At 36.2% G+C, this 72,089-nt stretch overlaps 4 protein-coding genes and 1 pseudogene across 4 annotated transcripts; all 5 read left to right on the forward strand.

Moving 5' to 3' along the window:
• The first annotated feature begins 22,930 nt into the window (after positions 1 to 22,930).
• Positions 22,931 to 24,103, forward strand: LOC133046174 (olfactory receptor 4C46-like). Its single transcript, XM_061129106.1, has one exon. The coding sequence runs from the start codon at positions 22,931 to 22,933 to the stop codon at positions 24,101 to 24,103; it is 1,173 nt and encodes a 390-aa protein (XP_060985089.1).
• Positions 24,104 to 31,732: 7,629 nt separating this feature from the next.
• LOC133046222 (olfactory receptor 4C46-like) lies at positions 31,733 to 32,662 on the forward strand. Its single transcript, XM_061129139.1, has one exon. It carries the CDS (start codon positions 31,733 to 31,735, stop codon positions 32,660 to 32,662), a length of 930 nt encoding a protein of 309 aa, XP_060985122.1.
• A 10,077-nt stretch (positions 32,663 to 42,739) lies between these two features.
• Positions 42,740 to 43,669, forward strand: LOC133046175 (olfactory receptor 4C46-like). Its single transcript, XM_061129107.1, has one exon. The coding sequence runs from the start codon at positions 42,740 to 42,742 to the stop codon at positions 43,667 to 43,669; it is 930 nt and encodes a 309-aa protein (XP_060985090.1).
• An 8,740-nt stretch (positions 43,670 to 52,409) lies between these two features.
• Positions 52,410 to 53,338, forward strand: LOC133045513 (olfactory receptor 4C11-like). The gene is given in 2 exon segments (XM_061127607.1): positions 52,410 to 53,010; positions 53,013 to 53,338. Coding segments are annotated over 2 exon segments (927 nt in total).
• Positions 53,339 to 66,880: 13,542 nt separating this feature from the next.
• On the forward strand, positions 66,881 to 67,794 carry LOC133046176 (olfactory receptor 4C13-like; annotated as a pseudogene).
• Positions 67,795 to 72,089: the final 4,295 nt, after the last annotated feature.

Genomic DNA, 72,089 nt, shown 5'->3' on the forward strand with positions numbered 1-72,089 from the left:
GATGGCAAGAGTGAATGTCGACATTCTAGGAATCAGTGAACTAAAATGGACTGGAATGGGTGAATTTAACTCAGATGACCATGATGTCTACTACTGTGGGCAGGGATCCCTTAAAAGAAATGGAGTAGCCATCATGATCAACAAGAATCTGAATTGCAGTACTTGGATGCAATCTCAAAAATGACAGAATGATCTCTGTTCATTTCCAAGGCAAACCATTCAATATCATGGTAATCCAAGCCTATGCACCAACCAGTAACTCTGAAGAAGCTGAAGTTGGATGGTTTATAAAGATCTACAAGACCTTTTAGAATTAAAACCCACAAAAGATGTCCTTTTCATTATAGGGGGCTGGAATGCAAAAGTAGGAAGTCAAGAAATATCTAGAGTAGCAGGCAAATTTGGCCTTGGAGTACAGAATGAAGCAGGGCAAAGCCTAATAGAGTTTTGCCAAGATAACACACTGGTCATAGCAAACACCCTCTTACAGCAACACAAGAGAAGCCTCTACACATGGACATTACCAGATGGTCAACACCGAAATCAGATTGATTATATTCTTTGCAGCCAAAGATGGAGAAGCTCTATACAGTCAGCAAAAACAAGACCGGGAGCTGACTGTAGCTCAGATCATGAACTCCTTATTGCCAAATTTAGACTTAAATTGAAGAAACTAGGGAAAACCACTAGACCATTCAGGTATGATCTAATCAAATCCCTTATGACTATACAGTGGAAGTGAGAATTAGATTTAAGGGACTAGATCTGATAGACAGAGAGCCTGATGAACTATGGACAGAGGTTCATGACATTGTACAGGAGACAGGGATCAAGACCATCCCCATGGAAAAGAAATGCAAAAAGATAAAATGGTTGTCTGAGGAGGCCTGTGAAAAAAAGAGAAGTGAAAAGCAAAGGAGAAAAGGAAAGATATTCCCATTTGAATGTAAAATTCCAAAGAATAGCAAGGAGAGATAAGAAAGCCTTCCTCAGTGATCAATGAACAGAAATAGAGGAAAACAACAAAATGGGAAAGGCTAGAGATCTCTTAAAGAAAATTAGGGAATCCAAGGGAATATTTCATGCAAAGATGGGCTCAATAAAGTACAGAAATGGTATGGACCTAACAGAAGCAGAAGATATTAAGAAGAGATGGCAAGAATCCACAGAAGAAATGTAGAAAAAAGATCTTCACGATCCAGATAATCACAATGGTGTGATCACTCACCTAGAGCCAGACATCCTGGAATGTGAAGTCAAGTGGGCCTTAGAAAGCATCACTACGAACAAAGCTAGTGGAGGTGATGGAATTCCAGTTGAGCTATTTCAAATCCTGAAAGATGACGCTGTGAAAGTGTTGCACTCAATATACCAGCAAATTTAGAAAACCCAGCGGTGGCCACAGGACTGGAAAAGGTCAGTTTTCATTCCAATATCAAAGAAAGGCATTCCCAAAGATTGCTCAGGCTACCACACAATTGCACTCATCTCACACGCTAGTATAATAATGCTCAAAATTCTCCAAGCCAGGCTTCAGCAATATGTGAACCATGAACTTCCAGATGTTCAAGCTGGTTTTAGAAAGGGCAGAGGAACTAGAGATCTAACTGCCAATATCTGCTGGATCATTGAAAAAGCAAGAGAGTTCCAGAAAAGCATCTATTTTTGCTTTATTGTTGGTCCTTTATTGGACCGGAACCTGGTGGTTCGGAGTCGACAATGAGAGAGTGAAAGAAGGAAAGAGGCTAATATTTCCTGGGTTACATAGCTGACTTTTGCACTCCAGGGAATCAGCCAGAAATAGAGAGAGAGAGAGGGAGAGAGAGAGAGAGAGAAAGAAAGAAAGAAAGACAGACAGACACAGGGACTCAAGCTCTGATGGAGCAAAGGTGTTTTAATCAACATGGTGTAGGCATATATACTGTCTTACAAGGTATTTATTCTCAGCAAAGGTAAAGATTAAAATTCTTACAAATTATAAGACTTACAAAATATATGTAAGGTGATCCTTATCAAATAGAGTCGTAAACAATCACTTTTACCATATGGTTCATAAAAAGGAAAAGGGTACCTAACACTGTATTGAAAAACTAATGAGGTACATACTTGGATTCCTCAGCCCCGGGAAAGGCGTGCCTCTCCTCTTAATTCCTGAATATTCAGGAATTAATAAGGGCCAGAAGTTTCCTGATAGATCCAAAACAGCACACAGGAGGCCTCCTGTTAAATGCTTTCTGACATTTTATTGACTACATGAAAGCCTTTGACTGTGTGTATCATAATAAACTGTGGAAAATTCTGAAAGAGATGGGAATACCAGACCACTTGACCTGCCTCTTGAGAAACCTGTATGCAGGTCGGGAAGCAACTGTTAGGACTGGACATGGAACGCAGACTGGTTCCAAATAGGGAAAGGAGTATGTCAAGGCTTTATATTGTCACCCAGCTTATTTAACTTATATGCAGAGTACATCATGAGGAATGCTGGGCTGGAGGAACCACAAGCTGGAATCAAGATTGCCGGGAGAAATATCAATAATCTCTGATATGCAGATGACACCACCCTTATGGCAGAAAGTGAGGAAGAACTAAAGAACCTCTTGATGAAAGTGAAAGAGGAGAGTGAAAAAGTTGGCTTAAAGCTCAACATTCAGAAAACTAAGATCATGGTATCCAGTCTCATCACTTCTTGGGAAATAGATGGAGAAACAGTGGAAACAGTGGCTGACTTTATTTTTCTGGGCTCCAAAATCACTGCAGATGGTGACTGCAGCCATGAAATCAAAAGACGCTTACTCCTTGGAAGGAAAGTTATGACCAATCTAGGTAGCATTTTAAAAAGCAGAGACATTACTTTGCCAACAAAGGTCCATCTAGTCAAGGCTATGGTTTTTCCAGTGGTCATGTATGGATGTGAGAGTTGGACTGTGAAGAAAGCTGAGTGCCGAAAAATTGATGCTTTTGAACTGTGGTGTTGGAGAATACTTGAGAGTCCCTTGGCATGCAAGGAGATCCAGCCAGTCCATCCTAAAGGAGATCAGTCCTGGGTGTTCACTGGAAGAACTGATGCTGAAGCTGAAACTCCAATACTTTGGCCACCTCATGTGAAGAGTTGACTCATTGGAAAACACCCTGATGCTGGGCGGGATTAGAGGCAGGAGAAGAAGGGGACAACAGAGGATTAGATGGCTGGATGGCATCACCGACTCGACGGACATGAGCTTTGAATAAACTCCAGGAGTTTGTGATGGACAGGGAGGCCTGGCGTGCTGCAATTCATGGGCTCTCAAAGAGTCGGACATGATGAGCGACTGAACTGAACTGAACTGAACTGAAGGTGTGCACTCTCCATCCCCCTTCAGAAGTCTGTGTCAGAAGTTTTCTCTGTCCCTTTTCTTACTTTAATAAAATTCTGCTCCACGAAAGCTCTTGAGTGATCAAGCCTGGCCCCTTGTCCTGACGCCAAATCTTCAAAGATCAGGAATCTGACACCATTCACTGTAAGCTATCACCGCCTTGCAAGTTTTTAATAGAGCTTATATAACAAAGTATCTTCCATTAACAATTAACTTTAGATAATATTATCATTATATTATTACTATTAAATAATAATATTTTTCTTATCTATTTTATGGATGAAATAATACTATTTACATAGGTTGTAATCATATCATGCATATAGCAGTCAACCATTAAGTGTATATTTATTAGTTATCATAAAGTTATTAGATTTAAAAGTATGTTAATTTTATTACAGTAGCTTCTGTATATTTTCATTACTTTCCCATTATCAATGCTCTGTTACACATTATGTCAATTATTATAAATAGTCTGATTTTAGTGATCCTTTGTGTCTTCCATCTCCTTACTTAAACTCAGCACACTTCATACAGATCACTCAAGGGTCATTCCTAGAATTATATCCTCCAGTCACTCTTTCTCAAATCTGTCTTCATCCTTATACTCTCACATTCTCAATTACCTTGCATGCTTTCCAATTTCCTAAGAATAAAGGGAAAATCACTTGCCTTTACATTCATAGCTTTTACAACCTTTTTCTACCTTTCACTTCAGGTTGGTTGCAACTATATGAGAGATCTATTCATTCATTTTAGATTCTGAGCATCTCACATGATTAAATGTGCATAGACAATCCCCTGCCTGTGTGTTCAGATTTCCTCACGTATCTAACTTTAAACATTATTCACTCCTGCCCTTGAGAGGATTTAGTAGATCAGAAACTTTTTTTCCTATATCAAAAGAAAAACTGAAAATAACTTGGAATTCAATAGAATCAAACCATTTATCTTTTTATTACATCTAGTGGCTTAGTGAACTCACAGTTGAGCTAATAGAAAATATTTTTTCAGGTAATGTAATTAATCATAATATAAGATACATGGAGAATAGGAACATGACTGAATTTATTCCCGTGGGGCTCACACAGAATCCAAAGATGCAGAAGATCATATCTGTTGTGTTTTTTTGTCATCTACATCATCAGTGTTGCAGGAAATGTGCTCATCATAGTAGCCATCATAGTCAGTCTATTACCGAGTTCCTCCATGTACTTTTTTTCCTGGCATGTCTCTCTTTTATTGATACTTGCTATTCCTCTGTGAATATCCTTAACTGATCACAGATTCACTCCATGAAAAGACCATCCGATTCAATGGATGCATGACCCAAATCTTTGGGGAACATTTCTTTGGAGGTACTGAAGTCATCCTGCTTATGGGATGACCTATGATAGCGATGTGGCCCTTTGCAAGCCCTTGCACTATACAAGTGTCATGAACTGGCAGGTGTGTGGGCTGCTAATGGAGTGACATAAGTCTGAGGTTTTCTTCATGGGATCATGCAGATCTTTTTCATCTTCAAATTACCCTTCTGTGACCTTGATGTCATAGACTACTTTTTGTGTGATCTGAATCCTTTGCTCAATAATGCCTGCACTGATACTCACAGTCTAGGATTCTATGTTGTTGCCAAAAGTGGATTCCTCTGTCTGTTAAACTTCCTCCTCTTGATGGGCTCCTATGTGGTCATTCTGCACTCCATAAGGAACCACAGTTTGGAGGCAAGGTGCAAGGTCCTCTCCATTCGTGTCTCCCCCATCATAGTTGTTATCATACCTCTTGCGCCCTGCACATTTGTGTACCTGAGACCATCAGTTACTTTACCTATTGATAAAGCAGTTGCTGTATTCTACATTTTAATAACTTCCATGCTAAATCCCTTCATCTACACCTTGAGAAATGCCCAGATGAAAAATGCCATTAGGTATTTGTGTAATAGATAAGTGATTTCAGGTGATTAAAAAAAAAAGAAGAAGAAGAAGCATGGAGCCCAGCACTGATTCCATTGATGCAAATGTCAAAAATGTATTACTGATGCTTTCAGCAAAGAATATCTTTGAGATAAAAGGAACATAAACATCCAGTATACATCATAGATTCTACAAGGGGAGAAGAAATGGGTGCAAGAAAAGTAAGGACAATTTGGATATCTCACACTTCATGATTCTAAAGCTTACTGTAAAGCCACAATAATCAAAAGAGTGTGGTACTGGCATAAAGACAGGGTATAGAACAATAGAAAAGAGAGCCAGCAATAAACCATTACATGAATGGTTAAATGACTTTAAAAGTATGCCAACTTCATCCAACTTCAAAAGCAATTTTTCAACATATTTACTTGGCAAAACTAGATGGCTATGTGTAAAAGAATGAAGGGAGGTCCTTAGCTTTCATCATATCACAATATATTCAACTGGATCAAAGACCTTAGCATAAAAGCTAAAATAATGAAACATTTAGTAAAAATAGAGAGAAAAAGATTCAGGCCATTAGATTAGGCAATGATTTTTTTTTAATGACACCAAAAACAAAGGCAGAAGAAAAAAAAGTAGGTAAATAAGACTGTATCATAATTTAAAACATTTATTTGTCAAAGGATACAATCAGCAGAGAGGAAAGGCAATCCACAAAATGGAAGGAAACAAAGACACATCTGATAAGGAGTTCATATCCAGACTATATAAGGAATTTCTGCAAATCAATAAACTAATAATAATGCAATTAATAAATGGGTAAAGAACTTGAAATGAACTTTTATTCCAAATCTGTATAACCATGTTCTTTACAGTATTATTCAGAAGAGTCAAATGTTTAAGCAAACAAGGTATCCATTATCTCATAAATAGATAAACAAAATATGGTATACAGTCAATAGAATATTATTCAGTGTTAAAAAGGAGCAAGTGTACTCATGGTACAACACAGATAAATTGTGAGGATGTGTTAAATAAGTCATTCATTTCTCATAAAATTTACCTTCTCTAATAGGTTTATACTTACAGGTGAAGTGAAGTGAAAGTCGCTCAGCTATGTCCAGCTCTTTGCAACCCCATGGACTGTACAGTCCACAGAATTCTCCAGGCCAGAATACTGGAGTGGGTAGTCATTCCCTCCTTCAGGGGAGCTTCCCAATCCAGGGATCAAACCCAAGTCTCCCACATTGTAGGCTGATTCTTTACTGTCTGACCCACTAGGGAAACCCTAGTGGTAGGGTTGTTTGTAGGTACCTTACATTCAGTTCCTCCTATTAGCAGATTTTATTATTACAGTACATACGTCGCAGCTAATTAAAGACCATATCACATGTTTTAGCTAAAATCCATACTTTAGCTAGATTCATTAGTCTTCACTGATGCCATGTTTCTCCTCCATAATGTGATCCAAAAACCACATTATATTCACTTTTCAAGTTCTTTTCTGCTCTTCCAGACAGTGAGAATTTCTCTGACTTTTCTCGTTTTGAATGACCTAGACCTTGATAGCTTTGAAGAGGACTAGTCAGACATTTTGTATTAAAACCCTCCATTGGGGTTTGTCTGATATTTTGCTCACAATTAGACCAAGATTATAGGTTATTGGAGAAACACCCAGAGAGAAAGTGCTATTTTCATCATACTATATCAGCAGGTAAATGCTCTCAATGTGATGTATCACTGTGCTGTGAATCCTGATCACCTGAGGTACTGTTTGTCATAATCTCCACCCACCCCTGTAAATTTACTCTTTTCCCTCATTCCATTCTGTGTTCTTTGGAAGGAAGTTGCTTAAGTGTTTGAGGGTAGAATAGCTACATAACTTGTTTGGAATTCTTCTGTCTATTCTCACCTAGTTATTTATATAGTTATTTATTTAATTATTTACATCATTATAACTCACAGATATTTATATCTTGATCTTTGCATTATATCTCAGTTCAATGTTTATTTTCTTGCTGACATTTTCCTTAGCACTGGGCACTGGGGGCCCTCTTATTTGGCCCCTATGTCCCTTTGGGTTATTTTCATCAATGTATATGAAGGGAAGGGACACTCCTCCAGAATTCTATGCACATCATCCACATGTAAATACTCCTACAGGGAAGGAAAAATAGATACACTTGCCCAGTCAAAATCTTATATGGGGTGGATTTCAGAATGTGTGGGGTGAATCCAGAATAAACTCTGTCTGCTAATGTGCAGGTGAGGACCTAAGTATTATCATGAAATCAAACAATCCCTGGTTCCAGATAAACCGAATTTTAGGATGATTTATTTTATTCTCAGCTGAGTAAATGGTGTTCAAAATTTCCTTGGGCTGAAAAGAGGGCAACTGAACATCCTAACCTCTGCATGAATTCTTACAGAGCTAACATGACTTTTATTGAAGAGTAACGGTTTATATGATACTTGGAGAAAGTGAATCTGACTAATGACACTGTGAGTGTCTAATATATATAACACAGCTATGGTAGAATAGAAAGTTTAGAACATTTCTAGGTGTGTTTTGTATTCTAAAGCCAGATGATGGAAATAAATGCCTTGCACAGCAGCTTCTGAAGAAAATGAGCACTGCTTGGTAGGAGTACTGGGACAGAGGATGTGAGACATCAGTAAATAGAAATAATATCTGTGAGTTTCGGGATATATTCCATAGATATGATAATTTCTGGTGGATGTAGTAGAATGCAGACTTCCGTTTTCCTCAATGGCATCCAAGTAGAGTGTAGTGAGAAACACTGTTAGGCTGTATGCACAGATTTCCTTAAAGCTTTTGTTCATTCAACAGATATTGGTCAAGCACCTACTATTTTCTAGGTGCTCAAATTCAGTAGTTTATGGGTAAAAATTCTGCTCCTGGTTTTTTCATTCCAACTAGTGTCATTTTTATACATGCAATTTTAATGTATGCATATGTACCTACGTAGTTATACAGATATAAACATGTTATGTGAATGATTCAAATGTGACTATCTATTATCAATATATATATATTTATATATGTATACATATATAAATATAGATGAGAAATATTTATATAATATTCTTCATATACATAAACAGCAAAAATTTTTTCACTTGATTGTTGAAGAGTCTTGGCAAGAGTATACTTGGAAAACACCTAATTAGACAAGTAAACTGTAGTTAAATATCTTGTGCTGTTCAGTGCGATTAAAAAGCAGTGAGCTCTGTAACTGCCTCTACTTGCCTGAGCATCTTACTCATGCTCTCAAGTCTGCTACTCTCTCCAAAATATCACCGTCACCCCTGCCTAAATAAGAAGGTAACCCTTATGGCCTAATGATGTGCAACTGTGAATAATAGTCCATTAACTAAGATGAGGTTTCAAAACACATTAATTTTTTAGTAGAAAAATTTAATCTTTTTGAGAAGGTCCAGAGTCTTGGGCATTCAGTAGAGGCTTGTTGAACAAAAATTTTTCAACATCAGAATAAGAAATGATGTCTGACCATGATCATTGCAGTTCCGTGCTTTCTAGACTAAAACTAGTTAAAAGAAATATTTTTAATACAACACATGAAAATGATGTATTTCCAAATTATCAAAGAGTATATCTTAAAAATTAGGCATGGCTCAGGTAGCTGATGCCAGCAAAAGTTTCCTCACACAGAGAATACAAATATATGCTCTTGCTGACATTCTTCTAAATATATATTATTAATATATGGGTATATGTATGTAACATATATTGTCTGATTTAATTGACTTATCATTTGAGCATATAATTCTATCCTCTTACTTTTCACTTTGAAATAGACTTTAGATAGCATTGCTTATGTATCTGCTTTGTTTTCATGAATGGCTCTATCAATTGATGGTATTACTGTAATTACCATCTTTATTCATTAAACTCCTTTCAGATGTGTTTTAAGTCCTTTGTTATCTTTTAGACAAGTGCACCCCAATGTTCATCGTAGCACTGTTTATAATAGCCAGGATATGGAAGCAACCTAGATGCCCATCAGCAGACAAATGGATAAGGAAGCTGTGGTACATATACACCATGGAATATTACTCAGCCATTAAAAAGAATTCATTTGAACCAGTCCTAATGAGATGGATGAAGCTGGAGCCCCTTATACAGAGTGAAGTAAGCCAGAAAGATAAAGATCATTACAGCATACTAACACATATATATGGAATTTAGAAAGATGGTAACGATAACCCTATATGCAAAACAGAAAAAGAGACACAGAAATACAGAACAGACTTTTGAACTCTGTGGGAGAATGTGAGGGTGGGATATTTCAAAAGAACAGCATGTATACTATCTATGGTGAAACAGATCACCAGCCCAGGTGGGATGCATGAGACAAGTGCTCCGGCCTGGTGCACTGAGAAGACCCAGAGGAATCGGGTGGAGAGGGAGGTGGGAGCGGGGATCGGGATGGGGAATACGTGTAAATCCATGGCTGATTCATATCAATGTATGACAAAACCCACTGAAATGTTGTGAAGTGATTGGCCTCCAACTAATAAAAAAAAAAAAAAAAAGTGTTGCAGTGGTAGTTATTGTCCTTGTGAGTGAGAGTATCTGTAGGGAATGACATCACTAGATCCATGTCTATGTGCAGTTGTAATATTATGGATGGTGAAAATTGCCTCTTAAGTGATTGTGCCCAATAACACTCCTACAAATATGAGGCTGACTAACACCCACAACTCATCAGCACTCTATGTCAAAAGACTTGCACCACAAAGAACACTTTATAAAAAAAAGATGAAAATATCGTCTAAATGGACATTAAATTTGAATGTATTAACTAGTGAATACATTTTAGGACATTTTCTTTTCTTTTTTTTTTTTTTTTTTTTTTCATTTATTTTTATTAGTTGGAGGCTAATTACTTTACAATATATTAGTGGTTTTTGCCATACATTGACATGAATCAGCCATAGATTTACTTGTGTTCCCCATCCCGATCCCCCCTTCCACCTCCCTCCCCATCCCATCCCTCTGTGTCTTCCCAGTGCACCAGCCCGGAGAACTTGTCTCATGCATCCAACCTGGGCTGGTGACCTGTTCCACCCTTGATAGTATACTTGTTTCAATGCTATTTTCTCAGAACATCCCACCCTCGCCTTCTCCCACAGAGTCCAAGAGTCTCTTCTGTACATCTGTGTCTCTTATTCTGTTTTGCATATAGGGTTATCATTACCATCTTTTTAAATTCCATATATATGCGTTAGTATACTGTATTGGTCTTTATCTTTCTGGCTTACTTCACTCTGTATAATGGGCTCCAGTTTCATCCATCTTATTAGAACTGATTCAAATGAATTCTTTTTAATGGCTGAGTAATATTCCATGGTGTATATGTACCATAGCTTCCTTATCCATTCCTCTGCTGATGGACATCTAGGTTGCTTCCATGTCCTGGCTATTATAAACAGTGCTGTGATGAACATTGGGGTGCACGTGTCTCTTTCAGATCTGGTTTTCTCAGTGTGTATGCTCAGGAGTGGGATTGCTGGGTCATATGGCAACTCTATTTCCAGTTTTTTAAGTAATCTCCACACTGTTCTCCATAGTGGCTGTATTAGTTTGCATTCCCACCTACAGTGTAAGAGGGTTCCCTTCTCTCTACATCCTCTCCAGCATTTATTGCTTGTAGACTTTTGGATAGCAGCCATCCTGACTGGCGTTTAATGGAACCTCATTGTGGTTTTGATTTGCATTTCTCTGATAATGAGTGATGTTGAGCATCTTTTCATGCGTTTGTTAGCCATCTGTATGTCTTCTTTGGAGAAATGTCTGTTTAGTTCTTTGGCCCATTTTTTGATTGGGTCATTTATTTTTCTGGAATTGAGATGCAGGGGTTGCTTGTATATTTTTGAGATTAATCCTTTGTCTGTTGCTTCATTTGCTATTATTTTCTCCCATTCTGAAGGCTGTCTTTTCACCTTGCTTATAGTTTCCTTTGATATGCAAAAGCTTTTAAGTTTAATTAGGTCCCATTTGTTTATTTTTGCTTTTATTTCCAATATTCTGGGAGGTGGGTCATAGAGGATCCTGCTGTGATTTATGTTGGAGAGTGTTTTGCCTACGTTTTCCTCTAGGAGTTTTATAGTTTCCGGTCTTACATTAATATCTTTAATCCATTTTGAGTTTATTTTTGTGTATGGTGTTAGAAAGTGTTTTAGTTTCATTCTTTTACAAAGGGTTGACCAATTTTCCCAGCACTACTTATTAAAGAGGTTGTCTTTTCTCCATTGTATATCCTTACCTCCTTTGTCGAAGATAAGTTGTCCATAGATATGTGGATTCATCTCTGGGCTTTCTATTCTGTTCCATTGATCTATATTTCTGTCAATGTGCCAGTATCATACTGTCTTGATGACTGTGGCTTTGTAGTAGAGTCTGAAGTCAGGCAGGTTGATTCCTCCAGTTCCATTCTTCTTTCTCAAGATTACTTTGGCTATTCAAGGTTTTTTGTATTTCCATACAAATTGTGAAATTATTTGTTCTAGTTCTGTGAAAAATACTGTTGGTAGCTTGATAGGGATTGCATTGAATCTATAGCTTGCTTTGGGTAGTATAGTCATTTTGACAATACTGATTCTTCCAATCCATGAACGCGGTATATTTCTCCGACTATTTGTGTCCTCTGATTTCTTTCATCAGTGTTTTATAATTTTCTAACTCTGAATAATATTCCATTGTCTGGATGTACTACAATATATTTATCTCGTTATGTCCTATTGAGGGACATCTTGGTTGCTTCCAATATTTGGTAATCATGAGTAAAGCTGCTATAAACATCCATGTGCAGCAAAACTGCTTTCTTTGTGTGTGTGTGTGTGTGTGTGATAATCTGGTTGTAGGCCACATTTTGTCTTTTTGCTAGTTTTTGTTTTGTTTTGTTATTTCCCTACCCCCTTCATTTTAACAGCTCAGTTGGTAAAGAATCTGCCTGCAATGCAGGAGACCCTGGTTTCATTCCTGGGTTGGGAAGATCCCCTGGAAAAGGGATAGGCTATGCACTCCAGTATTCTTGGGCTTCCCTGTGGCTCAGCTGGTAAAGAATCCCACCTGCAGTGTGGGAGACCTGGGTTCAATCTCTGGGTTGGGAAGATCCCCTGGAGAAGGGAAAGGCTACCCACTCTATCATTCTGGCCTGAAGAATTCGATGGAGAAGTCCATGGTGTCACAAAGAGTTGGACACAACTGAATGACTTGCACTTTTACTTTAACAGGAGTGGGTTTTCATTCTGGATACAATGACTAGCCACTTACTTATAAATTTAGGTAAATAATTATATTATACAACTCCTTAACTAATATTGGAAATGTATTAAAATTAGGTCATTAGGTGGAAAGCAAGTAAATTTGTTTACAGTGATCTGAATTATTGATTCTATCTTTGTATCATTATTATTTTCCATAGGGCACCAAGAGAGTTGACTCACAGGAACCACATTAAAATAGTTGCTACTATAAATACCTCTTTGCCACACAACTTGTTCCTTAAAGGTGTGATTCCTTTGAAAACAAAGTTTGATACTAAATTTTTTCAAATTATTTTTCATCTCTGCATTTCCTAGCGTATAGTTTAAGGGATTGAATATGGGGGCAATGATGGTGTAAAATAGCACAAATATCTTATCCTCAGGGAAAGTAATGGGAGGTCTAAGATAGCTAGAGATAACAGGTACAAAAAATAAGATGGCCACAGTTATATGAGGCCCACAGGGAGAGCAGGCTCTGTGTCTTTCCTCGGCTGGACGATTATCTAAAGTGAATAATATAACGCCATAAGAAACAAGCAAGATAGCAAATGTAACTAAGGCAACCATTTCTGAAAAGACAATCACAAGCACACCAGTGAGGTAGGTGTCAGTACATGCAATTTTTAGCAGGGGGAAAATATCACAGAAATAGTGATCAATTTCATTAGGACCACAGAAAGGCAAGCCGATTGCCATAAAAAAATGAGGAAAGGAATGGACGGATCCACCAGCCCAGGCAGCTAAGAGGAGAAGATTGCATCTTGTTATTTTCATGATAATCACATAGTGGAGAGGCTTGCAGATGGCAACATAGTGATCAAAGCCATGGCAAAAAGAATAAAGATCTCAGTACCTCCAAAGAAGTACATAATAAGGACCTGCAGCATGCAATTACCATAGGAAACAGTCTTTCTCTCTACTAGCAGATCTCCAATTATTTCGGGTGTCACGCTGGAGGTATAGCAGATGTTTATGAGGGAGAAGTGGCTGAGGAAATAGTGCATTGGTTGGTTAAAAAGAGGACTGCACTGAATGGAGGAGAGGAGCAGAAGGCTTCCCACCAACAGGACAACATGACAGAACAAGAAAAACACAAAGCAAAGTATTTGTATGTTATGGCTATACAAAAGTCCTAGAAGAATGAATTCTGATATGTTTCTCTGGTTTTCCATTTAAGTTTAGTGTAGGTTATACACAAATGACTTACATTTCTGAAAAAAAGAAAACATGCTTGGGTGAATATGAGCACAATAATATAAAATTTACAAAAATACATTTGCATGAATAAAATCTTAATATTAATTATTGATTTAGTAAATGTTTTTAATCTCTCTTACTTTATAAATCTATTGCAAAACAATTTATAATGAAAATTATTATATAATTTACTCAAGTACTTGTAAAATTCTTAAATATTTAAACATTATTTTGAAAATAAAAAAGTTAATTGTTATTAATAAAATATTTTACAAAACAAAGAAGGTTAATTGACCCAAGACAAGAAAATATTCTTTTGTATATTTTTCAATTCTTGTGGCTATATACATGAAGGCAACTTTCCTTCTTTTAAAATTATCTAACCAAATTTCCTAAATTATCTGGGAAGAACCCCAAAGAAACACAAGTCTGTTTAAAATCCCAGCTTGAACTGCTGAACATTAATTTAAATAGGGCATCCTAAGGTTTCTGTGATGGCTCAAGTGGTAAAGAATCTGCCTCAAAGCAGCAGACACTGGTTTGATCCCTGGGTCAGGAAGAACCCCTAGAAGAAGGAATGACAGCCACTCCAGTTATCTTGCCTGGAAAATCCCATAGAGAGAGGAGCCTGGAGGAGTTGGACACAAGTCAGCATGTACACATACTCTGTGATCAAGCATAGTTAATAGGTCATGGTAAATCAATGTGATTGTTGTTACATAAAAAAGGTAAAGAACTTTTGAAAAATATACATTAAGATTTACATTATAATTTATATTTTATTTATACATTATTATTTAAATTGCAAAAAAATCTACAAATTAATTTATTTCTCATATTTATATTTCATGTGTTAAGACAATTAAGAAATACATACTGATATTGAAGTTTGTTTTGGATATTGGTAAAGAACAGTAAATGTTGTGAAGTTGCTCAAGTGTTTGTTGCTAGAAACTTCATGCAAAAAAAAAATATATATATATACTGTTAATAAAAGAGATATACTGTTGGTTCCATTATCCCTCATTGGCATGTGTTGCAGTAAAGAATTAATGAAATGTTTATAGATTTTCATCTTTTCTAACTAAGGGATAATCTTAAGACATTATTTAATCAGTGTAAAGTAAGTGCAAGATAGAACAAGTTCACTTCTAGACGCTATTTTAACCACTGATGAGGAATTATTTGTCCACAGTGGGTTTGCAAAAGCTAGCACACTTTTAGTGTTTGACAGTCATATCCAGGCCCCCAAATGTCTATTTAAAAGAAAAAAAAAAAAGAAAGAAAGCAAACAGAGAATGAATGTTTTTTATAGGAAGTGCATGGTTTTCATATTTAAAAACTGTCAAGTCTAGGGCTTCACAAATTATTATTAATGTTATTTATAGTCTCAATGATGATTTTAGATGGCAAATAGTTAACAGGCATTTTAAACTGCCTGTATGACACCAATTCTATTTTAAACTATTATTCAAAACTGCGATATCACAGAGGTTAAATTTCCTCATTATTTGTTTTCACTCTCACTATAAAGCCTCCAGCCTGTTTTTCTGTAACTACCAGAACAAAATATTTGCCACACAGTGTTCAGCAATTGGCATTAACTCAAAAATATTTAAAAGGTTTTTTTGGGGGGAGTTGCAGTACATTGATCTGTCGTCTACATAATTGAAATTGGTACATAGATTTTTTTGTTTGTGAGGTGGAATAATTTTGATATGTCAAATAAAAGCATTTATATAAAATTGATTTAAAGAAATATATAAGTAGACAAAAATAAATAAATAAATAAATTGGAGAGAAATAACTTCATTAACCTGAATTTTTGACTTTAAGAGACCTAGATAGAGAGTCAAAATAATTCCTCAGAATTGGAAAGCAATACACTAAAATGGAAAAGACAAAAACCCTGACTCTTTTTTAATCTGAGGTTAAACAGGAGACTTGAGGTGAATGGGGAAGAAGATATCACAAAGGGCAGCAATGAAAATAATGAAATCTCAATTCGGAATCTTCATCTGAGCAGAAAGCAACATGCAAATATTGGGTTAATGAACGTCCAGTGTGTCTTTCTGAGTGTTTGCACTTGTAAAAAGATATTATGTATTTAAAAGAGACACATTTAATCGATAATAGGTTAAAAGAGCGTGTATCTTCTGAGCTATTATAATGTAATGAATGGTATTAACAGAGGTAAAAGGAAATGTGAAAAGTCAGGCGAGGAGAAAACATTGTCATAAAACAACATTTTGAACATGAGATAGTAAGGAAATCTATACAAAAACTGAAGACACAATGGATGAAATAAAGAATACCAGGCAACCAGTAAACAGAGGTTCAAGTAACGACAGCGAAGTATGGGAAAGTGAGGAGTGCTAAATTAACTAACCAATGTGATCCTCAGGCTAATGGTTTAACATGTTTGAAAGTCCCATCTCATTTATCTTACAGTTAAGATATGACTACATAACTCAGAAACTTGATGAAAAATATAAAATACCCAGTGATATATATGGTTCATAATACACTTTATAACACTCAGTTTTGTTTGAGTAAGTAGTTTAGCAGTCAAAGAAACTGTCATGCCTACATAAAAGTTCAACAAAAAGGAAAAAAAAATCCCACATAATTTTAACAAATGCAATTATATAAGCATTAATTTCAACAATATGGTGATGAAAAAATGTCAATTAGTTTGATGATAGGTTGGTTATTTTAAGGCAATTTTTAACACATATCAATTGTCTGATTTTTTTGCATCATGAAAAAATTTTCCAAAATTACTTTATTTCTTCATTTGAAAATATCTTTGCTGTTCATTATGCTGTCAGCATAAGATCAGGCATTCTCATATTTAACTTACATTGTCCAGAACATATTTAAATTTTCTCTTGTTTTATTAAAACATTGCATGTTACAAACTTAGTTTTATTAATCTAGATGAAACTAATCTATGTTAAAATGGCAGATACTTTGAAATGGAGTATTACTCATATTTATGGATATTCAAGCTGAAATTGGGTCTTATCTTAATAGTAATATGGGAAAATGCATACAAGTAGGCGATGAGGCACAGTGAAATACATTGTCAACTCGAGAATGCTTTAATTCTGTTATTAAACAGAATTTTTTATTTAAATAATACATAATTAAAACTAAAATATGTTGTGACATTATTATAGTAATTAAATAATCACATGTTACAAGAGAATTAATAGATTTTAGAAAGAAATTATATCAAACAAATGTAAACAGCATGGCTGGTGGGACACTCCCCAGACCAGTGTCACAAACTGCAGACCTGGGTGGCTGTCAGGCTAGTTTTAGGATGCGTAAGAAGAATTCCACCCCCAGATACTTATTCGTCAATTTGTTCCTTGTATAAAAAATCTGAAGTTAAATGCAAAGAACAAAAACCAGTAATTCAAACATATCTCTCAAATATTTTGGAAATCAATACATCTTAAATTTTCCACAGGTTTACAAGGGAAGCAGAATTAAAATATTCATTAAAATTGTCAGTAATGAAAGCAGAGTATCTTTATCCCTCAGGAAATCATATTTAGGTCCTGGGTATCATCTATTTTATACCTATGCCTGAGGAAAATTTGGTTGGGAAGGACAGAATATAAACCTTAGTAACTAAGCAAAAATTAATGGCTTTGAAAGCTCTAAGTAATTATATTCCCAAAAGTATTTGTAAATATATCTAAAACAAAGATTGTCAAGCAATATGTTCAAGGTAATGTCCCTGTTCCTCTGATTGTTTACTTTCCAAATTTATCTTATCTTGCCTCAGGTATTATTCACCTGGGGGCTCACAAAGGCTGTAGACAAGGCATTTCGGGAAACTCTGCTCTGTGTTCTTCCAGCTTTCTTTGTTTTTTGGTTTTTTTTGTTTGTTTGTTTGTTTTATTGCTTCCTCTTCCAGCTTTCTTAAGGCTGGGAGGGAAACTAAAGTAGCTTTCAGGAAAACCTGAGATGAAGTAGGACAGAGAGAACCAATCATGTGCATTCCAAGAATGAAACGTATGGACAGTCAAGGTCCTAGTGTGTAGCTGCTGGTTCAGATGGTAAAGAATCCACCTGCAATGTGGGAGATCTGAGTTCAATCCCTGGGTTGGGAAGATCCCCTAGAGGAGAACATGGCAACCCACTCCAGTATTCTTGCCTGGAGAATCTGCATGAAGAGAGGAGCCTGCTGGGCTACAGTCCATGGGGTCGCAAGAGTTGGACATGAATGAGCCACTGAGCACACATACTGTATAGCAAAGAGAACTATGCTCAATATCTTGTGATAAAATACAATGGAAAATATGAAATAGAATACTACTGCTGCTAAGTCACTTCAGTCGTGTCCGACTCTGTGTGACCCCATAGATGGCAGCCCACTAGGCTCCTCTGTCCCTGGGATTCTCCAGGCAAGAATACTGGAGTGGGTTGACATTTCCTTCTCTAATGCATGAAAGTAAAAAGTGAAAGTGAAGTCGCTCAGTCGTGTCTGACTCTTAGCAACCTCATGGACTGCAGCCTACCAGGCTCCTCTTTCCATGGGATTTTCCAGGCAAGAGTACTGGAGTGGGGTGCCATTGCCTTCTCCAATATATATACATACATATATGTAAAGTGAATCAATTTGCTCTGCAGTAGAAATTAACACATTTTAAATAAACTGTGACTAATGGACATGAGATTGAGAAAACTCCAGGAGATAGCAAAGGACAGGGATGCCTGACATGCTGCAGTCCATGGGGTCACAAACAGTCAGGCATGACTTAGAAACTGAACAACAAAAGTAATTTAAAAATAATGAAATTAGAAACTATTGCTTGGAAGGTAAATATTTGCAGAAACATGGATGAACTTACAGATTATCATATTAAGTGAAGTAAGTCAGACCGAGTAAGAGAAATAATTACATCACTTCTGTGGAATCAAAAAGTGATAAAAATTCATTTATTTACAAAGCAGAACTAGATTCACAGACATGGAAAACTGACCTCTGGTTACCAAAAGGGAGAGGAAGGGGGTAAAATTAGGTGTTTAGTACTGGCATATACACATGAATTCCCTGGTGGCTCAGAGAAGAAACTGACAATCCTATTTTGAAATTTGTGTAGGAAGATACAGTTTCAAAAGTATGTGGAATAGAAATTCATGTTCAAAAAAAGAACACAGCTAGAGAACTTACTCTACCAATATTCAAGATGAACTATAAAGCTCCCATAAGCTGTGTGCTGTTGAAATGTGACAGAATGTTTATAAATAAATATATATGTATAAATTTTAAACAAAAATATCAAGGTAATTCAATGCAGAAAGAATAGTTTTCTGAACAAATGCTTGATCAATTGGATATCTATATGCAAAACAATATGAGCCTGAATCACTACCACACACTATACACAAAAATTAATACAAATGAATTAGAGGTCTAGAAGTTACATCTAAATATATAAACATTCTAGAAAAAAATTTTGACCTTGAGATAGACCATTATTTATAAGATATGATGAAAAGCATAAAGCAGAAAACAATTTAAGTTAAAACCTGCCAAGTTGTCCTGAACACCCAATATATCATCCCCATTTTTAAAATAAAAGGAAATTCACAAAAGAAATAAAGAAAAGAGAATCCACAAATCAGGATTATATATATATATATTATATATTTATTTATATATATATAATATATATATAATTTATATATATATAACATACATAAATTTAACCATATTTTTGTAAATAAATATATTTATATATATGAAGCATATATATGGCAAACATGTATCTAGAATATATAGAAAGCACTAAGTGATAAGAAACAAAGATCTACTATTTTTAAATTATGGAAAGAACTTAAAAATAAATGCCTCCTCCAAAAGATATACCAATAAAAATATTTTTTAAGTGCTTAAATTACAGTAATTTATCACTGCATACCTCCTAGAATAACTGAATGGAAAATAATACAAAGTGACCAGAATGTGGAAAAGTATTTGTGCTTGATTTAGGCATTCCTTCTTGTGCTTTAAATATCTCTCCACATACTTAGTGGTGCCTAGTGTTTCATGCTGACCATCACATGGATCCTATTAGAGTTTCTGTTTACATACATAGCCCTCTGATGAATGTGAAAAATGGTGGGCTTTGGGCTAAAGTACTTTGAAATGACTTCCATTAACTTTATACCTTCACACTGTTCTAACTCTCAAGTAATCAACACTAGGTTTCCAGAAAAAAGTTAAATACTGATACAAAGATAGAAATTTTCTCTTTGAGATGAATCCACAAGTTCACTGTATCACATGTGCCCATGCCTGAATTATGCCATCATTGGTATTCACATGACATTCAGGCTTCTTAAAAACCCAGGTTCAGATAAAGAAATGGGACTCACATGTTTTGGTTGCAAGTGCAGGGAATATAATTCCCCACCCCAAAATCAGTGTTCCACAAGCATGTCTCTTCAGAATACCTGCTTTTCATGCAAGGTTTTTCCTTCAAGAGTTGATTAATTCCTGAGAGAGAAAATAGCATCTATAAGATGAGGTCTTTGAACATCTGTGGAAAACTCTAAATATCCATGTATTGCCACTGAAAAAGTCTTTTTTGAATTGTTTACATATGCAGAGCAAGATTCATCAAGGTTGGGATGACTCACTTGAATGTGTTTTCACTAAGCTTTCTGCCTCTTGTCTGTGGGACAAGAACCACCTATACAAGATCATTTCTACATAATGTTCCAGATGAATCCATTCTAAATTCAAGTCCAAGGTTTTCTGTGAAAACTTATAAGACTTTAGGCTAGAATAAAATATTTAGTCTTATATAAAGAATTAATATCTACTCTTAAGTTAAATAATCTGAAACGTCTTTATGTCATAGTTTTCAAACTGAAAGTTACTTATCCCAAGTTGAAATCAATTTGAAAACAGAATTAACTCTGAATGCTCTCAAATATCATTAGTATCATGTAAAACCAGAAGGTAAGTTATTAGTTAGTGTTAATACTTCTTAAATTGTTACTTTACATGTATAGTAATCAAATGCTTCAATACTTTTAAAATATGGATACAGAACATTACAACTTCACCTGTTTCTTTAAAAGATAGCTAGTAAATAACATTAACCTAATTTGATAGATGATACATTTGAGGCTGGAGATTAAGAAATTTGTGTGAGCTAACACTCCATCACTAGATATTCGTTCTTTTTCTTGTTGGTCAGGAAACACTTATTTTAATACTTAAAGCCATTTCTGAGGGATGAAAACAAAATTTAATGCACTTTGTACACAAAATATATAAATGTATTAGAAGATAAAAACAATCACCTTTATTCCAAGCAGGAACAAGGATAATTCTTTCTTGGATCAACTGCTATGAGCATATGAGTTCCTTTGGCTTCTCCCAGTGTACTGCATATTTAAAAGTTTCTCTGTATTATTACTTAAATTGTCAGTTCTTCCTGTCTATTAGCTGCATATGGAGCCATAAAAGAAACTGAAGTTGCTTTGTGTTTTCACAGCAGTATGAGGGATATATTCATATGTGTTTCCTCAATCAATTCTCATGAGAGACTATGCGGCAGACATAATGTTCTCACTTGATACTAGAGGAAACATGGGTGTAAGTTGGCAAGAAATGTACCCTGCATCAAAAGCTGCAAGTAGAAAAGGCAAGATTCTAACATGGTCTTTAGATTCTCAAGTCAGTATATTTAACCACTGGGATCACCTTTTCAGCATTTCACAGAAGAGTTTGTGAGTGTATGATTTCTATGGAAATTGCGGTAGGAAGGAAATGGGGGTAAAAGAAAGACAAAGATAAAATGGACCTTCAATGAAAGCAGTACAGCATAGTGTTCAACATTTGGGAATTCCAGTATGTTACACTGTGTGTGGTTGTGTCCGAGTCTGTGTGTATATGTATTTGTGACTGTCACTGAAATTGCTTCATATATTCTTGACTCTGATGTACTATCAAAGCAATTATAATTATTATGGTTATAGCTCATGTCAAAAGGGAGAGTTCTAATTCAGTGTAAATTTAAACTTAACAATAAGGGATGCATTTTAAGAGTTTGGAAGGGGAAAAGGTATAATCTGAAGTAATTTTACACCTATCTTTCATTAGTTGTTCTATTAGGACAGGAACCTAAAGACATTAATTAAAATAACTATAATAATTATTGTTATTATTATGGTCATATCAAAGGAGTTTGCTGGCTTAATATTATTTACTATATAACATCACAATATAAGGTGTGTGTAAGAATGTGGAGGAAAAAGAACATAAGAAGTATAATCTGATATAATCTTGACTTTGCACTTTATTAGCTACTTGATCTTGGCAAGATTCTTAATTTCTCTATTTTTCTCTTCCTGATATGTAAAATAAGTATAAAAATGATGGCAATAAACATCCTAAAGATTTATAATGAGGATTAAATAACCAAATGCCTGGAAAAAAAAGGACACAGTAAGTGTTCATTATGTTTTTTAAAATAATTTTATTGGAGCATTGTTTATTTAAATTAAGATTTAGTTAATAGTATCATTAGTATTACTAACTGACATTGGTCTCTGAGAATACGTGCAAATTCCAGGTTGTTATCATGCCATGCCCGTGTAAACTATTCATTAAGTATATCAGCTATTATAAAACTATTGGGTTTAGGCAATTGGATTATCAATTCTATTAAAATAACCTCTGTATGTTTTCCTTACTTTCCCACTGCCAATGCAAGGGTATGTTTAATGTCAACTAATACAAATAGTTTGATCAAGGCATTAAACTCTCTGTTTTCCATCCCTTTACTGAATCCCAGCTTACTTCATCCAAGTCCATGGAAATTTCACTATACTTGTATGCAAGATTCCCTCTTTCTCAAAACCTTCTTCTCCACTACATTCATATTCAAGAATTTATATAAATTCTTACACTCATATTTTTTATATTCTCATACACTCATATCTAAGTAATTTTCAGTGGTTCAGGATTATTTTCTTTTATCAGAAAAAGTCATAAAATGTACAATACAGTATAAACTATGGATTAATTATTTATTACATTGATAGGCTTACTAAATTCAAAGTAGAAATAATAAACTGTAACTTTTTTCAGGTAACATCATTAGTTATAACATGGAGAATAGAAACAACGTGACAGAGTTCATTCTACTGGGACTAACACAGAATCCAAAGATGCAGAAAGTCATATTTGCAGTGTTTTTGGTTGTCTACTTCGTGTCTATGGTAGGGAATGTGCTCACCTTGGTCACCATCACCACCAGTCCATTACTGGGGTCTCCCATGTACTTTTTCCTGGCTCATCTCTCTTCTATTGATGTCTGCTATTCCTCTGTCAATACCCCTAAACTGATTGTAGATTTGCTCCGTGAAAAGAAAACCAGCTCTTTCAATGAATGCATGACCCAAATCTTTGGAGAGCATTTATTTGCAGGTGCTGACATCATTCTGCTGACTGCAATGGCCTATGACCGCTACGTGGCCATCTGCAAGCCCTTGCACTACACGACCATCATGACCTGGCAGGTGTGTTGGTTGCTAGTGGGAGTGGCATGGGCAGGAGGCTTTCTTCATGCAACCATTCAGATCCTCTTCATCTTCAGGTTACCCTTCTGTGGCCCTAATGTCATAGACCACTTTATGTGTGATCTGAATCCTCTGCTCGAACTTGCCTGCACTGATACGCACACTCTAGGGCTCTTTGTTGCTGCCAACAGTGGGTTCATCTGTCTGTTGATCTTCCTTCTCTTGATTAGCTCCTATACAGTCATCCTGCTCTCTTTAAGGACACGGAGCTTGGAGGCGAGGCAAAAAGCCCTCTCCACCTGTGTCTCCCACATCACGGTGATCCTCTTATTCTTTGTACCCAGCATATTTGTGTACATGAGACCAGCGGCTACTTTCCCTATTGATAAAGGAGTTGCTATATTCTACACCATCACAGCTCCCATGTTAAATCCATTAATCTATACCTTGAGAAATGACCAGATGAAAAATGCAATTAGGAAATTACTTAGTAGAAAAGTGATAAATAAAATGTGCCTGGAGCCCAATATTCACTCAACTGATGCAAAGATCAAAATGGATATTATGAGTAAGGAAAACCTATGTGGTGAAGAAAAAAAAAAAAAAAAAACAGTAGAAATCAGAGCTTCTACAAGTACAGAAGAAGAAATGGATGGAAGAAATAATAGAAGAATCTCACCTGGGACTTTGCAGCTTATGGGAAAAGTTCTACAAAATTGGAACTTAGTCTTACTAACTTTGTCTCTGTATACAGATTTATAAGCTTTTATCCCAACATAATTAAATAAACAAAATAAAACATTCAGTGATATTTACCAGTAATCTCTAATGCTATGCAAAAAGCTAAGTGCTGCTATTAGCCCCATTTTACAGGTGAGTAAACAAACAGAAAAGAGGATGATCCAAAACAGAAACCTTGGAGAACCAGTAATCAGAATCTAACTGCCTCTCAGACCATGTTCTTCACTGCTGTGATATACTGACAGGCAGTACAAAAGAAAGGTAATGTGATTATACGTGTTACCATTTATTGAGACAGAGATCATGCTGGACTATCTATTTATCCATCTGTCTGTATATATACACATGTATGCATATATATATATATATATATATATATATATATAATGAGCTATATAGTTGTCTGCTTATATTAGACTATATCCTGTTTATATTAGACTATATATATGCATATGCATGCATATGTTCATTATACCCTACTCAGTTCCCAGGTTTTTATTAGTAGCTCTGCTCATTTTGACATATCATAGTGGGTGATATTACTTTGACTACACATATTTAACTATTTTAGGAGTGTTAAACCAATGGGCCATTTAAACTCTAAGGCATAAGTAACATTATTATCCAATACCCAAATATCCTTTTAGATATTTTCATTCAGAAAATAAAGAACAGAGAACAGTATCATTATTACCTAAAACCAAGACTGCCTAAGTGCCTAGTGACATTGCTGCTGCTGCTGCTAAATCGCTTCAGTCATGTCCTGCTCTGTGCGACCCCATAGACGGCAGCCCACCAGGCTCCCCCGTCCCTGGGATCCTCCAGGCAAGAATATTGGAATGGGGTGCCATTGCCTTCTCCAGCCAAGTGACATTACAAGAAAGGAAATGACAGATACATATCACTTTTGAACATACGCACCAAGATAGTAAACAATATATGTGAAATCAATCAATGTATTTCATAACAAATCATCATGACAGTGTATAGGTTACACAAAGAATAAAATAGTATGTAACGTTCAATAATTAATCAATGATACTAAGTTTATAGGATAAAGAAGAAGAATCACATGACTATTTCAATAGATACATACAAACTGATACATTTCAATTTACATTTATAAATAAAAATCCATTTGAGCATTTTCAGTGGCTTTAGTCTTGTCTGATTCTTTCTGATATCATGGACTGTAGCTTGCCAGTCTCTCTTGTTCATGGGATTTTCCCAGCAAAAATACCGGAGTGGGTTGTGATGTCCTCCTCCAGGGGATCTTCCCCACCCAGGGTTCAAAGGAACATCTTCAGTATCTCCTGCATAGCAGGAAATTTCTTTACTGGTGAGCTATTGAAAGGTTGTTGCTGAATGATAAGACACGGGATTCTTGGCCTCCAGAGGAGATGAATTCAATCTGGGGCCAAAGACGAGGCTGGATCGCTCAGAGCTTTTGTGTAATAAAGTTTTATTAAAGTATAAAGGAGATAGAGAAAGCTTCTGACATAGGCATCAGAAGGGGGCAAAAGAGTACCCCCCTCCTTGTCTTTAGCTGTATGTTATATAGTCACTCACAGTCTGTTAATGAAATGAAAGGAATGTCATAAAATTTAGAATGGCACCAGATAATTCATTCCTGGCCATAAAATGATTGACTTGAATCTTGTAGAAGGGCAGAATACCAACAAATAGTTCCGTTTACATAGATTAGGGGAAAAATACCTGAGTAAGTAAGTTAGGCCTTTTGGTGGAACCATCTTGAAGATAAGCATCTGGGGTTCATTAACATAGCTTAAGACAACATTTCCATAAGAAAAAGAAATGTATTGGTTAACTCAAGGTTTGAGAGTAGTTAGCTTCAGGTGAAACCAGGTGTCATGGCAACACAGCATGTTAAGAGAAACCTCCTTTTAAATTCGTATAGAGAAGGAAAAACATATTGCTGGTTTTTTCTCCTGCCGCTTAAGAGAGATAAAAATGTCTGGCACTTGTAGCCTCTTTCCTCCATTTGGAGACCCCTGGCCTTCCTGCCTGTTACCCTCTCACTATCAAGAAGGGCTTGAATGAAAACTATATTTTGTCAAATGAGTTTAAAAAAAGCGAATTACTCAAGCTTATAAAGAGCATTTATATAAAACCCACAGCTACCATCATACTTCATGATGAAATCTCTCTCAGATTGAAAACAAGTTTTCAACTTTTAACTTCAGTTCTGCATTGTAACCTAGCTAATTGAAACAAGTTAAGAAAAAGAAATAAAAGACATATGGATGAGAAAAGAAGTGACAAGATTACAAAAATATATTTTTGGGCAAATATCATCATGGTTTTCCAGTGGTCATGTATGGATGTGAGAGTTGGACTGTGAAGAAAGTTGAGCACAGAGGAATTGCTGCTTTTGAACTGTGGTGTTGGAGAAGACTCAAGAGTCACTTGGACTGCGAGGAGATCCAACCAGTCCATCCTAAAGGAGATCACTCCTGGGTGTTCTTTGGAAGGACTGATGCTGAAGCTGAAACTCCAATACTTTGGCCACCTCATGTGAAGAGCTGACTCATTGGAAAAGACCCTGATGCTGGGAGGGATTGGGGGCAGGAGGAGAAGGGGATGACAGAGGATGAGATGGCTGGATGGCATCACCGACTCGATGGACATGAGTTTGGGTAAACTCTGGGAGTTTGTGATGGACCGGGAGGCCTGGCATGCTGCGATTCATGGGGTCTCAAAGAGTCGGACACAACTGAGTGACTGAACTGAATCATCATGGTATAGGTAGAAAATGAAAGTGAAAGTTGCTCAGTTGTGTCTGACTCTTTGTGACCCCATGGACTGTAGTCCATGGAAAGAAAATATAAAGGACTACAAAAAATCAAATGGATCTAATTAGTTAGTTTATAAGGGTCACAGGATAAAATGTCAACACAAAATGCATGAATGCATTTCTATATAAACAACTATTAAAAATTGAAATTAGAAGCAACTTTCTATGTAAAGTACTGTTAAAAACATAACATTTCAGGGGTACATTAGAAAATACAGTTAACACTTGTATATGAAAACCAGAAAATACCTCTGATAAAGCAAATATGTAAGTAAAGGGAGAGATATGCTATGCTGATAAATTAACAGACTCAAGATATTTATCATATCAATTGCAATTTTAATGCAGTTCCATTAAACATTCTATAACATATTTGAAAGAAGTCACAATCATATTTGAAAAAATATATAGAAATATAAACTTAAAAAAAAATCCTGGAAGAGTAGTTTCAAAGAACACAATACATATGGAGAATGTTTTTCTATCTAAAGTCAATACTTTGTAGATATGTGCCCATTTTTTCAAGTTTGTCCAATTTGTTCATTCATCATTGTTCATAATATTACTTTCTGCTTTTTGTGTGCTGTTTTCCCTTTTTATTTCTGTGGTATTGGTTGTTGTTTCTCCTCATTCATTTATTCTTATTACTACTTTTTCTTGGTCTGTGGTTTGCCCTTCTGTGTGGCTTGTGGCCTTTCTCTATTGTGTCACAAGGGCCTCTCACTATGTGAGTGGGCTTTGGCGCATGCGTATTTCTTACTGAGGAGCATGCGCTCTAGGGAGCTGAGACTCCAGAGCGTGCAGTCTCCAGGCTCAGCAGCTGCGGCACGTGGACTCTAGAGCACATGGGCTCTCTAGCTGTGGCATGTTCGTCGCTCCATGGCATGCGGGCTCTTAGTATCTTTATCAGGGATCAGACCTGCCTTCCCTGCAAGGGCAGGTGGATGCTTAACAACTGGACCACCAGGGAAGTCCCTAATTTCTTATTTTGCTTATTAGTGTCCTCTGCCTTCTCTTTTTGGTGAATCTGGCCTGAAGGTTTCTTTCTTTTCTTTCTTTTTTTTTTTCCATTTTGTTTACATTTTCTAAGAAACAGCTCTTGGTTTTACTGATTTTTTCCATTTTTTTAATTCTCTATTTTATTTATTTTCATTCAGCAACAATACTTCTATGTGTATTAGGCCAAAACTATAATTAAAAAAAGATATATTCATACATTTTCATAGCAACACTATTCACAAGCAAGACATGGGGGAAAAAAAACTAAATTTCTATGCATATATCTTTAAAATGTTCACAGTATTAGTCACTAAGTAAAGTGAATTAAAACCACAGGAATTTATTGCTATGTGCCTCCTAGAATAACTGAATGAAAAATAATATAGAATTAGAAGAAGGTAAGAACAATACTTGTGTTTGATAAGCCTCCTTTCATGGACTTCCGTTGTGGCCTCAGAAGGTGAAGAATCCTTCTGAAATGCAGGAGACCCAAGTTCAATCCCTGTGTCAGGAAGATCCCCAGGAGAAGGAAATGACAATCCACTCCAGTATTCTTGCCTCAAAAATTCCATGGACAGAGGAGTCTGGTGTGTTACAGTCCATGGACTTGCAGAGTCAGACCCAACTGAGCAACTAAAACTTTCAAGCATATGTCCTTTAGATATCTCTCCACATGTTTAATGTTGCCTAGGGATCCTTGCTGACCATCACATGGCTCCCAGAGATAAATTATCTATATCCTATTAGACTTTCTATTTACATCCATAACCCTCTGATGAATGTGAAAAATGGGGTTGGGATTTAATTACTCTGAAAAAAATACCAATAATTTTATGCCTCACTGCTCTAACTCTCAAGTAATCAATATGCAGTTTCCAGAAAAGTTTTAATACTGATAAAAAGAAGTTTTCTGTCTGAGGTGAATCCGTAAGTTAACTGGAATGATGCTGGAATTATGCTATCATTGGTATTCACATGACATTCAATTTTCTTAGAACCCAGGTTCAGATAGAGAAAGAGGACTCATATTTTGGTTGCAAGTGCAGAGAATACAATTCCCTACCCAGAATGGGAGTTTCTCAAACATGTCTCTTCAGAATACCCACTTCTAAGACAAAGCCTTTCCATCAAAGGAGATAATTAATTCCAAGGAGAGAAAATAACATCTACAAGAGGAGGTCCTTGAACGTTTGTGGAAACCTGTTTAAATATCCATGCATTGCAGGTAAAAATTCTTTTTTATCATTTACATCTCCAGAGAAGATCCATCAAGGTTGGAATGACTCACTTTTATGTATTTCCATCACTCTTTCTCTTTCTTGTGTCTGGGACTACAACCATTTTATAGAAGATGATTTCTGCATAATGTTCAAAGTTGATCCATTCTAAATTCAAGTCCCAGGTTGTCTGTGAAAATTTTGTAGGTCTTTCATCTAGAAGAAAATATTTAGATTTATAAAAACAATGACTTGTCTACTGTGACACTCAGTAATCTGACTAGTGTCTTTATGAGAATGTCATATCTTTCAAACTGAAAGTTCGTTAGCCCAAGAGGAAGTCAATTTAAAATGGAATCAGTTCTGAACACCCTCAGATATCACTAACATCTTCTAAAGATCAGAAGGTAAGTTTATTAAATGCTTATTAACAGCAGTTACTTTATATATATATATGTGTGTGTGTGTGTGTGTGTGTGTGTGTGTATGTATTAATCATGCTTTAACACTTTTCAAATACAGCAGCAGAGCATTACATCTTCACCCTTTCCTTCAAAAGACAGTGAGTATCACTAACCTAGTCTGGTAGAAGAAAAACTTAAGACTCATAGAGACTGAGAAATTTAAGGGCGCCAACTCTCCACCCCTAGATAGTCTTCTTTGCCAGAAGACATTTCTTTTGATAATTTAAATTAATAATGAGAATGAAAACAAAACTTAATACACTCCACACTCAAAAAGCCACAGATGTCTTAAAAGATAAAAAGTATCCTCTATTTATCTCAAGCAAGCACATGGATAATTCTTTCAGGGATCAACTGCTATGAATGGTATGAGTCCTTGTGGCTTCTTTAAAAAAATAACATTGTCAATGTTTATCCCCCGTTTATTGCATGGCTAAATATGCTTCTCTGTTTTGTTACTCAAAATGTCAAATCTTCCTACCTACTGGGTGCATAGAAAGTTATAAAAATAAGTGAAGATCCTTTGTGTTTTCACAGCAGCGTGATGAGTATGTTCATATTTGTTTCTTCAAGTAATTCTCATAAGAGCCTGTGAGGTGGACATATTGTTCTCACTTGATACTAGGGGAAACAAGAATGTAAGGTGTCAAGAAATATACCCAAGATCAAGGAATTTTAAGTGGGGAAAAGCAAGATTGTGATATTGTCCTTTTGATTCTCAAACCAATGTATTTCACCACTGGGATCATCATTTCAGCATTTTACAGAACAGTCTGTTCATGATTTGTAAGGAAATTAAGGGAAGAAGAAAATTAGGTGAAGGAGAGAGGAAAAAAAAACTAATTTGACCTTCAATGAAAGCAGTGCCACATAATTACTAACATTTGGGGTTCCAGTGTATTATATTATGCATACATGTGTCTGGGTCTGTATGTATGTGTATTTTCATTGTCAGTGAAATTGCTTTGTATATACTTACCTCTGAAATACTATTTAAACAATTATAATTATTGTAGTCATGTCAAAAGGAATTTACTAACTCAACATTGTATATTTTAGCCTAATATAAAGGATGTGTTTTAAGAATTTGCAGTAAAAAAGAGATGAGAAGTATAATCTGAAATAATCTTTTATCTGTCTTTCATTTGTTGCTTGATTTGGGGCAGGATCTTTATCTTCTCTATTCTTCTATGCCCTGATGTGTAAAATAAGTATAAAAATGATGGTGGTAATCATCTGACAGGTTTGTAACAAGGACTAAATAACCAAATGTATGAGAAAAAATTTTAGCACATAGTAAGTGTTCATAATTTAATGAAAAAATGAAAAAAACACAATTTTATTGAAGTATTGATTCAAATTGAGATCTGGCTTTCCAGGTGGTGCCATGGTAAAGAGTCTGCCTGCCAATGTAAAAGATGCAGGATTCATGGGTTCAATCCCTGAATCATGTAGATACCCCATAGGAGGAAATGGCAACCCACTCCAGTATTCTTGCCTGGGAAATCCCATGGACAGAGGAGCCTAGCGACTATAATTCATGTGTTTGCAAAGAGTCAGACATGACTGAGTATGCTTGCACTCCCACAATATTATCATGAATATTACTGCTAGCTTTAGTCTCTGAGATTATGTGCCAAATTGAGAAAATAATACCATTTACAGTTTGTTTTCATGTAGTACCCATGGAAATCAGTCATTATATAATTTTATTAGCTACCACAAAGTTATTGGATTTATGCAATTTGTTTGGCAACTGCATTACAGAAGCTCCGGGATTTCACTATTCTTTCATTACCAGTGCACTGAAAGAGTTAATATTAACTAGTCACATAACAGGCTTATATCTGGCTTCCATCCCCTTAGTGAAACTCAGTTCACTCCATCCCAGTACACAAAAATCTTTACTAGATCTACATACAAGATTTTCTCTCAAAACCCTCTTCTTCACTACATTCATATTCTCAGATTCTTACAGTCATAAATAAGAAATATTCAGCAGATTGGAATATTCTCTTTTATCACAAAAAAGTCATAAGAATCTAGGCATGTGTTATTTATTAGGCAGAGATGTTTAATGAACTCAAGGTTGAACTAAAACAAGATCTTTTTTCCCCCTGTCCCAGGTTATATGGTTAACAATAACATGAGATACATGGAGAACAGGAACAACGTGACAGAGTTCATTCTCCTGGGGCTGACACAGAATCCAAAGATGCAGAAAGTCATATTTGCAGTGTTTTTGGTTGTCTACATTGTCTCTGTGGTAGGAAATGTGCTCACCTTGGTCACCATCACCACCAGTCCATTAGTGGGGTCTCCCATGTACTTTTTCCTGGCTCATCTCTCTTTCATTGATGTCTGCTATTCCTGTGTCAATACCCCTAAACTGATTGTAGTTTCACTTCATAAGAAGAAGACCAGCTCTTTCATTGAATGCATGTGCCAGATCTTTGGGGAGCATTTATTTGCAGGCGCTGATGTCATTCTGCTGACTGCAATGGCCTATGACCGCTACGTGGCCATCTGCAAGCCCTTGCACTACACGACCATCATGACCTGGCAGGTGTGTTGGTTGCTAGTGGGAGTGGCATGGGCAGGAGGCTTTCTTCATGCAACCATTCATATCCTCTTCATCTTCAGGTTACCCTTCTGTGGCCCTAATGTCATAGACCACTTTATGTGTGATCTGAATCCTCTGCTCGAACTTGCCTGCACTGATACGCACACTCTAGGGCTCTTTGTTGCTGCCAACAGTGGGTTCATCTGTCTGTTGATCTTCCTTCTCTTGATTAGCTCCTATGCAGTCATCCTGCTCTCTTTAAGGACACGCAGCTTGGAGGTGAGGCAGAAAGCCCTCTCCACGTTGATCTCCCACATCACAGCGATCCTCCTTTTCTTTGTGCCAAGCATATTTACTTACCTGAGACCAGCAGTCACTTTACCTGTTGATAAAGCAGTTGCTGTATTCTACACTATGATAACCCCCATGTTAAATCCCTTAATCTATACCTTGAGAAATGACCAGATGAAAAATGCCATTAGGAAATTGTGTGGTAGAAAAGTGATTTCAAGTGATCAATAAAATGTGCTTATGTTCCAATGTTCATTCAACTGATGCAAATGTCAAAAGGACACTATTGGTGAACACACATTATCAGTTAAGAATATCAATGAGATAAAGAAAATAATAACCAACAGAAATCATTGCTTCTGCAAGAAGGGGAGAAGAAAGTAATGAAAGAAATGATAGAATAACCTAGCAGAGGACAACTTGTATTATTTAAAATATTCTGCAAAATTGGAGACTGATTTTACTAGTTTCATCAGTGTATATACATCCATAAGCTTTAACCCCAGTAAAATGAAATAAAATAGATAACTTATTGACAATTAGCAGTCATTTCCATAAGAACAAAAAGAGGTAAGTATGTTTTTATCCCCATTTTAACAGGTGAGTAATAAACATAGAAGAGGATGATCCAAAACAAAAAAATTGAAGATCCAGTAATCAGAGTATAATTTCCTCTCATTCCATGTTCTTCACTGCTGTGATATACTGTCGGGCAATTCAATAGTAAGGTAATATAATTATACTGTTACCATTTATTAAGACAACAGCAATCCTGTACTATCTATTTATCTATCTTCCTGTCTATCTCTATATATATACAAATATATATTTGTTATACATATTTTAATTGACTCTATATACTAGTATATGTACTGTCTTTTAGTACATGTATTTATTCAGATATATAACTAAATCACATATTTTCACTTACTCTGTTCATTTTTGTATACCATAGTGGGTAGTAATATGCTAATTGTAACACCATGTTATGTAACTATTTTTTAAATACAAAATGAATGGGTCATTTAAGCTCTAATATATAAGTAACAATATTACACCATATCCATTTTAGCATTAAGAAACATTAAAAATAAAAAATAGTGATGCATTAAAAAAGCAAAAACCAAAAAAATATTCTGAATTTTTCATGTCAACAACTTAGGTTTATAAATCATCAGAAAAGAGGATGATTTAAATAAAAGAATATTTTAATTCCAGACAGTAATTTCAACGTATTATCTTAACAGTCCTACTTCATGAAATACTTGCAGACTTTCTAGCAATAATTTCTGCAAATAGCAAAATTTTGGTTTATGATAAATGTTGACTGGATAAGCATTATTAGAAAGGAAAATGAATACATCCAGTAAAATAAAGGAAAAAAGTGGTAGTGGAGAATAAGAATTTTTTTTCTCATCTATTTCAGAATCTAGGAAGAATTCTATCTATGTCTATTTTGGAAGCCACAAGTTGTCTTAGTCCTGCCTATGTAAGAAAAAAAAAAAAATTGAAAACATGTTATCATGTAAAAAACAATCTTTTACATTGATATCTTCTCTGCTCTTAGAATTTATTATTTTATGAATATTGTTTGATTTGTCATATTTTTTCTTTTTTCAAATTAATTTTTTTAACTTTTAAACTTTTAATTTTGTATTAGAGTATAATCAATTAACAATGTTGTGATAGTTTCAGGTGAATAGCAAAGGGACTTAATAGCCATACATATACATGTATTAATTCTTTCCCAAAGTTCCTTCCCAACCAGGCTGCCACATAACATTAAGCAGAGTTATATGTGCTATTCAGTAGATCCCTGTTTGTTATCAGTTTTAAATATAGCAGTGTGCACACGTCCATCCCATGTACATGTTGTATTTTTCTGTTATTAATTTTTATTTCAAGTAACTTTTTTTATGAAAAACAGTTTTAAAAATATGTATCTCTGTCTATACAGAAAACAATTGCAGTGAAAATATATTCCATTCATTTCTTTTGTCCTTCATTCATTAAACAACAAATAATTTTGAGCTCAAGAAATATAACACTGATCCATGGGGTTGCAAAGAGTCAGGCAATTCTGAAGTGACTGCACATGTGCATGTATTTGACTTTGATCAGTGGACAGAAGAAGGGGGGTTTTGTGACTTTTATACCAAGAGTTCTGCAGTGGTAAGCAGGCATCACCCCAAAGCAGACAGCTGCAGAACTAATAGCCCCATTCATTCTTAAAAAAAAAAAAAATCCTTCAAGGCCAGTAGAGATGGATATCCTCCCAATTAGTGCGGGTTCAGGCAATACACCTGGTTTTTCACCTTGATTGGAAAAAAGACATGTCAGATGTGCAATATGTACTGATTCATGGATTTTGACCAACGATTTTGCTGGATGGTTAAGAACATGGAAAGAATGTGTTTAGAAGATTGGGCAAAACCAATCTGGTCAAAACCCCAAAATTCTATGGTCAGTTGTTTATAATATGTATGCAATTGTTTGAGGCACATGGGGGTAAGAATCTCAGCACAAGGAACAGGTCGGATTAAGGAGAGTATGGAAAATTCTGAAAGAGATGGGGGTACCAGACCACCTGACCTGCCTCTCAAGAAATCTATATGCAGGTCAGGAAGCAAGAGTTTGAACTGGACATGGAACAACAGCCTGGTTCCAAATAGGTAAAAAGAGTGCATCAAGGCTGTATATCTTTACCCTGCTTATTTAACTTATATGCAGAGTACATCATGAGAAATCCTGGGCTGGAAGAAGCACAAGCTGGAATCAAGATTGCCGGGAGAAATATCAATAACCTCAGATATGCAGATGACACCACCCTTATGGCAGAAAGTGAAGAGGAACTAAAAAGCCTCTTGATGAAAGTGAAAGAAGAGAGTGAAAAAGTTGGCTTAAACCTCGACACTCAGGAAACTAAGATCATGGCATCTGGTCCCATCACTTCATGGGAAATAGATGGAAAACAATGGAAACAGTGTCAGATTTTATTTTTTGGGGCTCCAAAATCACTGCAGACGGTGATTGCAGCCATGAAATTAAAAGACACTTACTCCTTGGAAGGAAAGTTATGACCAACCTAGACAGCATATTAAAAAGCAGAGACATTACTTTGCCAACAAAGGTCCGTCTAGTCAAGGCTATGGTTTTTCCAGTGGTCATGCATGGATGTGAGAGTTGCACTGTGAAGAAAGCTGAGTGCTGAGGAACTGATGCTTTTGAATTGTGGTGTTGGAGAAGACTCTTGAGAGTCCCTTGGACTGCAAGGAGATCCAGCCAGTCCATCCTAAAGATCAGTCCTGGGTGTTCATTGGAAGGACTGATGCTGAAGCTGAAACTCCAATACTTTGGCCACCTCTTGCAAAGAGCTGACTCATTGGAAAAGACCCTGATGCTGGGAGAGATTGGGGGCAGGAGGAGAAAGGGACGACAGAGGATGAGATGACTGGATGTCATCACCAACTTGATGGACATGAGTTTGGGTAAACTCCGGGAGTTGGTGATGGACAGGGAGGCCTGGCGTGCTCCGATTCATGGGGTCGCAAAGAGTCAGACCCGACTGAGCGACTGAACTGAACTGAAATGAAGGTGCCACAGGAGTCTGGTGGCCTACAGTCCATGCGGTCGCAAACAGTTGAACACAACTGAGTGATTAACACTTTCAGTACACCAATAGGCTACTTGCAATGGGCCTGAAACTTCCAAAGTAAAACCTTTCAAGATATATTCAATTATAAGAGCTGAATTAAATTATAAGTAGGTTATTTGAAAGAATTGAGAGAGTAAGGAAAGCATATTGCATGAAGAATAAGAAGCAGCTTGAAAAATAACAAACTGTAATCAAAAAAGTCACTTTCAAGAAAGTCTAAATACAATAATATATATATTTTTTTCAGCTGTTGGAAGAAAAAAAAAACTGTAAGTAAAGCATATGGTGGTGTTCCTATCTTTAAGATTTAGGAATAACTGTAGAAAAGTTATTTGTATATGTCCTGTATCACAAATGTATCATGGAAATTATAATTTGAGGGTTCAGAACTACACACAATTATTGAAAGCAAATCATCAAATACAGTTAAATGATTTGGGAACCAAAACAAAACCAAACAAAAACGGTGACAGTGCTTAGAAATTTAATCAGAAGATCCTGTGTGTGTGAAGGAAGGTCCATCTATGGATCTTGAGGTTTTCAGTGTCCAGAGCCCGGATAGTGATCTGGTCAAACAGGGGTCTCCAAGGTCCTTGCTTCATTTTAAGGAAAACGTTAAGTCATTTCCTTGTTCCCAAGGAAAGAGTTCCTGGGGAAGCAATAGTTACTTTCAGAGAGAAGGTTTCTCCATCTGCCTTTCCCCTTCCATAGCTGTCCTTTATATTGAAACCTATAAAAGGTTACTCTAAGGAAATTTTAAAAGTCTTATAAACAGAAACATAGCTCACATTCATAGATTAAACTATTAGTATAATTAAGATAACATAATTCCTCACAGCGATCTGTAGACTCAATATAATTTCCATCAAGATACTAATAGTATTATTTTTTTTCCAGAAAGAAAACTTTGATCCTAATATTCATAAGGCACTCCAAGAAATCCTAAATAGCTAAAGAGTCTTGAAATAGTTTTGAAATGTTCTTTATTAAGAACAAATTGGGAGGACTCACACTTCTCACTGAACTTACTTAAAGCTACAGTAATTAAAACAATGTATTAAAATGAGGTGACAAAGATCAAAAGAATAGAAATAAAGGTCCAGAAATAACCCTTATATCTACTGGCAACTGTTTTTTCACAAGGTTGCGAACAACATTCTGTAGGCATTGAATAGTATATATACAAGTAGTGCTGAAAAACTTCTGTATCAAAATGAAAAGAAAAAAAAAAAGGATTCAGAACCCTACCTCACACCATATATGAATATTAACTCAAAAGAGATCAAGGATCAGATGCACATCTAAAAACACAAAATTCTTATTAGGGAGAAATATTCATAACCTTGGATAAGCCAATGTTTTCTTAAATATAGCAACAAAAGCACAAATAGCACAAGGAAAATAGAAGAATTAGATTCCATCAAAATTAAAAACTCTTGTGCATCAAGGGACACTATCAAGAAAATGAAAGCTAGAAACACTGCTGATGGGAATGTAAAATAGTGATAAGATGTTGGTCCTCACTATTGTTTTATTCATTTTCTTTTCGTTTATTTTTTTTTTTCTCTGATCTTTATGATAACTTTCCTTCTATTAACTTTGGTATTAAACAAATTAAAGTAAATGAATCACCATGACCATATTTAGGTTATACCAGGAATAAATATTGTTTGAAGTGAAAAACATAATCAATTATATTCACAAAATTAACAGAATAAAAGAGGATAACAACACCATCTCAGATGTTGCTGTTGTCCCGTTGCTAAGTGGTGACTTTTTGCGATCCTTTCAAAGGATGCATGCAAATTAGTTCACTTCTATTTGTATTTATGAATGAAAATATTTATGAATATGTATTCCACAAGATAGTTACTACTAAATAAGAAAAGGAAAAGTGTTTACTCAACCTGATAAAAAAGGCATTGGTATGAAAACTATAGCCACCCTCATACTTAATGATGAATTCTCTCTCAAGATTAGAAACAAGACTCTACTTTCCAAATTCTGTTCTATATTATAAGACTCCAGCCATTGCAACAAAGTAAGAAAAATAAAAGACACACGGATGGGTAGAGAAGAGCAAGATCTTGCAAATATATTTATGGACAGAGAACATCCCTATATAGGTAAAAATTGTGAAGGGCTCTACAAAAAATAAAATAGACCTAAGCAACTAACTAAACAAGGTCACAGGTTTAAAATTTCAACACAAAATATCAAATGGATTTCTATAAAAGCAATTAAAATTTGAAAGTAGAAACAAAACGTTATGTAAAATACTATAAAACATGAACTTTGATGAACATATTAAGAGCATATTTAAAAAATGTAGTCAAGATTTATATATAAAAACCATAAAATACTATTGAAAGTAAATCTCTAACTAAAGGGAGATATATGCTATGTTGATAGATTAAGAGATTCAATATGTTTACCATATCAATTTTTATAATTTTAGAGCAGTTCCAATAAATATAGCCCACAAGATTCTTGAAGAAACTAAAAATCATATTTTGAAATTTATATTGAAATATAAACTTTTAAAAGAAACTGGGATGAAAAATAACTCTCAATAAAAGGACAAAATTGGAAAATAATTCTACCAAAATTGAAAACTTAGTATAAACCTCCCATAAACATGTTGTATAGTATTGAAACAAAATAGAATATACATAAAAAATGTAAATGTAGAGATTATTTTTAAAAAGACATCAAGTTAATTCAATGCAAAACAAATGCTGATTTTTCACAAGTGATTATTTATTGTGTCAGGTCTAAAATATTGATCTACCTCCACATCAGGTGTGTTTGTTCTAGAATTTTTCCAGGCTTAAGTTTAACATCTAGTTATTTGACTCATTTTGCATTATTTTTTGCATAAAGTAGTGGCTGAAGTTCATTTTTTTCTTATATGGATAATCTAGAATATATAATAGTGCTAATTAGCATTATCACTAAGAAAATGTAAAGATTTCTCTTTTAGGCACATTGTGGAGAAGGAAATGTCAACCCACTCCAGTATTCTTGCCTGGAAAATCCCATGGGAAGAGGAAGCTGGTGGGCTACAGTTCAGGAAGTTGCAAAAAGTTGAACACTGCTGAGGACAGACACACACATAGGTACTTTGTATATATATGCTATATATATATATATATATACACACATATATACATATATATATATATACACACACATATATACATATATATATATATATATATACACATATATGCACACACATATATATATCATGTAAATATATTTATGTATAAAAGTTTATGCACACAATTTTATATACTACATAAATTTGTGTGTGTGTGTGTGTATATATATGTATATCTGTACCTATATCTAGAATATATAAACCATCTTTACAACAACTTAGTAATAAGAAACTCAGATATCATTCTTAGATCATGCAAAAAATTTGAAAATAAACTTCCAAGGGCAAATAAACAGATACAGGAATGGCCAATAGAATATTTTTTAAAATATGTTCAACATCGTTAGTCATCAGGGAAAAGAAACTAAAACCTCAATAATCTATCACTGCACATGTCCTAAAATGACTAAAAGGAAAAAAGTAATCACGCAAAGTGATAAGAATGGTGAACAATTCTTGTGTTTGAATTTAGACCTCCCTTCTTGAGCTTTAGCTATCTCTCCACATGTTTAATGTTGCCTAGGGTTCCATAATGCCCGACACATGGATTCCTGAGATGACTTAACTGGAGCCATTTATAGTTTCTGTCCATTCTAAAAGTACTATGATAACTGCAAAAAACTGGTTTGACATGAAGTGTTTTAAAACCACTGCCATTATTACGTCCTCATTGCTTTTGGCTGTCTTGGCAGTGGATACCAGGTTTCCAGTAACACCTTAGTGTGGATAAGACAGACGTTTTCTTTCCAAAGTGAGTGCACAAGTTAACTACATCATAGGCTGCCAGGCTGGAATTAAGCCGTCCTTGCTATTCACAGGACATCAGCCTTCTTAGAAAGCTTGGTTCAGATAGAATAAGAGGACTCACACGTTTTGGTTGCAAGTGCAGGGAATACAATTCTCCACTCAGGAATGAAAGTTTTATAAATGCATGTCTCCAGAATACCTGCTTCTAAGACAAAGTTTTAACAGCAAAGCAGATAATTAATTCACTGGAGAGAAAATAGCATCTACAAGACAAGAACGTTTATGGAAATCTCTTTAAATATCCATGCATCACAGATGAAAATGTTTTTCCTGTTTTCATCTTCAGAGCAAGATTCATCAAGTATGCAACAACACATTTGCATATGTTTCTACCACTCTTTCTGCCTCTTGTCTGCAGGACTAAAACTACTTGTTTTGGCCATTTCCCCATAATGTTCCAAACTAATGCATTCTAAATTCAAGCCCCAGATTTTCTTCATAAACTTTGTGAGCCTTTAGGCTAGAAAAAAAGACTTAGACTTATAAAAATGATTATATTTCTACTGTGAATAATCTGAACAGGGTCTTTTGGAATAAGTCATATATTTCATACTGAAAGCTACTTATCCCAAGATGAGGTGGGATAATTTGAAAATGGAATTAGTTCTGAACACTTTGAAAATCATGAAATATCATCTAAGACCAGAAGGTAAGTTTTTTGATAGTGTCAATCATAGAGATTGTCATTCTCTGTATGCAGTAATCATTATGTTTCAACAGTTTTCAAATATAGTAATAGAGCAACTTAACTTCACCCCATTCTTCAAAAGGTAGTTTGTAAATATCATTAACATAATTTTACAAAAGAAAAAATTATGGCTCATAGAATTTAAGAAATTTTTAAGATCTAGCCAAATATCAGATATAGTTCTTTGGCCATGGGATACTTCTTTTAATGATTAAGACTAATCATGTGAATGACAATAAAGCTTAAATATAATTTACACATATGTAAATAAACATAAATATTAAATTATATAAATGATCACTTGTTTAGTTCAAACATGAAAGTGAAGAACCTTTCCTGGGATTAACTGCTGTGCATAATAAGGGTCTCTATGACTTCATTAAAAGTACAATTGGAGATGACTCTTCCTCACTTTAATTGGTTAATCTATTTGTATTATTGCACAAAATGTCAATTTTTCTTAATGCCGTGTTCATAAATAGAAGAATAAATGAAATGCCTTTGTGTGTCCCCCATAGTGTGGTGGGTATACTCATACATGTTTCCTCAATCTCTTTTTATAACAACCTGTGAGGCAGACACTGCTGTTCTCACTTGACTAGAGGAAACAAGGATGGAAGCTGCAAAAAAATGTACCCCAGATCAAGGAGTTGTAAGTAGGGGAAAACAAGATTGTTATCTGGTCTCTCTGATTCTCAGAACAACATACTTTACCACTGGGACTGTGATTTTCAACATTTTGCAGAAGAATCTGTGAGATTATATTCTATAGGGGACTTGGAGAGAGAACAAAAAGGCTAAGGGGACACAAAAATAAAATGGATCTACAAAGAGAGAAGCACCGTATGTTGTTGTTCTGTTGTTCAGTTGCTCAGGCCAACTTTTTGTGACCCCACGGACTGTAGCATGCCGGGCTTCCCTGTCCTCCACCATCTCCTGGAGCTTACTAAAACTCATTAATTAACATTTGAGGATTCAAAAAAGGTATATTGTGTGTGGATGTGTGGATGTTCTTGTGTTATTTGCCTGATATACACTCGTCTCTAAAGTTATTAAAGTAATTCAAGTCATCATGGTCATATCAAAAGAGTTTACTAGTTAAATATTGTTTATTATGACATAATATAGAACATGAGTCAAAAATCTGAAGCACAGTCAGTATTCATTAAGTTTTAGTTAATGATTATTATTATGACTAAACGTAGTCTTTACAATTTTTTAATCCTGTGCAAAAAATGAAATAATACTATCCACATAGGTTGCTATCATGCATGATGATATCAGTCATTGAAAGTATGTTTGCTAGCATTATAAATTTACTGGAATTAAGCAACACAATGCTCATTTGATTACAGTAACTGTGTTCTTTCATATCCTTCTCATCAACAATGCTCTGTTACAATTTATGCCACCTATTACAATTAGTCTGATCCTGGGGTTGCCTTATCTGTTCTCCTTCACTTTCCTGAACCTCAACCTGCTTCATACAAGTCACACAAAGACCTCTATTAGAGTTATATCCAGCATTCCCTCTTTCTCAAATGCTTCTTCATCCTTCTACTAGTATTCCAGTTACTTTCCCTGATTTCTCATTTTCTAAGATTAAAAGGAAAACTCTTTAACTTTGAATTGATAGCCTTTGCATCCACTTTCTATTTCTTTTTTCAGGCTTAGTTGCCACTATACATGAGACCTACTTCTTCTACTAAGGCCCTAAGTCATCTTACATGATTCAGTGTATACAGATCCCCTCTTGCCTCAGTGTTCACTAAGTTCCTCATGATTCTAAGCATTATCTTCTCCCAGAAAAGAATTTGAGCAATTTTTCAAGATATCAGAAGCTCTTTTTTTTTTTTTTTTAATCTCAAATAAACTCATAAGGTTACAGAACTCAATAGAATTTAGGTATTTATTACCGGAGATAAAGAATTCAAGGTTGCATTATGAAAAAGTGACTTTTTTTCATGTAATGTAATTAACCATAATATTAGATACATGGAGAAAAGGAATAATGTAACAGAGTTTATTCTGCTGGGACTCACACAGAATCCAGAGATGCAGAAAGTCATATTTGCTGTGTTTCTGTTCATCTACATTGTTTCTATGGTAGGGAACATGCTCACCTTGGTCACCATCACCACCAGCTCATTATTGGGGTCCCCCATGTACTTTTTCCTGGCTCATCTCTCTTTTATCGATGCTTGCTACTCCTGTGTCAATACCCCTAACCTCATTATAGATTCACTCTATGAGAAGAAAACCAGCCCCTTCAATGGATGCATGACTCAAATATTTGGGGAACATTTCTTTGGAGGTACTGATGTCATCCTGCTCACTGTGATGGCCTATGACTACTATGTGGCCATCTGCAAGCCCTTGCACTATACGACCGTCATGAATCGGCGGCTGTGTGGACTGCTAGTGGGAGTGGCATGGGTGGGAAGCTTTCTTCATGGAACCATTCAGATTCTCTTCATCTTCAGGTTACCCTTCTGTGGCCCTAATGTCATAGACCACTTTATGTGTGACCTGAACCCTTTGCTTGATCTTGCCTGCACTGATACCAACACTCTAGGGCTCTTTGTTGCTGCCAACAGTGGGTTCATCTGTCTGTTAAACTTCCTCCTCCTGATGGGCTTGTATGTGGTCATTCTGCATTCCCTGAGGACCTACAGCTTGGAGGCGAGACAAAAAGCCCTCTTCACCTGCATGTCCCACATCACAGCGGTCATCTTTTTCTTTGTGCCCTGCATATTTGTGTACATGAGACCTGCAGCTACTTTACCTATTGATAAAGCAATGGCTGTATTCTACACTATGATAACTCCCATGTTAAATCCCTTAATCTATACCTTGAGAAATGACCAGATGAAAAATGCCATTTGGAAATTGTTTAGTCGGAAAGCTATTTTAGATGTAATATAAATGTACCAGGACACCAAAGTCAATTGAACAGAGGCAAAGTTCAGAAGGATATTTTTGACCAAAGAAAGAAGCTAGTATAAATCATAAATTCTACAAAGTGGGCAGAATAAACTGGTGTAGAATTGGGACCAAAAAATAGGCTTTTGCAAATTTAGAAAACTACCAAATTTTTACCTATTTATCTAACTTCATTAATGTTTATGGGTTCAAAACTATTTTTCTAATAAAACAAAAGTAATGAAATATGCTGATATTTATTCATAATTTCAATTACAATCCAAAGTGTAGACATAGTTATTATCGCCATATTACAAGTGAGTCAACAAATGGCAAGAAATATGTTTCAAAGCAAAAATACTGAGGAACCAGTAACCAGAACCTACCTGAACTGTCAGACCATGTTCTTAAATGCTGTGAGGTAGGACCAGGCCATAATGATCAACAAGCATTTCATAGTTACATTTGTTAACATTTATAGAAACAGTTCTGGTGAAATATATATTGATATAGATATATATTATACCTTAGCATATATACTAGCATAATGTATATATGTATACTTAGTTGTTGTTATATATGAATAAATGCTAATGATTTTAATTAATAATACTGAGCATTTTTTATGTGTCATGGCTGCTGGTTTTATGTCAAGTAGTGTATTATTGTGGTGTGTAACTATTCTAGGAATATAAAAGCAATGGACCATTTAACATCTAAGTAATAAGTGATATACCATATTTCAAAATTTCCTATTGCATTCAGAATCACTTCTAATCACTCATGTAACCATCTTATCCTGATAAGGAATCAGAAGGATGGATGATTCAAATAAAATATGATTTAATGTCAGATGGGAATTTCAATTTATTAAGTATGTAAATAGTCATACTCCATAAAGTATTGCCTACTTGCTAACATTTTTTTACAATTAGCCCAATGTCTGGTTCATAATACATTCTGAATAAATAATATAAGTGTAAAGAGAGATGAATAACACTAATAAAATGAAGATAAATAAGGTTGTGAAAGAGATTAGGAAATTTTTTCTACTTTTACATGTTTCAGAGTCTGGGATGAATTCTAGTTTTATCTCCTTGGAAACCACAATTTTTATTTATTCCCACTTACACTATGAAAAAGAAAGAAACTAAAGCTGTTTCTGTAATCAAATGAGCAAATTATTTACCTTTTATTCTTTGTGCTATTACCAAGATTTCATTATTGTGTTACTGTGGACTTTTTCTGTTATCTGTGAATCTGTTTGCTTTTGGGTAACATTATATTATGAAAAGTTTTTCTTTTTTTTTTTTAATAAGTAGCTTCAGTTACATAGGAAGTAATTTCAGTATAAATGTATTCCATTTATCACTTTCATCCTTCATTCATTAAACAACAAATAGTTTTGAGTCCAAGGAATGAACAAAGCACATTAATATTTGCTTGGGTTTCAGTGATAAAGTGGAGAAGGAACTGACACCCCACTCCAGTGCTTTTGCCTGTCAAATACCATGGACGGAGGAGCCTGGTGGGCTACAGTCCATGGGGTCACGAAGAGTCGCACACGACTGAGCAACTTCACTTTCACTTTTCACTTTTATGCATTGGAGAAGGAAATGGCAACCCACTCCAGGATTCTTGTCTGGAGAATCCCAGGGATGGGGAAGCCTGGTGGGCTGCTGTCTATGGGGTCGCAGAGAGTCGGACACTACTGAAGCAACTTAGCAGCAGCAGCAGCAGTAATAAAGAGAAATTCAAGAGATGCCTTCACAAAGCTTAGGACCACTGAGAGACCCCCAAAAGTATAGGTGGTTACAATGCAGTTTTACAAAAAATAAGACAGTGGAAACACGGTATGCTATGAAAGCATGCTAGATGGATATACAACAAAGACTTTGGAATCAGAAAGTTTACAGAGTGGAAATAATGTCAAAAATGAAACTCAAAGTATGAGAAAATGTTTCTAGAGTAAACAGGCACCAACTGAAGTAAGGGTGTTCTTGGAGATGGAATATATAACAAAGGCTAGAAGGTGAATATAAGAATGCAGGAATCCTAATAATTTTGATAGAGCTGTGAAATCAGCTATTCATTTAATTTTTTTATTGTATTCCTGCTATATGCCAGGAAACATGCTGGGCATTTAGCTTATAAAGTGAAAATAGCAAGAGATGGACATAGGGAAGTTAAAGAAGGGTCTCATAATTGTGTCAAGGCTTGATGCTATGTACTATATGGAAAAGACTGAATGGTCTTTTAAGATAGCAAATGATGCAGTTAAAGTGGAGATTTAGGTGATGACTCCAGATACAGTACAGAAAATAAATTGAAGGGAGCAAGACAGGCAGCAGTAGGGCAGTTAGAAGGTTACTATAATTATCTGGGTATGACATGATAGAGGCTTGAGCTGTGGCGGAACCAGTGATGACACGGAATGTGGTGGCCAAGTTGCACCCGGTCAGACCTCTCTCACTGGGCCAGTGTACCCAGGAGTAGCTGCCGTATGGCTGAGCAGCTAAGAACTCACAACCCCATCCTTTCTGTACAATTGCACCAGAGAAAATTGGGACTGCTTCACTGGGGATTACTCTCACCATCCCAGGGTCCACCACTGGCCAATAAATGACTGGATTGGGGGTGAAAGGCTGGTCCTCCTGCCTTAAGGTGGAACCAGTATCACAGTACAATAAATACTGCAGACCTCTCTGGGTTCCTGGGTAAATCCAAACACTAACTGAGACTCTATTCCTTTCCCCCTGTACTAGAGACAGCTTCCCTCAACATTTCTCCTTAGAAATTACTTTTATAAATTTCCCTCTCTGCATTTGCACCTAAGAAAACCAAAGTAAAATGGAGAAATAGAGAAGGGTTCCAGAAATATTTCAGAGATATAAGCAAAATAATTTCATATATAAAATGAAGATTTGAGAAAGAAGAGTCATGATGAAATCCAGATTCTATCATAGATCACTGGCGGTTTGAGTAACCCAGGAAGAGGGAACAAAAGAAAACCAAGTCTTCTTTGCCAACAGAAGAGATCTCCCCACAGCCAGAGGACCTGACCTCTCATCCGCTATCTGAAGGACTAGCCCTGCATTGGTTGAGGAAACTGCAGCCATTGTGAAAGACAGTGTTACATTCCTGAATAAGTGAAAAATAATATTACCCAATGATCCAGCTTTTCCAGTTCTGGACATATTCCCAAAAGAATTGAAATCAGGAATTCAGATATTCGTAGGGTAGTAGCACTACTCAGAGCAGCCAAAATTGTTAAGGAATCTAAGTACCCGTCAACACATGAGCAGATAAACAAAATGTGGTATACAGTTAAAACAATATGATTCAACACTTAAAAATAATGGGTCTCTAACACATGCTACAACAGAAAATATGAGGATGAGTTAAAATATGCCATTCATTTTTCATAAACTTTGTATTTTATAAGTGGTTTATATTTATAGGCAGGTTGTAAAAAAAATAACACAGTTTTCATATACCCTATATTGATGCTGGGAGGGATTGGGGGCAGGAGGAGAAAGGGACGACAGAGGATGAGATGGCTGGATGGCATCACTGCCTCGATGGGCATGAGTTTGAGTAAACTCCGGGAGTTGGTGATGGACAGAGAGGCCTGGCGTGCTGCGATTCATGGGGTCACAAAGAGTCGGACACGACTGAGTGACTGAACTGACTGACTGACTGATATTCAGTTTCACCTGTATTCATCTTACGTTAGTATGGTACATTTGTCACAACTAATTAACCACTGATATTACATTATTTTTAACTAAAATCTGTAAATTAATTAAATTTATTAATGCTGTATTTCTCCTCCAGAATCTGATCCAGGAAACCATTTCACATTCAGTTGTTTTCTCTAGCTCCTCCAAAAATGAAAGTTTCTCTTACTTGTCTTGTTTTGGATGACTTTGACCTTGGTAGTTTTAAGGACTAGGCAGATACTTTGTATAAAATTTTGCATGGGGCCATTAGAGCAGGGTTATGGTTATTGGGAGAAAGACCAGAGACATAAAGTTCCACTTTCATCATATCGTATCAGTGGGTACATACTCCCAATGTGACCTGCCACTGTTGGTGTTAAATTTGATCATCTGACTCAGATAGTATTTGCCACATTTATTCATTATAAATTTACTCCTTTCCCTAATTCCATAGTGTTGTCTTTGGAATGAAGTCACTTAGATGTGTGCTCAGCTGACACTGAAAAACTGGAGCAACTGAGTACAAAGTATCTGCATACATTATTTAGAATTTTGTGTATTCTCCTCCATCTAGTAATTGGTACAGTTATTTATATCATTATAACTCATGGGTATTTATTTTATACTTTGGATTATATTTCAGTTGTCTGTTATTTGCTTTGTTGCTGAAATGTTTTTTCCAGTTCGGGCACGGGGGACTTTTTTTCTTTGACTTCTGTGTTCCTTTGGCTTATTCTCATCACTGTGCAGATGTGTGTGCTTTAGCATTTCCTTACTTTCTGTTGCTGCAAGATGCTCTGGTTCATGTTTACATTCCTTGCTGCAGACCTAGAATCTGTCAGTTTTTTTTTTTAAGAAGTCCTGATTCATTACTTGAAGAATGTTATCAGTAAACAAGACCTGTGTTCTGGATGACCATCTTTGTTTTAATTCTAGTCCAAAGATGACACTTAGGGCCCACGTAAACATCTGTAATTGAAGGTATAAGCCATATTTTTTCCATAGGTAATAAGACAAATTGAAAATTAAGTTGTTTATCACATGTGGTTCATTTCTCTTAATTGGAAGGGAAGGGACACTTTAGGGAATCACCTTCTGCAGAATTCTATATTTTGCATCATTCATATTTATGTACTCCTCCAAGGAGGCAAAAGAGAAATACTTCCCTGGTCAAAGTCTTGTGTGAGAGTGGCTTTCAGAAAATGTGGGATGAATCTGGAATCCACTTAGTCTGTCTTTTGGCATGCTGACGAGGACCTAAGTCTCCTTGTGAGATCAAAGAATTCCTGTTCCAGATGAACAGGTTTTTAAGATCATTTAAAATGATTTTTCATTTGAGTCAAGGGTGTCCAAACTACCTTGGGATGAAAAAACAACAAGTGAACATCCTAACTTCTGCATAAATTCCTACAAACATGGTAAGATCTTAAAAACCTCAATGGCATCTGAATATAGTATAGTGTGAAACACTACTAGACTGTATGTATAGGTTATTTTCTTAAAGCTTCCGTTCACTTAACAGATACTGGTTAAGACCCTACTCTTTTCTAGGCGCTCAAATTCAGTTGTTTATGAACAAAAATTCCTGTCCTTACTTAACACTTAACTTCCTAGCATACAGTGCTGTCACCTTATTTTGTTTACTTTAAAATGTATTTTTTGATGTGGACCATTTTTTAAATGTTTATTGAATTTGTTCCAATATTTCTTCTTTTTTTATGTTTTGGTCATGAGACAGACAGGTTCTTAGCTACCTGACCAGGGATAAAACCCCCACTCCTTGCATTAGAAGTCAAAGTCTTAACCACTGGACCACCAGGGAAGTCCGTGTTATGCTCCTAATAATGGGTTAACCAACAACTGGTATAAATAAAACTGCCACCTCTTATTTATTCAGTTCCCTTCACATATATTTTAAGACCATTCTCATCTTTTGCTCTCAGAAAAAAGGTTGTAATGATGGTCTTTGATCCTGTGAGTAAAAGTATCTGTAGGCAATGGAATCACTAGACCCATATGCTGAGTGCAGTTGTAATATTATAGATGTTGAAAATTATCCCCTAACTAGTACAGCCACTATGGAGAACAGTGTGGAGATTTCTTAAAAAACTGGAAATAGAACTGCCATATGACCCAGCAATCCCACTCCTGGGCATACACACCGAGGAAACCAGATCTGAAAGAGTCACGTGCACCCCAATGTTCATCGCAGCACTGTTTATAATAGCCAGGACATGGAAGCAACCTAGATGCCCATCAGCAGACAAATGGGTAAGGAAGCTGTGGTACATATACACCATGGAATATTACTCAGCCATTAAAAAGAGTTCATTTGAATCAGTTCTAATGAGATGGATGAAACTGGAGCCCCTTATACAGAGTGAAGTAAGCCAAAATGAAAAATAGCAATACAGTACACTAATGCATATATATGGAATTTAGAAAGATGGTAACGATCACCCTGTATGTGAGACAGCAAAAGAGACACAGATGTATAGAACAGTCTTTTGGACTCTGTGGGAGAGGGCGAGGGTGGGATGATATGGGAGAATGGCATTGAAACATGTAACTTATCATGTGAAACGAATCGCCAGTCCAGGTTCGATGCATGAGACAGGGTGCTCGGGGCTGGTGCACTGGGATGACCCAGAGGGATGGGATCGGGAGGGAGGTGGGAGGGTTGTTCAGGATGGGGAAAAGATGTACACCCATGGAGGATTCAAGTCAATGTATGGCAAAAACCAATACAATATTGTAAAGTAAAATAATAAATAAATTAATTAAAAAAAGAAAATTATCTCCTAAGAGACTGAGCCCTCTTAGCCTCCTACCAAAAATGTGTAAATTGACTACAACCCACAACTTGTCAGCACTATACATCAACAGACTGCATCACAAAGATTGCTTTATTAAAAAATGAGTTAAAATGTTATCTAATTTGAATGTATTTAACCGTGAATGAAATTAAGCATATTTATCTATGTTTAGTTGTATTTCACAAGAAGAGCCTTTGTTAAAATGGATTCTTTTGCCCATTAATTATTTTACTGTGCTTTTCTAAGATTAATAAATGAAATCTATTTATACTTAAAATTATGCTTTCATCTGGCATGTAAGTTGTAAATATAGTTTACCAGTTGGACATATATAATTTGTTACTGACTGCTTGTTTGGAGACTATGAAGACATATAAGACAAATTTTTCAGTAATTCACATAGAGCCAGATATGAAAAAATGCTCTTTATTTTTGTCTTCCTTTACTTGAGGTAACAATATAGGCCATTAAAAATATATATTATAAGAATTCTACTGAAAAAGTTACAGGTATTGCTTGTAGCTTTCTGGGTTCACTATAAATTCCTAGTACTTAACCATAAGCCTGAAATATTTTTAAAAAGTTCTGAATATGGCATATGTTCATTTTTGAAATTTTTCCTTCATTTAAAAGACGGTGAATCTCTGAGTTCAAATTTAACTTTGAACAACATAGTATAATTTAAAGACTAAAATTAAAATAAATAAATAAATAAGAGCTGAATTTAAGATTGTCAACATCTGGGGACTTTCCTGGTGGTCCAGTGGTTAAGATTTTGCCTTCCAATGTAGGGGATGTGGGTTCTATTCCTGGTCAGGAGCTAAGATTGCACTAGCCTTGCAGCCAGGAAAAACAAAACAAAAAACAGAAGCAGTATTGTGATAAGTTCAATGAAGACTTTAAAATACTAAAGAAACCACATTAAAATTGAAAAATATTAAAATTGTAAACAACTAGACAGGTTTAAGAAGTAAAGTAAAAATCAAACTTAGTCAAGGCAACAGATTCAAATAAATGCAATGATAGGCTGGATCAACTGGCTGTGAGCTCACTGCTGAAACTGTATGCTTTCTATTTCTCCCCACTCAGTCTGTCACGTGTGTCTGTGTGAATGCAGTGTGTGCATGTGCATGTATTTGTGTGTGTGCTCTGCTGTAGTTCAGGCACTGAGTTATATCCACCTCTTTACAACTGCAGGTACTGTGGCACACCAGGCTTCCCTGTCCTTCTCTATCTCCCAGGGTTTACTAAAACTCATGTTCTTTGAGTCCATGATGCCATCCAAGCATCTCATTCTCTGTTATCTTCTTCTCTTCCTGCTTTCAATCTTTCCCATCATCAGGGTCTTTTCAATGAGTCAGTTTTTCTCATCAGGTGGCCAAAGTATTGGTGCTTCGACTTCAGCATCAGTCCTTCCAATGAATATTCAGGACTGATTTCCTTTAGGAATGACTGGTTTGATCTCTTTCCTGTCCAAGAGATTCTCAAGAATCTTCAGGTTTTATTATGAAAGACATTCTGAAATGTTTAGACAATCACTACTCAAAGCAATATTGACTAGAAGAGTATTTTATCACTGAAGATGTGACAGCATATTGAGTAAATTAGGTAAACTGTTTCTCTACTTCTGCAATAGGGAACATTAATATCAATATGTCCTTGATAGAAATTGAAGATAACCTTCAGCTGAAAAAGTTATTCACTCTTGTGAAATAACTCAAATTAATATTCATGGCATCTGAAGAATTATTTACTTACTATTTTCAATTTCTTACATTATTATTTTCAGATGCATTTAAGAAACAGGCTGAATGAGTATTATGAATTCCATTTAATTCAGATAAAGCATTGTATTGCAGTAAATGATTATGCATTGGAAGGTGGCAGTCCATGATCATGTGTACCTATTAGGGCTCTATCATGCTAGTGGTAAAAAAAACCCACCTGCCAAAGCAGGAGACAGACACTGGTTCAGTCCCTGGGTCAGGAATATCCCCTGGAGAAGGAAATAGCAATCCATTCTAGTATTCTTGCCTGGAGAATTCCGTGGACAGAGGGCCCTGGCAACTACAGACCATGGGATCACAAAGAGTGGGACATGACTAAAGTGACTTATCACACATATAGCATTCGTGCCATTTTCTTTCTGTTTTTCTCCTTTGCAGATACTTTCTCATCTGAGTGTTGCCCTCACCACATGAAACAATGCAGCAAAATAACAGTGTAATGGAGTTCATACTGTCAGGATTGACTCAAGATCCTAAGAGACAGAAAATGGTATTTGTAATCTTCATTTTCTATGTAGGAACATTGATGGGTCATTTGCTTGTTATTACGACCATAAAATTCAGCTGTACACTTGGGAGCCCCATGTACTTTTTCCTATTTTATTTGTCTTTGGTTGATACCTGCTTTTCAACTTCAGTAGCCCCGAGATTAATTGTGGATGCCCTGTTTGCAAAGAAAAGCATATTTTACAATGAGTGCCTGACTCAAGTCTTTGCACTGTATTTATATGGATGCATGGAGATCTTTGTCCTGGTCCTCATGGCCATGAATCGGTATGTGGCTATCTGTAAGCCCTTGAATTACGCAACCATCATGAGCCGGCAAGTCTGCATTATCCTGATTGTTCTTGTATGGATAGGGTCTTTTACACATTCTGTGGCTCAGATTATTCTGGCCTTGAGATTGCCCTTCTGCGGATCCAATTTGATTGATCACTATTGCTGTGATATGCAGCCACTGTTGAAACTTGCCTGCATGGATATTTATGTGATGAACTTACTGATGGTGATTAATAGTGGGCACTTTGTGCAAGCAATTTTATTATTCTGATGATCTCTTACATTGTTATCTTGCATTCGCTGTGGAACCACAGTGCAAAAGAGAGGAAAAAGCCCCTCTCCACCTGCACTTCCCATGTTATTGTAGTTGTCTTATCATTTGGTTCATGTATATTTATATATACTCAGCCCCCAACCACATTCCCCATGGACAAAATGTTGGAAGTATTTTACATGATTGGAACACCCTTCCTCAATCCACTCATCTACACATTGAGGAATGCAGAAGTGAAAAATGCCATGAGAAAGTTATGGCATGTCAGAATTACCTCAGAAAGCAAAAGATGAATTGTGGGCCTGGATTGATTGTTTAATTGAGTCATGGTTTTAGTGAATCTGTACAAATTAACATATATGGCAATGCTTGACTCTTGTGGGAATAGCATAAAAAAATCAAAGTATGCTTTGCTTTATTTTTTTTTAATTTCACAGGCAAGATGAATACCAAAGCTTCTCATTCTTACATGGACCAAACTTGCCAATTCTAATCATGATCCCCTGTCAGAGTTTATTTTTCAATCAGTTCAGTTCAGTTAAGTTGCTCAGTTGTGTCCGACTCTTTGCAACCTCATGGACTGCAGGACACAAGGCTTCCCTGTACATCACCAACAGAGCAAAAACAACATTTAAAAAAAATTCTCATGCATTTGTACTTTTTGGGACATTGCAAAGTTCAGTGTCTAAACTGGCAACTCAAAAGTTTAATGTGATGCATTAGGAAGCCCATATGTATAAAAGAGAATAGAAGTGTCATAATTCTGTTACAAGCTCATCTAGTCTAAATATCCCTCATGCCAGTACACAAACAGTCACAGACACATACACTTACTATACAGGGGTTTGTGGTTATTTGTACTTCAGATCACTGAATGGATGAACAAATGTAAGAGATATAAAAGAGAATAAAATATGCCCACATGCATATGAAAGCATAAAGTTTAGATAATAGAACATGATGATATACAGGGAAAGAAAACTTAGAAGTTTTTATGTGCTTCAGAAGTATTTGCAGCCAAATTAAATAGGGGAAATGGTGTGATTTTAAATGAGTTTTGGAAGATGTTATTAATATAAACAGAGTGTATAATTGTGAATAGTCATCTGCCCTCAAAAGTGATTCACCTAAAGGAGAAACTCTCAATTCTAAGTATACTTTCATTTCTCTCAGGAAGAAGTAGAATTCCTGATATTTCCAGTCCCTTTTTTGCTGTCTCAGTTATGTCTCAAATATATTATAAAGTGGAATATGTCTTTCAAAAGCACAAATAGCAAATTCAGAACAAATAGCAATTTTCTGAAGTTCCCAGAGTAAACCCATCCTCAAGATTGTTTGCTGAGAAATATAAGAAATATAAGAAGGAAGGTTTCAAAACAGTTTCAGATGTCTTCCTTATCTCTAATACATAATAAATGCCTCTAATCCACTTTATTTAAACATCCACAATGTGAACTAAAACACAGGAAACATTAGGAACTGATGAAGTGGTCATGAACTGGTTTTATTCTAGCTTTGAAATGGGGAGTAGAATATAATGATTAAGAGCATTAGCTTTGGGTTCAGCCTTTATGAATCCAAATCCTTGTTCTATCACCTCATAGACCTGTAACTTCAGGAAAGATAGATGGACTTCTAGGCCTCAATGTTTGTCTATAAAATGGAAATTAAAATAATCTCTATGTTATTGGCTTGTCATAAGGGTTCAAGATTGCATTCATAATGAAATATAGTATGTGCTATTGTTACATAAATGAATATTAAATATACTTACTAAAATTTCTATTTTTAATTAATGGCCACCACATATGTTTGCCAGCAATATTTTATTTTATTTAGAGAATACAAGTTACAGTTATAATGGAAGGAAAATCAAACTGAAGATATCCATAAGCATTGGCTTTATGTGTGTGTGTTGTTTTGACATTTTAAAATATATTGGTACATTGTCAATTTACAATGTTCTGTTGGTTTCAGGTATATGGAAAAGTGAATCTGTTATGCATATACACATATCCACTCTTTTTGTTTAGATTATTTTCCTATATAGGCCATAGCAGAGTATTGAGTAGTTCCCTGTGTATACAACAGGTCCTTTGTAGCTACCTGGTTTATATATGGTAGTGTGAACATGTCAATCCCAAGCTCCCAAATTATCCCTGCCCCTCCTTATTCCCTTGTAAGCATAAATTTATTTTCTACATCCATGACTCTACTTCTGGTTTATAAATAAGTTCATTTATACCCTCTTTTTAAAAATCCCACATATAAGTGCTATCATAAGATATTTGTCTTTGTTTGACTTACTTTACTCAGCATGACAATCTCTAGGTCCATCCATGTTGACTCAAATAGCATTATTTTGTTCTTTTTATGACTGAGTAGGGCTTTCCTGGTGGCTCAGACAGTAAAGAATCTGTCTGCAATGCGGGAGACCTGGATTCGATCCCTGGGTTGGGAAGATCCCCTGGAGGAAGGCATGACAACCCAGTCCAGTATTCTTGCCTGGAGAATCCCCTGGACAGTGGAGCCTGGTGGGCTACAGACAATGGGGTTAAAAAGAGTCGGACAGGACTGAGCAACTAAGCATAGCACAGCATGGTTGAGTGGCATTCCGCTGTATGTTTGTAACCACAACTTTTTTATCCATTTCTCTATCGATGGGCATTTAGATTGCTTCCATGTCCTGACTATTATAAATAGTGCTGTAATGAGCATTGTGGTGCATGTATGTTTTCAAATTGTTTTTTTCCTAGAGGGATGCACAAGTGTGGGATTGATGGGTCATGTGGTAGTTCTATTTTTAGCTTACATCATGATAAACGCTGGGCTGGAGGAAGCACAAGCTGGAATCAAGATTGCCAGGAGAAATATCAATAACCTCAGATACGCAGATGACACTACCCTTATGGCAGAAAGTGAAGAGCCTCTTGATGAAAGTGAAAGAGGAGAGTGAAAAAGTTGGCTTAAACCTCAACATTCTGAAAACTAAGATCATGGTATCTGGTCCCATCACTTCATGGCAAATCGATGGGGACACAGTGGAAACAGTGGATGACTTTATTTTTGGGGCTTCAAAATCACTGCAGATGGTGATTGCAGCCATGACATTAAAAGACACTTACTCCTTGGAAGGAAAGTTATGACCAACCTAGATAGCATGTTAAAAAGCAGAGACATTACTTTGTCAACAATGGTCCATCTAGTCAAGACAATGGTTTTTCCAGTAGTCATGTATGGATGTGAGAGCTGGGCTATAAAGAAAGCTGAGCACCAAAGAATTGATGCTTTCAAACTGTGGTTTTGGAGAAGACTCTTGAGAGTCCCTTGGACTGCAAGGAGATCCAACCAGTCCATCCTAAAGGAGATCAGTCCTGGATATTCCTTGGATGGACTGATGTTGAAGCTGAAATTCCCATACTGTGGCCACCTGATGTGAAGAGCTGACTCATTTGAAAAGACCCTGTTTCTGGGTAAGATTGAGGGCAGGAGGAGAAGGGGACGACAGAGGATGAGATGGTTGGATGGCATCACTGACTCGATGGACATGGGTTTGGGTGGACTCTGGGAGTTTGTGATGGACAGGGAGGCCTGGCGTGCTGTGGTTCATGGGGTCACAAACAGTCGGACATGACTGAGCAACTTAACTGAACTGAAGGAAACTTCATACTCTTCTCCATAGCTGCTGCATAAATATACCTTCCTATCAACAGTGTTGGAGGGATCCATTTTCTTCACATCCTCTTCAGCGTTTAAACAGAGATCAATGAAAGAAGAATAGAAAGCACAGAGACAAACCCATGTACCTGTGGTCCCCTAACTTATGATGAAGTAAGCTAGAATATATAATGGAGAAAAAACAGTCTCTTCAACAGGTGGTGCTGGGAGAACTGGACAGTTGTATACAAAACAATGAAATTAGAACACTTCCTTACACCATACACAAAAATAAACTCAAAATGGATTAAAAACTTGAATGTATGGCCAGATACTATAAAACTCTTAGAGGAAAACATAACCAGAAAACTCTTTGATATAAATCACAGCAAGTTGTTTTTGGATCCACCTCCTAGAGTAATGAAAATACAAACAAAAATAAATGAATGAAACCTCATTAAATTTTAAAGGTTTTGCACTACAATGGAACCCACAAACAAAATGAAAAGACAACCCTTAGAATGAGAGAAAATAACTGCAAGTTTATATATATATATATATATTTGGGGTATATATACTATATTTTTCATATAATTGTTAGAATTATAGTTAATGAACATACATGTACATTATATAACTAGTTAAATGTATGAATATTATTTATATGTGTGCACATGTAAAAATATATATACATATACAACATATATATGTGTGTATATATGTATATGGACAGGGAAATGGATAGATAGTCCATCAAGTCCCTATATCAATAAATATTGATTAGTATAATTATGCTGCCTTTCGATCATCATTGCCTTGGCCATCTCTCACAGCACTTAAGTGCATAATCTGAGATGTCAGTTAGATTCCGGTTACATGTTCTTCAATATTTCTGTTTTGGAATGCACTCCTTTCGTTTGTTTCAGTTCAGTTCAGTTCAGTCGCTCAGTCTCATCGACTCTTTGCGACCCCATGAATCGCAGCACGCCAGGCCTCCCTGTCCATCATCATCAACTCCTGGAGTTTACTCAAACTCATGCCCATTGAGTTGGTGATGCCATCCAGCCATCTCATCCTCTGTCATCCCCTTCTCTTCCTGCCCCTAAGCATCAGGGTCTTTTCAAATGAGTCAGCTCTTCACATCAGGTGGCTGAAGTATTGGAGTTTCAGCTTCAGCATCAGTCCTTCCAATGAACACCCAGGACTGATCTCCTTTAGGATGGACTGGTTGGATCTCCTTGCAGTCCAAGGGACTCTCAAGAGTCTTCTCCAACACCACAGTTCAAAAGCATCAATTTTTCAGTGCTCAACTTTCCTCACAGTCCAACACTCACATCCATACATGACCAGTGGAAAAGCCATAGCCTTGACCAGATGGACCTTTGTTGGCAAAGCAATGTCTCTGCTTTTCAATATGCTATCTAGGTTGGTCATAACTTTCCTTTCAAGGAGTAAGTGTCTTTTAATGTCATGGCTGCAATCACCATCTGCAGTGATTTTGGAGCCCCCCAAAATTAAGTTTGACACTGTTTTCACTGTCTCCCCATCTATTTCCCATGAAGTGATGGGACCAGATGCCATGATCTTAGTTTTCTGAATGCTGAGCTTTAAGTCAACTTTTTCACTCTCCTCTTTCACTTTCATCAAGAGGCTTTTTAGTTCCTCTTCACTTTCTGCCATAAGGGTGGTATCATCTGCATATCTGAGGTTATTGATATTTCTCCTGGCAATCTTGATTCCAGTTTGTGCTTCTTCCACCCAGCGTTTCTCATGATGTAATCTGCATATTAGTTAAATAAGCAGGGTGACAATATACAGCCTTGACATACTCCTTTTCCTATTTGGAACCAGTCTGTTGTTCCATGTCCAGTTCTAACTGTTGCTTCCTGACCTGCATACAGGTTTCTCGAGAGGCAGGTCAGGTGGTCTGTTATTCCCATCTCTTTCAGATTTCTCCAGTTTATTGTGATCCATACAGTCAAAGGCTTTGGCACAGTCAATAAAGCAGAAATAGATGCTTTTTTCTGGAACTCTCTTGCTTTTTCGATGATCCAGCAGATATTGGCAATTCGATCTCTGGTTCCTCTGCCTTTTCTAAAACCAGCTTGAACATCTGGAAGTTCATGGTTCATGAATTGCTGAAGCCTGGCTTGGAGAATTTTGAGCATTCCTTTACTAGCGTGTGAGATGAGTGCAATTGTGTGGTAGCTTGAGCATTCTTTGACATTGCCTTTCTTAGGGATTAGAATGAAAACTGACCTTTTCCAGTCCTGTGGCCACTGCTGAGTTTTCCAAATTTGCTGGCATATTGAGTGCAGCACTTTCACAGCGTCATATTTCAGGATTTGAAATAGCTCAACTGGAATTCCATCACCTCCACTAGCTTTGTTCATAGTGATGCTTTCTAAGGCCCACCTGACTTCACATACCAGGATGTCTGGCTCTAGGTGAGTGATCACACCATTGTGATTATCTGGGTCATGAAGATCTTTTTTGTACAGTTCTTCTGTATATTCTTTCCATATCTTCTGCTTCTGTTAGGTCCATACCATTTCTGTCCTTTATTGAACCCATCTTTGTGTGAAATATTCCCTTGGTATCTCTAATTTTCTTGAAGAGATCTCTAGTCTTTCCCATTCTGTTGTTTTCCTCTATTTCTTTACAGTGATTACTGAGGAAGGCTTTCTTATCTCTCCTGGCTATTCTTTGGAACTCTGCATTCAAATGGCAATATCTTTCCTTTTCTCCTTTGCTTTTTGCTTCTCTTCTTTTCATAGCTATTTGTAAAGCCTTCTCAGACAACCGTTTTGCCTTTTGGCATTTCTTTTGCATGGGGATGGTCTTGATCCCTGTCTCCTGACAATGTCATGAACCTCCATCCATAGTTCATAAGGCTGTCTATTAGATCTAGTCCCTTAAATTCATTTGTTTACCCATCTGTAAAATAAAGATAATATAAGTGCTTGCCTTTTCATATTGCTGTAAAGATTACTGCTGAATATCACTGTTTTGTTTTTTTTTTTTTTTTGCTTCTCTTTTGTGCATTTATTTTTGATTAATTAATCTTTGCTACTTTGCAACTTTATTGCTGTGTGTGGACTTTCTCTGGTTGTGGTAGCCCAGGACTACTCTTTGTGGTAGTGTGTGGGCTTCTCACTGTGATGGTTTCTCTTGTTGAGGAGCACAGGCTCTAGGCACTTAGGCTTCAGTAGTTGTGGTATGTAGGCTCCATAGTGTGGCAAGCAGCCTTAGTTGCTCTGCAGCATGTGGAATCATGCTGGACTGGGGTCAGATATTGTCCCCTGCATTAGCAGTCACATTCTTAACCACTGGACTACCAGGGAAGCTTCGTCACTATCTTTTTAAAGAACAGACTTTTGGACTCTGTGGGAGAAGGCGAGGGTGGGATGTTTAGAGAGAACAGCATCGAAACATGCATATTATCTATGGTGAAACAGATCACCAGCCCAGCTTGGGTGCATGAGACAAGTGCTCGGGCCTGGTGCACTGTGAAGACCCAGAGGGATCGGGTAGAGAGGGAGGTGGGAGGGAGGATCAGGATGGGGAATACATGTAAATCCATGGCTGATTCATGTCAATGGATGACAAAAATCACTACAATATTGTAAAGTAATTAGCCTCCAACTAATAAAAATAAATGAAAAAAAAATAAAAATAAATTTCTTTAATGCGTTTTACTGGGATGAAATCCTATGACTACATATACAGTAATCAAGCTTGTAAAACTAGGCCCCAATTTGGTTTTAATAAAGCATCAAATATTTAAGAGTAGTCCTAGACTGTTTTTGATTTATGACATTAGGGCCACAGAAGGGTAATTTCATGATAAAGAGGAGCTCTACGGTTGAATGAATAAAGCCTTCCATCCATGTCGCTTCCACTAGCAGTCCACACAGTCGCCGATTCATGATTGTCGTAAGATGCAAGGGCTTGCAGATGGCCACACAGAGGTCACAGGCCATCACGGTGAGCAAGGGCTTGCAGATGGCCACACAGAGGTCACAGGCCATCACGGTGAGCAGGACGACGACATCAGCGCCTACAAGTACATGTTCCCCAAAGATCTGCATCATGCATTCATTGAAAGGGCTGATTCTGTTTTCTTAGAGTGAATATATGATCAGTTTGGGAATAGTGACATAAGAGTAGCAGACATCAACAAAAGAGAGATGGGCCAGGAACTAGTACATAAGTTAACCAATAAAGAGCTGGTGGTGATGGTGACCATAGTGAGCACATTTCCTAACATAGAGACAATGTAGATGACCAAAAATGCAACAAATATGATTTTCTGTATCTTTCAATTTTGTGAGAGTCCCAGTAGTCATGTTGTTTCTATTATACCTGTATCTCAGGTCATGATTAGTTATACCAATGTATGGCCCTGGCTTCTACTTGGATGGATAGGAAGAAGTACTTTAGGATTCTCTCGTGCTCAAGGCCATTTGTGCACTAACTTAGTTATGACCCCAGGAATCTTGCCATTATATGAGCCTGATGGACAAAGAGGTCAGTATTTCACTGGTATTTAACAGCTATTTTTATGCCTTCATGAGAATGGAAAGATGTAATTGCCTATATGGAAACTTTTTCAGAATTCACATATAAGGCCTAGAATGACAGTAATCAAGCCACAAACATACTGAATTCTAGAATCTCTGTGAGAAAGAAATGGCAACAACCACAGTACTCTTGCCTGGGAAATCCCACGGACAGAGGGGTCAGGTGGGCTACAGTCCACAGGGTCACAAAGACTCTGACTTGACTGAGTGAGCAAACCAACAGGAACATGATAAGAAAACTCAATTACAGAAATCATATGGCCATATCCAGGGGGAACTTGTGAAATAATTCAAACACAATGCTGTATTATACCAGATGAATCCTACAATACAAAGCATTTACTAACGTACACAGAAAATCAGATTTCTGAGTTAAGTGATCCATTTCCTAGTTTTATTGATCTTTTAGAGATTTGGTTTGGTCTGAAAGCTCATGGTAGAAAATCATTCTCAAAAAAAGATTTATTCTACCTAAATTCAAGACATAGTATAAAATTACCACAAAACAAGTTATGTGCTATTTAAACATATTAGAATGTTCATAAAATCTAAATGTATGAATTTCCCAACAAAGATATCAAAGAAATTCAGTGTGGAAATAATGGATCTTTCAACAAATGCTGGATCAATATGATACCCACTTGCAAAAAAGTGAAGTTCAGCAATACTTCACTCTATACGCTAATATTAATGCAAAATAAGTCAGTGAACTAGATGTAAAATCTAAAACCATAAAAAGTCTAGAAGAAGTATTTATTTTTTAGAAGAAGTATTTTTATCATGAGATTGTTGTTCAGTTGGTAAGACTTGTTGGACTCTTTGCGACTCCATGGCCTGCAGAGTGCTAGGCTCCCATGTCCTTAGTGGGACAAACTCCAGAGGTTTGCTCAGTTTTATCTCTGTTGAGTCAGTGATGCTACCTAGCTATCTCATTCTCTGCTGTCCCCTTCTCTTTTTGCCTTCAATCTTTCCCAGGAGCAGGGTTTTTTCCAATGAGTTGTATTCTCGCATCAGGTGGCCAAAGTATTAGAGCTTCCCCATCAGTCCTTCCAATGAATATTCAGGGTTGATTTCTTTTAGGATTGACTGGTTTGATCTCCTTGCTGTTCAAGGGACTTTAAAGAGTCTTCTCCAGCACCACAATTTGAAGGCAATGACTCTTTGGCCTTCAGCCTACTTTATGACCCAACTATCACATCTGAACATGAGTACTTTAAAACCAAAGCTTTGACTATATGGACTTTTGTTGGCAAAGTGATGCCTCTGCTTTTTACATTGACTAGATTTGTCTTAGCTTTCTTTCCAAGGAGCAAGTGTCTTTTATTTTCATGGCTATAGTCACCAACCACAATGACTTTAGAACCCAAGAAAATAAAATCTGTCACTGTTTTCATTTTTACCCATCTATTTGCCATGAAATGATGGGACCAGATGCCATAATCATAGTTTTTTGAATGGCGAGTTTTAAGCCAGCTTTTTCACTCTCCTCTTTCACCTTCAACAGTCACTATAGCTCCTCTTCACTTTCTGCCATTAGAGTTGTATCATCTGCATATCTGAGCTTGTTGATTTTTTTTTTCTCCCAGCAATCTTGATTCCAGTCTGTGATTTGTCAGCCCAGATTTCTCATGATGTACTTGCATATAAGTTGTACCAGCAGGCTGGCAATATACAGACTTGACATACTCCTGTGCTAATTTTAAACCAGTCTGTTCTTCCATGTCCAATTCTAACTGTTGCTCCTTGACCTGCATACAGATTTATCAGAAGACGGATAAGGTAGTCTGGAGAAGGGAAAGTCTAATTACTCCAGTATTTTTGCAGTGAGAACCCCATGAACAGTAGGAAAAGGCAAAGAGATCTAGAGGTTGATCAATATTTATTAGATGTGACATGAGAAGCATGAACCATAAAACTACCAAAAAAAAAAAAAAGAAAAACTTTAAAAAATTAAACAAAATTCACAGACTAGGAGAAAAATGTGTTTGTGTATAACAGATCAATCGTGCATAACATTTGTATACAAATACCTCATACTTTGTATATGTATTCTAAATATGACAAAACACATATATCTGGAATACATAAAAATCATTAGCAACTAAGTTAAAAATACTGACTCAGTGGACATGAATCTGAACTATGGGAGACAGTGAAGGACAGGGAAACTGGTGTGTTACAGCCCAGTAGTTGCAAAGAGTAAACATGATTTGGGGACTGGACAAAAAGATACACAAAACTCATATTTTTAAATTATACAAATAACCTGAAAATAAATTTCCCAATGAAAGCACATACCCATAAAAATAGTTTCTAAAAATGCTCAAAATTGTTAGTCATCAAGAAATGCAAACAAAAATTTCAGTAACTTATTGCTTCATAACTCTTAGCATAACTAAATAGAAAAATAATACATAGTGATCCCTTCTTGTGCTTTAGATATCTCTTCAGATGTTTAATGTGTTTCATGCTGACCTCCATACATGTCCCAGATATTAATCATCTGGATCCTATTAGAGTTTCTGTTTACTTCCATTACTCTCTGATGAACAGGGAATAAAAGGTTTTGATTTCAGGCACTTTGAGATGGTTTCCACTAATTCTATGCCCTCACTGCTCTAACTTACAAGCAATCAGTCCTAGATTTCCAGAAAAGTTTAATATTGATAAGAAAATAGAAGTTTTCTCTTTGAGATGAGACCACAGTTCAACTATACATCACAGGTACCCATGCTAGAAATAAGCCACCCTTTCTATCACATGCCATTAAATTTTCTTTGAAACCCAGATTCATATACAGATTGTGGACTCACATGATTTGGTTGCAGGTGCAGGGAAAATGATTTTCCACTCTAGAATGGATGTTTCTCAAGTATGTCTCTCCAGAATGCCTGTTTCTAAGACAAAATCATTCCATCAAAAGAAGTAATTAATTCCCGGGAAAGAAAGTGTCCTTACAAGACATGCAATACAAGGTCCTTGAATGTTTGGGAAAACCTCTTTAATATCCATGCATTTTATGGACATTTTCATGAATTTTTATTGTTGTTATTGTTTTCCTCTCTAGAGCAAAGTTCGTCAAGGGTAGATTAAACCATTTGAAAGTGTATTCACCACACATTCAGCCTTCTGCCTATGGAACCAGAACCATGTATAGAAGATCATTTCTACATCGTGTTATGAGTGAATGGATTCTAAATCCAAGTCCAGGGTTTTCTGTAGAAAGTTTTAGAGGTTTATGCTAGGAGAAAATAGACTCATGAAAAGACTTACTTCTCTACTGCTGATTTGATACAAATTATCTGAACATTTTCTTTTAAGTGTGCCGTATTTTTCATATCAAAAGTCACCCATCCCAAGAAGGGGTCAATCGGAAGACGGGATTATTTCCGAACACCCTGAAATATCACTAAGATAATCTAAGACCAGAAGGTAACCCTTTCAATAGTGCCAATGCTCGTTAAAGATGGTTATACTGCTGTTCTTAATTGTTGTTACTTTCCATATAAAGCAAACTTGATGTTCCAACATTTTAAAATAGAGTAATAGAGCATCTCATCTTCAGGTTTTGTTCACAATATGGTTGGTAAATGTCATTAACCTAACTTGACAGATGGAAAATTTTGAGGCTCATGGAGATGAAAAAAATTTAGAGGATACAACTCTCTAATACCAGATACAGTCCTTTTGCAATGAGATACTTAAGATTGATCATGTGACTGAAAAGAAAATTTAAATACTCTTTACACAGAAAAAAATAATGTGAATATTAAGTGATATAAATCTTCTTCTGTTTAGACCAACAGGAATATGAAGAACTCTTCTTGGGATCAACCATGGTATATAATATGGGTCTCTGTGGCTTCTTTAAAAGTAAAATTGGAGATGACCTTTCTTCACTTTATTGCATGGCTAAATGTCTTTTGTATTATTGCTCAAAATGTCTATTATTCCTACAACAAGGTGCACAGACAGTCCAAAAATAAGTGATGGCCCTTTGTGTGTCCTCCATGGTATGGTGAATATGTTCATATATGTTTCTTCTCCAATTTTCATAACTGCTTCTAAGCAGTTACAAAAGACATCAATCTTCTCACTTGATTGTAGAGGAAACAAGATGTAAGGTGCAGAAATATACTCCAGATCAAGAAGTTGCAAGTGGAGAAGCACCTGATGATATGGCCTTTCTGATTCTCAAAACAACATGCTTCACTGCTGCACCAACATTTTCGTTGTGCAGGAGAGTCTGCAGGACTATTCATTGCAGGGGAATTGAAGAAGGAGAAATTAAGGTGAGGAAAATAAGAGGAAATGAAACAGCAGTGAAAGGAGTGCCACATAGTTATTGATATTAAAGAGTTCAATATATTATCCTGTGTAAGTGTGGTGTGTGTGATTATATGTGTATTTGTGTGTTGATGAATTTGGCTCATAGATATGTCTCTAAGTTATATTGAAGTAATTATGGTAATTATGATCTTATCAAAATGAGTTTACTAGTTAAACATTTTTTATTGTAGTATAATAATCTAGACAATGGGTTAAGAATGGAGAGAAAAAGCTAATAATATTCAGATATTAAATATCTATCTAACCTTGCATGAGATCCTTAACTTTTCTAGGCTTCTATTCCTTAATGTGTAAAGTAAGTATAAAATGACAGTAGTGATCAGATCACAAATTTGCAATGAGAATTGCAACCAATTTCTGCAAAGAAAAATTAGAGCACTGAGAACACTGAGGAAGTGTTCAGGAAGTTTTAGCCGATATTAGTATTACTTTTATTTACATCTAACATAATTTCCTGAGATTGTTTTTCATCTGCAAGAGGAATGAAATAATAATACACACACATGTTACTAGCATACCATGCATATAACAATCAATCATTAAAAGTATATGCATTAATTATAAAGTCATTGGATTTAGGTGATATGCGTTATCAAATATATTGTGGTAGCTCTGGTATTCTGCCATTACTTTCTATTCAATATATATTAAACTTTAGGTCAACAATTATAAATATCTGGTATCATGGTTTCTTTTCTCTGGCTTCTATCTCCATACAGAACCTCAACCAGCTTCATCAAGATCACACAAAGATCTTTACTAGAGTTAAAGCCAATATTCTCACTTTTTCAAACCTCTCTTTATCTTTACACTCATATTCTAAATTATATTTACTGGTTGGCCATTTCCTAAAAATAAAAGAGCCTTGAACGCATATCCTCTGCATGCATTTTCTACCTCTCTTCAGGTTTAGCTGCCACTGTGTGTGAGATTTACCGCTTCACCTTAGGCTGTGAGTCATCTCACATGCACAGATCATCTCTCGCTTCTATCTGCATATTTTTCATGTCTATACTTTAAAAAATCACCTTCCTGAGCAGAGAATTTGAATAATCACTGTCTTTTCTTGAATGATTACCGTCTTTTTTTCTATCTCATACAAATCATAAGAATCAAAACCCATAGAATTTAGGCATTCATTATTACATTGGCAAGATTAATTAATTCAAGGTTGAACAAATAAATTGTGACTCTTTTTCAGGTAACATAATTAATCATAACCTGAGATACATGGATAACTGAAACAATGTGACAGAGTTTGTTCTACTGGGACTCTCACAGAATCCAAAGATGCAGAAAATCATGTTTGTTGTGTTTTCGGTCATCTACATTGTGTCTATGGTAGGAAATGTGCTCACTACGGTCATCATCAAAGCCAGTCCACTGTTAAGGTCCCCCATGTACTATTTCCTGGCCCATCTCTCTTTTGTTGATGCCTGCTATTCCTGTGCCACTACCCCTAAACTGATCATAGATTCCCTCTATGAAAAGAAAACCAGCCCTTTCAATGAATGCATGATGCGGATTTTGGGGGAACATCTGTTTGCAGGTGTTGATGTCATCCTGCTCACTGTGATGGCCTATGACCGCTACATGGCCATCTGCAAACCCTTGCACTATACAACCATCATGAATTGGTGAGTGTGTAGGCTGCTAGTGGGAGTGGCATGGATGGAGGCATTATTCATTCAACCATACAGCTCTTCTTCATCATCAGATTATGTTTCTGTGGCCCTAGCATCATAGATCACTTTATGTGTGACTTAATATTTTTGCTCGATCTGGCCTGTACTGACACTCACCTTCTAGGACTTCCTGTTCCTGCCAACAGTGGTTTCCTCTGTCTGTTAAATTTGCTTCTCTTGATTGGCTCCTATGTGGTCATTCTGTGTACCCTGAGGACCCATAGCTGGGAGGCCAGATGCAAGGCCCTCTCTGCCTGTGTCTCCCACATCACAGCAGTCATCCTGTTCCTTGGGCCCTGCTTATTTGTATACCTGAGACCAGCGGTTACTTTGCCTGCTGATAAATCAGTTGCTGTATTCTACAGTATGATAACTCCCATGTTAAATCTCTTAATCTATACCTTGAGAAATGACCAGATGAAAAATGTCATTAGGAAATTGTGTAGCCGAAAAGTGATTTCACGTGATCAATAAGATGTCCATGAAGCCCAAAGTTCAGTCAACTGATGCAAACATATCATTGTTGGTGACCTCTAGCAAAAATACCTATGAAATATAGAAAAAAAAATAATAACCCTTATAATCATAGATTCTGAAAGAGGAAAAGAAGAGATGGATGCAACAAAAGAGACAAAAAACCTAGCCTAGGACTATTCTTTGAATATTTGAAAAGTTCTACCAAATTGGCACTGAGTTTTACCAGCTTCATCCATTGTATATGTATTCACAAGCTTTAATCCCAATAAAATTAATTAAAGAAATTTTAAAATATAATGAGGAGCATCCCTGGTGGTCCTGTGGCTAAGGATCCAATTGCCAATACAGGGGACATGGGTTCAGAAAGATCCCCCAGGCCAATGGACAAATAAGTGCATATGTCACCTCTACTGAGCCTGTGCTCTGAAGCCCACGGGCTGCAACTACTGAAGCCCAAACACCTGGAGCTCGCGCTCTGAAACAAGAGAGGCCACCTCAGTGAGAAGCCTGAGCACCACAGTGGAGAGTAGCCCCTACTCTCTCTAATCAGAGAAAGCTGACACGAGGCAGTGAAGACCCAGTGCAGCCAAATTAGTTAATTAATAAACCAAAAAAAAAAAAAATAGTGACAGCAGCAATCCTTATAGCAGTACAAAGAGATAGGCACTGCTATTATCCCCATTTTCTAGGTGAGAAAACAAACAGACAGAAGTATGTTTTAAAATAGAAATATTGAAGAACAAGTAACCAGAATCTAACTGAAATCTCAGACCATGTTCTTGACTGCTATGATAATATGACTGGGCAATGATGACAGAAAATTACATAATTATATCAGCTACCATTTATTGATACAGAGACTTTGCTGGAAAATCTGTCTTTCTGTTCATATACATACAGATATACATACATACATGTTTGCAGTGGTGTGTTCAGTCATGTCCAAATCTCTGTGACCCCATGGACTGTATAGCCCACCAGATTCCTCTGTCCATGGGGTTCTCCAGGCAAGAATACTGGAGTGGGTTGCCATTAACTCCTCCAGGATACACACACACACACACACACACACACACACACACACACACACACACACACACACATATACATACACACATATATATACATTCACATATATATTAATACTATTTATATAATGTTATATGTATTAGTATATATACTATTTTATATACATATATCAGTTATATATCATCATATGCAAATAATTATAATAATTTTATTAATGACTCTGCTCTTTTTAATACACTAGAGTTGATGGTGCTTGTGACATGTTGACTGTAACCCTGGGATATTTAGTTTTTAGGCAATAAAGGCAATATGCCATTTAACCTATAAGGCATAGGATATTACACCAATTCAAAATTTACTTTTAGCATCAGAATCATTGTGTATTGTTCGTGTCACCACCTTAGGTTCATAAATCATCAGAAAGAGTGATGATTCAAATAAAATAATATTATAATGTCAGAAAGTTCAATTTACTCAATAAATGGTCATACTCCATAAACTAATTACCTACTTGATAACAATCATTCTGTAGTAGCACAATGATGGCTCATGATAAATACTGAATGCATAAATGTCTGTATAAATGAAAACAAAAATCCATTAAAACACACAAAAAAAGTAGCAATGTAGACTTGAAATTTTTCCTACTTAACTTTTTTCAGAATCAGAGAATTCTGTTTCTGTTCTTGGAAATGACAATTTGTTTTATTCCTGCTTAAACTAGGACATAACTGAAGTGACGTAGCATGTAAGCTAGGAATTTAAAAAAAAAAGAAAATTAAGGTACCATTATAAGAACAAAACCTCTACCTTGATATTCCATCTGCTCTTGGAAAGACTACATCATCATAAAGATACTGTTGGTTTTTGTTATATTATTCTGTTAATAAGTTTGCTTTCTGGTAACATTTTCTTAGGAAGAGTGTTTTTAAAAGTAGCTCTGTCTAAAAAGAAAGAAGGACAATTCAGTGTAAATATATTCAAATCATCTTATTTATTCTTCATTCATTAAAAAGCAAATATTTTTATATTCAAGAAATGTATCCAGCATATTAATAGTTGCTGGGATGCAATTGTGAATAATGAGAAAGAGAAATGAAGCTTTCACACTACTTAAATCCATTGAGAAATCCCAAAAGGGGGAAGAAAATTATAATGCAAATGCATGGGGCATGTCAAGCTACCACTTTGAAGCTGAAAATATTGTCTTCATTTGTCTGCTCCTGGGCAGGAATCCCTTAGAAGAAATGGAGTAGCTATCATAGTCAACAAAAGGTTTCAAAATGCAGTACTTGGAATGCAATCTCAAAAATGACAGAATGATCTCTGTTCGTTTCCAAGGCAAACCATTCAATATCATGGCAATCCAAGTCTATGCCCCGACCAGTAATGCTGAAGAAGCTGAAGTTGAAAGGTTCTATGAAGACCTACAAGACCTTCTAGAACTAACACCCAAAAAAGATGTCCTTTTCATTATAGGGGACTGGGATGCAAAAGTAGGAAGTCAAGAAACACCTGGAGTAACTCAAAGGCAAATTTGGCCTCAGAGTACAGAATGAAGCAGGACACAGGCTAATAGAGTTTTGCCAAGAGCATGCACTGATCATAGCAAACACCCTCTTCCAACAGCACAAGAGAAGACTCTACACATGAACACCACCAGATGGTCAACACCAAAATCAGATTGATTGCATTCTTTGCAGCTAAAAATGGAGAAGACTTATACAGTCAGAAAAGCAAGACCAGGAGCTGACTGTGGCTCAGATCAAGAATTCCCTATTGCCAAATTTAGACTTAAATTGAAGAAAATAGGGAAAACCACCAGACCACTCAGGTATGACCTAAAGCAAATCCCTTATGATCATACAGTGGAAGAGAGAAATAGATTTAAGGGACTAGATCTGATAGACAAGATGTGTGATGAACAATGGACAGAGGTTTGTGACAATGTACAGGAGACAGGGAGCAAGACGATCCCCAAGAAAAAGAAATGCAAAAAAGCAAAATGGCTGACTGAGGAGGGCTTACAAGTAGCTGTGAAAAGAAAGAAGCAAAAAGCAAAGGAGAAAAGGAAAGATACCCATTTGAATGCAGAGTTCCAAAGACTAGCAAGGAGAGAAAAAAAACGCCTTCTTCAGTGATCAGTGCAAAAGAATAGAGGAAAATAATGGAATGGGAAAGACTAGAGATCTCTTCAAAAAATTAGAGATACCAAGAGAATATTTCATGCAAAGATGGGTTCAATAAACGAGAGAAATGGTATGGACATAACAGAAGCAGAATATATTAAGAAGAGGTGGCAAGAATACACAGAAGAACTGTACAAAGTTATTATGACCCAAATAATCATGATGGTGTGATCACTCACCTAGAGTCAGACATCCTGGAATGCGAAGTCAAGTGGGCCTTAGGAAGCATCACTATGAACAAAGCTAGTGCAGGTGATGAAATTCCAGTTGAGCTATTTCAAATCCAAAAAGATGATGCTGTGAAAGCGCTGCACTCAATATGCCAGCAAATTTGGAAAATTCAGCAGTGGCCACAGGACTGGAAAAGGTCAGTTTTCATTCCAGTGCCAAAAAAAGGCAATGCCAAAGAATGCTGAAACTACTGCACAATTGCACTCATCTCACACGCTAGCAAAGCAATGCTCAAAATTCTCCAAGCTAGGCTCCAGCAATATGTGAACCGTGAACATCCAGATGTTCAAGTTGGTTTCAGAAAAGACAGAGGAACCAGGAACCAAATTGCCAACATCCACTGGGTCTTCAAAAAAGCAAGAGAGTTCCAGAAAAACATCTATTTCTCCTTTATTGACTATGCCAAAGCCTTTGACTGTGTGGATCACAATAAACTGTGGAAAATTCTGAAAGAGATGGAATGCCAGACTACCTGACCTGACTCTCGAGAAACCTGTATGCAGGTCAGGAAGCAACAGTTAGAACTGGACATGGAACAACAGACTGGTTGCAAATAGGAAAAGGAGTATGTCAAGGCTGTATATTGTCACCCTGCCTATTTAACTTATATGCAGAGTACACCATGTGAAATGCTGGGCTGGAGGAAGCACAAGCTGGAATCAAGATTGCCAGGAGAAATACCAATAACCTCAGATATGCAGATGACACCACCCTTATGGCAGAAAGTGAAGAACTAAAGAGCCTCTTGATGAAAGTGAAAGAGGAGAGTGAAAATGTTGGCTTAAAGCTCAAGTTTCAGAAAACTGATATCATGGCATCTTGTCCCATCACTTCATGGCAAAT

This window comes from Dama dama, chromosome 24 (assembly GCF_033118175.1).
Source record: "Dama dama isolate Ldn47 chromosome 24, ASM3311817v1, whole genome shotgun sequence".
Classification (NCBI taxonomy): Eukaryota; Metazoa; Chordata; class Mammalia; order Artiodactyla; family Cervidae; genus Dama; species Dama dama.

Excerpts from the sequence above, each read along its gene's own strand:
- LOC133046174 (XM_061129106.1), top strand. The coding sequence starts at position 22,931 with ATGGAGAATAGAAACAACGTGACAGAGTTCATTCTACTGGGACTAACA.
- LOC133046222 (XM_061129139.1), top strand. The coding sequence starts at position 31,733 with ATGGAGAACAGGAACAACGTGACAGAGTTCATTCTCCTGGGGCTGACA.
- LOC133046175 (XM_061129107.1), top strand. The coding sequence starts at position 42,740 with ATGGAGAAAAGGAATAATGTAACAGAGTTTATTCTGCTGGGACTCACA.